At 51.0% G+C, this 60,948-nt stretch overlaps 1 protein-coding gene across 2 annotated transcripts; it reads left to right on the top strand.

Moving 5' to 3' along the window:
• The first annotated feature begins 9,905 nt into the window (after positions 1-9,905).
• On the top strand, positions 9,906-57,989 carry Arhgap8 (Rho GTPase activating protein 8). Of its 2 annotated transcripts, none has more exons than XM_048444961.3 (12): positions 9,906-10,373; positions 24,383-24,527; positions 30,599-30,686; positions 31,734-31,865; positions 35,507-35,593; positions 41,065-41,163; positions 41,713-41,823; positions 51,839-51,912; positions 52,838-52,915; positions 53,658-53,786; positions 55,660-55,763; positions 57,560-57,989. In XM_048444961.3, the coding sequence occupies exons 2-12, from the start codon at positions 24,449-24,451 to the stop codon at positions 57,854-57,856; spliced, it is 1,278 nt and encodes a 425-aa protein (XP_048300918.3). In that variant the 5' UTR covers positions 9,906-10,373; positions 24,383-24,448; the 3' UTR covers positions 57,857-57,989. The 2 variants fall into 2 exon arrangements, with proteins under 2 accessions (XP_048300918.3, XP_087755264.1); XM_087899138.1 differs by having other exon boundaries at positions 24,386-24,527.
• Positions 57,990-60,948: the final 2,959 nt, after the last annotated feature.

The raw sequence follows: 60,948 nt of genomic DNA on the forward strand, positions 1-60,948 counted from the left end.
CACCCTGTCCCAAGTCCAGTCACCTGTGACTCCTGCACTCAGCCCTCAGCACCATGGCACAGATGGCACACACACAGGGATTAGGGCACAGTGCTGCTTTGTCCCCAGTTCTGCAATGTTCCTTCTGTGCCCTTGGGATAAAAGCAGCTCCGGTGACTTGGTGGTAAAGGTCGTTTCATTCAGAGAGGTGCACTGGCATTTCCCCAGCTCCTCACAAACGGGCTCACAAAGCACAGGATTGAACAGTCTGTTCACCTGACTAATGCCTCAAGTCTCGGAACTCCCAGGCTCCCCTGCGCCTGTGCCACAGCACAGGGAGGTGGGAGGGATGGGTCCCTCCCTCTCCTTCCATTACTCTCAAAACCTTTGAAATTTCTTCCAGGATCCTACCTGGGGCAGCTACACCTGCTTCCTGAAGCTCCAGGACTCTTCCCACCCACTCTGCTGGAAGCCTCGCTGTCCTGTCTCCATAAGGACTCTGGGACCTTGGCTGAAGTCTCAGCACCCTTCACACACACGGCCCTCACACACGTCTCCACTCACATGTTCATATACACACATACAAATACATAATCCTATGCCCGCACATGAATGCTTGTATACCTACCCACTCACAGTACATGTTCACACTTGTCTGTACACACAGCCCAGGAAGGGGAGGCCTCCTGGTCCTCCCCTGGAGGGCTAGGTAAGCTGTAGAGAGGGTCTCTGGCTCTTCAGCTCACTCCCATTTTCCCAGAGCACCCCCATCATTTCTGGGCACCACTGTCTTGACCACAGGTTCAGGAAAGCATTTCTCTAGGCTTTGCCTGTGTTTGCCAGGCCCTAGACATCAGGTAGCTCAGAGGCCACAAAAGGAACAAAGACTGGGGTGCCCAATCAACTGGTATTCTTGATTGATTGATTGATTGATTGATTGATTGATTGATTGATTTTGAGACAGTGTTTCTCTGTAGCTTTAGAGCCTGTCCTGGTGCTGCAGACCAGGTTGGCCTTGAACCCACAGAGATCCCTCTGTCTCTGCCTCCCCGAGGGAGTGCTGGGATTAAAGACTCAAAAACTTCTTAGTCACCTACGGGATATGGAATGTGACCCTTGCAAGTCTGGGTGTTAAAGGCCAAGAGAAGGGGTGCCCATTCCAGCGGGAGAACTTGGCCTCTGAGCTCCAAGAGGCCTCACTGGTCAATTGGTGATGTCTTAAAGGTGTAGAAAGGAGTAGGGTCCTGGGTAGAGAAGACTACACAGGAACTCAGACACATCCCTTGACAATGAGCCTCAAAAAGCCACGGAGCATCTCCCAGTGACCTCTGTGTTCGCTTTCTGAGTACATCCACATCTTGTAGACTCCTTGCGTCGAGCAGGGTAATGGGAGCTCTCAGGGCTTAGATTGGGGAGCCTCCTGGAGCAGCATTGAGTCATTGGGTGGAAACCCACGTGGGCTGCCTCTCCCTTGCTTTTGGGACCAGCAGCATTCCAGGTGGGCTGCAGATGTGCAGCCTGCATGAGGTGTTCACGAAGCTAGGGGAAGACGCTAAGCCTGGGGGTTGGGGATGGTAGATGGGATGCCGCCATTTTGGCGGTGTCACTCAGTGTGACCTGGGTGCACATGCCTCCTTCCAGGAGTCCTGAGGCTTATGGAGTCTCCAGATGAAGAGAAGGCTGATGGGGGATACTGCACTCTATTCATGTATCCCTCACGACACTTCTGGAGACAGTCAGTGCCACTAGCATGAGTCCGAGATGGCGGATGTGAGTTATCAGGCAGACCAAACAGCCTCAGTCTCTCCATTTGAAGCAGGGGTCTTTGCAGATAATGACATGGTGTTGTGGTGACTTTGCTAGTCTGTGCCCATGACTCACATGCAGGGTCATAAAGCTGGAGGGTTATAAAACCACACCATTCAGGGGCACTGCACCAAAGGCTGCATTCAGCAGCAGATGGGTCCTTCGTGGGCTGTGACCTGAAGGAGGTAAGGGATCAATACTAAAACACTGACTTTGCCCCAGGACCCTTTTCCTCATTGGTGGATACGGTTGTAGAGAGGGCAAACCAGCCCTAACCAGCTGTAAAAGGTTATTAAAATGTAAAGTATCAACACATTACTGCAGAGAGGATCTCTTCGGGAGGCTCTCTGGGACTCTCCTCAGCTCGTGCTTGGTGGAGATGAAGGCAACATGAGGATGCAGATCAGGGAAGGATTTCATGTGTTAGCCACTTCAGCAGCCCGTTACTGAGGCAACGCTGATTGCCTGATCGTAGGAGCTTCCCAAGTTGTCAGGAGTGAGGAGCCACACGCTGCTTCCAGAAACAGTGTCTAAAACCACCCCACAGTGGAGAGTAGCCCTAAGGGCAAAGCAGTGACTAATTTAGCAGTCCACAGGAGACTCCACCCACAGGAGACTCCACCCACAGGAGGCTCCACCCACAGGAGACTCCACGCCACAGGAGGCTCCACTCACAGGAGGCTTCACTCCACAGGAGGCTCCACCCACAGGAGGCTTCACTCCACAGGAGGCTCCACGCCACAGGAGGCTCCACTCACAGGAGGCTTCACTCCACAGGAGGCTCCACGCCACAGGAGGCTCTACTCACAGGAGGCGCTACTCACAGGAGGCTCCTCTCCACAGGAGGCTTCACCCACAGGAGGTTTCACCCTACAGGAGACTCCACCCTACAGGAGGCTCCACCCACAGGAGGCTCCACCCACAGGAGGCTCCACCCACAGGAGACTCCACTCCACAGGAGGCTCCACTCCACAGGAGGCTTCACCCACAGGAGGCTCCACCCACAGGAGGCTCCACCCACAGGAGACTCCACCCACAGGAGGCTCCACCCACAGGAGGCTCCACCCACAGGAGGCTCTACTCACAGGAGGCTCCTCTCCACAGGAGGCTTCACCCACAGGAGGCTTCACTCTACAGGAGACTCCACCCTACAGGAGGCTCCACCCACAGGAGACTCACTCCACAGGGCACCCTACCTCAAAGGAGGCTCCAGTCGCAGTGATCCAAAATCAATAGACACAGTAGCCATACCTAGAAGGTCCCAGGTCCTCCGCCTGTAGCCACTTTACATACCACCTAACCCCACCCCATTGCAGGGGTCTCTGCAAACACCGCGTCCAGCAGAGAGGCAAGAAGGCAGTGAGTTCAATGTAATTCAGTCACTGGTGTTGGTTCAAACTTTGACTGTCTGACCTTGGATAGTTTATTTCAGGTATATTTAAGCAGAGCAAAATTTTTTGTTTGTTTGTTTTTCAGGACTGGGTTTCTCTGTGTAGTCCTGGCTGTCCTAGAACTCGCACTGTAGACCAAATTGGCCTCAAACTCACATAGATAGATCTGCCTGCTTCTGCCTCCCGAGTGCTGGGATTAAAGGCGGGCCCCATCACCACCCGGTAACACAGCATAATTTGATGAAAGTTTCCTAGTAATAATGAACTCAGTGTGCACAACAAAGTTTAAGACATGACTACGTCAAAAACTCTTTGTAAAGTGGCATCTTCTGTAAAGATAGGTTCTGCAGATTAACTGAGAAAACAGCTCAAGATAAGGGTCTGGGGGAGGAAAGCTCGGCCACACAGGGCAAAGGTCGCCAGGCTATTAACCATGTTTGCTCTCAGCCTTCTGGACAGAAAACAGGTTGTACATCTCTCCCCTTGAAGAGACAACCCTGTGTGTTTAACATTTCTGGTTTCCTTAGTGCTTATCTGTAAGCACAAGGGCCTATGTGCCTGTTACACACACACACACACACACACACACACACACACACACACACACACGCTGGTAACACGGTGTGTTTCTAGTCAGCCTCCTCCCTTAGAGTGTACTTCGTTATGGTGGAGCCTGTCACTGTCCATGCCCTGGTGGCAAAGAGGCCTGGGCTAACTAATTGTTAGATCACTTTCCAATGGGACTGTCTAGTTCGTTTATGTCAACTGGACATAAGCTGGTGTCATCGAAGAGGGAACCTCAGTTGAGAAACGCCCCTTTAGGTCAAACTGTAGGCAAGATCGTTTTCTTAATTGATGATTGGTGTGGGAGGCCCAGGCAACTGTGGGTGGTGCCATCTCTGGACAGGCGATCCTGGGAGCCATAGAAAAGTGAATTGTGCTGGCAGTGGTGGTGCACATTTTTGATTGCAGCATTCCAGAAGTAGGCAGATCTCTGAGTTCGAGGCCAGCCTGGCCGGTCAACAGATTAAGTTCTAGGACAGCCAGGCAGTCAGAGCTACACAGAGAAACCCTGTCTCTCGAACACTCACCACCACCACCACCACCAAATCAATCTATCTATCTATCTATCTATCTATCTATCTATCTATCTATCTATCTATCTATCTATCAAACTGAGCAAGCCACGAGGAGCCAGCCAGTCAGTAAGCGGTTTCCTCCAAGGCTTCTGCTTCAGTTTCTGCCTCAAATCCCTGCCCTGGTTTCCCTGGTGGACTGTGGTCAGAATATATACTCTGAAACAAAGCCTCCCCAAGTTGCTTTTGGTCGTGGTCTTTATCACAGCAACAGAAACTTAACTAAGACAGCGGCCTATGAGGTGAGACTCCTTTGATAACAGCGGCCTTTGAAGAGACGGGGTAGCAGCCTAGGATACCAGTGGCCACACCCCTGTCAAACAGGAATGAACTGAAGATCCCGAGGAGACACAACACCTGTCATGGAGAGGTTGGAATGTTGCAGATTCAGAGCCAAGTTATCTCACGCTATCTTGATAGCCAGCCATTCATTGTCCTCCTCTGTGTCCTTGTGACTGGCCCACGGGTGAGATCTTTGGAGACGTGCTGAGAACAGGACCCTTATCCTCCCCTCCACCAAGTCTGAGGTCTGAGCAGAGACTGCCCAGCTTTGTGGAACTTGCTTACCCGATGCTCCCACCATTGTATTTGCAAAGTGCACTGATTTATGACTTTCTTTGTTCGGTTGCTGCAAGAACTTCATGCAACCCGACCACACTGGCGTCACTTATATTTGGTTCTAGAGTAAACACGCATTCCCTTGGAGGTAGTAGCTGGTTTTTGGAGTTAGGGTATCCAGAGCAGAGGCTGCTAGACTGGGGACGTAAAGGGCTTCCATCCTGGGTCCCAGGGTCCCAGGGTCCCAGAGAACACCATGGAGTGTGCACCAAGGTTGACCCTTGTGCCGTCAGCCCTTGTCTCTGCTGGGAAACAGATCATGGTATCATCGCTGCACTAGGCTATCAACAGAGCTGTGCTTGGCTACCAACAGAAAGCAGGCCCGCAACCGGTGGGTTCCAGTGCCTTGGCCAGCAGAGGGAGTGGCTGGAGGAAGTCCAGATTCCTTTCTGCCTGCCTGTCCCCTTGCGTCAGCAGCACGGAAACGCAGGTTTCCTGGCTCTAAGAAGATTGCAGCTCCCTGCAGCTGGCTGGGCCAGCCACTGGGGAAGAGTACAAACAGGAAGTCTAGGACCCAGGCTGGTGGCCCTGGTTTTTTTGTGTGTGTGTGTGTGTGTGTTTTTTTTCTTCTCCTCCTGTCTCCTGTGCTCCACCCCAGCATGCTCATTAACTTAGAATTTGCTGCTTGGGAAAGAAGGGACTTCCGACTTCATAAACGTGTAAGATCAAATTTAATAAAGCTGACAGTAATACCATTTGGTGGTACCTCTTCATTCCGCATTATCCTTCGTTTTTTATTGCAGAGCCTTTGAAATCAAAGTTATTGTAGAAACAGAAGGGAAAACCCAACGGCCCGATTACCGCAGAAGAAAGAGAGGGAGGGTGCCTGTGTGCAGTTCCTTTCGGGAAATCTGCCCTTGTGCGTCACTGGTGTGCACACACATCTGTGCTCCTGGCCATTCAGTCACTATAGATGGTTGGTTTACTGTGTGGGTTGTGTGTGTGTGTGTGTGTATGCAAACGCACATAGTAGAAGTAGAGAACTAACCTCCAAAGGTTGTCCCTGACCTCTACACATGCCCTGACACACGTGTGCCACCGTTTCACCCCCATATATACTAATAAATATAATAAGAAGTAGAAGGGATTCAGCCTGGGTTCCTTGCTGTCCATCACCTCGTGTCTTCTGCAGGGAGGAAGATGTTAGGTAATCGGATCCAAGCTGTGCTGTGTTGGTTTACGGGTCCATGTGCCAGGATGACTGAAATGTCTTCACAGGAGGAAGCAGCTGCAAGGGCACTGAGGGAATGTGGAGAACACTGCTCCGCCACCCTACTGTGCAGAGGCAGCCCTACTATGTGCCAGAGCAGTGAGCACCCTGCTCACCCTGGCCTCTGCTTAGCTCAGGTCACTGTCGTCCCTTCCTCCTACCACATATTTAGTGATTTCATAGTTGTCTTCAGCAAAAGCAGTGACCAGTCTTCCATGACCTGTGTGTGTGTGTGTGTGTGTGTGTGTGTGGTGTGGTGTGTGTGTTTGTGTGGTATGATATGTGTATGATGTATGTGTGTGATTGTTATTCTTGGTTATCAGCTTGACTACATCTGGAATAAAGAAAAATCCTAAAACCCAAATGGTTGGGCACACCCATGAGGGATTTTTTTTTTCCTTAATTAAATCATTGAAGTGGGAAGACCCACTTTTAATCTGAATCTTTTGAGGTGGGAAGTTCCAACTTCAATCTTGGCCTCACCTTCTGCTTGCAGAAGAAAGCTTTCTCTGTTTGCCTGCTTGCTCTTGCTGGCAAGTCCATTCTTTCGCTGGCTTTAGAGCCTGCTTCTTTGGGATTCCAGTGGGCACTGAAGACCCTCTGAGACACCAGCCTGGTGGACTGAGCAACTACTGGACTCTTGGAACTTCTGTTGGTAACTGCCATTGTTGGACAGGCTGGGCCACAGACTGTAAGCTATTCTAATAATAAATCCCCTTTGCATATATACATTCTATCAGTTCTGTTCCTCTAGAGAACCCTCACCAATATAGTGTTTCTTCGACTCAGCTGATTAGAGGCCCCTCCTGGGGTAATTTTCCCCCTGCTGCTAGCTTTATCCAAGAGACAACTTGGGCACTTGGATAAAAAGCCAGAGCAGTGACAGAATACCTTTCCTGGCAAGTGCGAGATACCAGGTTCAACCCCTTGTATTGCCAGGAGAAAGCAACAAGGCTGATTTCCCATCAGGATGCTTCAACTCCTGTGGAATGAAAAACTCAAACTCAAACACTAATAGTTGGTGTGGGTGTATGGGGCTAAAGTAAGAAGGCCTCGGGGCAGGTCTGACCCAGGAGATGTTCGGTGTTACCACAAACTCAGGTCCTTGCCAAGTCTACCTCATCCTAAGCCTAGATCCCACCCTGGTGACCAGACGGCTAGTGATGTGGGTTCAGAACACATTGCCCCCAAACATGGCACTTGGGAAAGTTGGTTAGAAGGATTGAGTTCAACCTAAGAGATACATCTGGACATGGCTATGAGGGTGATGTCAAAAACTTAGGAGAGCAGACCTGCCTTGGATGTGGATGTCACAATCCCATGGACTGGAGTCCCAAAGTGAAGCAAGGAACAGGCTACTTTTAAGAGAGCTTCCTGTTTTTGCAGAGGACCTGAGTCCCATTCCATTTCACCAAGATTGGGTGGCCTTCATTGGCTTAACTCTAGTTCCCAGGGGTCCATCACCTTCTTCTGGCCCTTGAGTGTACCTCTATACACACACGCACACACATACACATACACACATGCACACACGCACACACACGCACACATATGCACGCACACACGCACACACATGCACACACACATGCACGCATACATGCACACACACATGCACGCACGCACACACACATGCACGCATACATGCACACACATGCATGCACACACGCGCGCACACACATGCACGCATACACACACACACACACATGCACGCACGCATGCACACACACACACTTACTAAATATAAAAGTAAATATAAAATTTTTAAATATAAAATTACTAAATATAAAAGAAAAGAATGAGGGGCTGGAGAGATGGCTCAGTGGTTAAGAGCATTGCCTGCTCTTCCAAAGGTCCTGAGTTCAATTCCCAGCAACCACATGGTGGCTCACAACCATCTGTAAATGAGGTCTGGTGCCCTCTTCCGGCCTGCAGACATACACACAGACAGAATATTGTATACATAATAAATAAATATTAAAAAAAAGAAAAGAATGAGAACAAGCATCAGCATGTCTCTCGCCACTGCCACCCTGCTGTCCCCATAAACTGTGAGCCCAAATGAACCCTTCGAGCCTAAAGCTGATTCTGTCATGGGCATGTTGTCACAGCAACGAGACAAGGGACTAACTGATACAGGGCTTACATCTTCCCTTTTCCTTTCTCCCCTGACCAGGTCACAAGGTCCCATGAGAGGTGCCTCATTACACCCAGAGACATGGGAACACAATGGAGGGGTTAACTTCCCCCAGTTTATTACCATTAGGCCATGATCCCTTTTGCCCGCCAATCTTGTTCCTCCCTGACTAATACCCTTCCTCAAACCCAAGTATGAAAACTCACAATGCACCTATTTCTCTGGGTCTTCCTTTCTTTATGAGGTTTCCCATGTCCCGCAAAACTTCCATGAAAGGGAACTGGAGAGGTGGCTCATTGGTTAAGAACATTGACTGCTCGTGCAGAAAGACCTAGATTCAGTTCCCACCGCCCACAAGACAGCTCGCAACCCTGGTAACTCCAGTTCCAGGGAATCTGATGCCCTCTCCTGGCCTCCATGGGCACCGCATGCATGTGGCATATAGAGATGCGCGAAGGCAAAACACCCACACACATGAAATAAAAATAAATTAAAAAAATTAAACTCGGGCAGGAAAGATGGCTCAGAGGTTAAGAGCACTGACTGTTCTTCAAGAGATTCTGAGTTCAATTCCCAGCAGCTACATGATGGCACACAACCATCTGTAATGAATGAGATCTGGTGCCCTCTTCTGGCGGGCAGGGATACATGCAGGCAGAACACTGTATACATAATTAATAAATAGATCTTTTAAAAAAGTTTTAAAAATTAAACTCTTCCATGAGATAATTAGGTATGCTACCCACTTGTTAAGGTGTCTTCTGTTAAAGAGGCTTCCGTTACGGGCTCAGCAAAGGAGGGCGGAGATGGCTCCTAGTAGGGAGCCAAGCTTCCCTACTAGGGTGCGGTGGTAGATACAACAAATCATATTTTTCTCTTTCCCACCATCCAGCAAATTCCAACAGATCCGCTGGAGGAGTTTGCCCTCCATGAAAGACTGTGCTGCTTGCTTGCCTGAGGTCCAGTAGCTTCTTTAAACAGGAGGTAGTGACTTAAACCACTGATTGTCCCCTGAGGTCACTACACCCTCTAGAGGTGGGTGGGTGGGGTCAATACCGCCCTGTTTTAGCTGCCCTACCAAGGTTCCTCAGGACCAAGTCCCACCCATGCAGGGCCTGTGGAGAAGAGAAACTTCTTCAAGTGAAGCTTGGTGTGGGGATCCCCAGAAAGGGCTCCCCGGGACCCTGTGTGGGGACAGATGGACAGGGTGGAAGGACAGGAGCTGGGAAACGGTGGTACTGTGACATACTTTGAAGGAGCCATCAGGGCTTGAGAGTAGACCACACTGAAGATGTGAGGACTCGACAGTTTGGACTCCACCATTGGAAGAATGGGATGGGAAGGAGTTGGGGAGGTGAGTGCGTCGCTCCAGAGGTTGGGTATCCTGCCGAGAGCTAGGGGCCTGAGCTTGGGATTGAGGTGAGAGCTGGAGGTCATCAGAGTTGTAGGTTGGTGGATAGCAAGGGGATGCCAGAGACAAGGTGTGTGTGGGAAAACGTGCTGGCCCAGCAGGACATCAGGAAGTGGAGGAAGCGGCAGCCTGGAGACAAAAGTACATGCTCTGGTAAAGCCACTTTCGTGCCTCCCTCCTCCACTGGTCTGCTTCCTTTAGGACGTCGAGGTCTTCTTGTGCCTAGAGGCAAGTCACAGGAGTGTGGGAGTGGTTCTGAGTCTCCAGCCCCGGCTTCTCCGGCCTCGGGCAGAGACAGCGGCACACCGAGGGCAGAGGCAACGATTGGAGAGCCTAGAGAGCCTTGTACCTGCAGCCTGCGTCAGGCCCGGGACTGCGGGTCAGACGATCCGGGATGCGGGCTCAGTTTCCTAACTCAGCACAGCTCTCCGGTTTCCCGTCTCATCCAGTGCATCGCGAATGAGGGTAAATCTGCGGGCTGGCAGAGAGTGTGGAGGCGACAGAGGGCCAGTATCCCTCAGCTCTCTCCAGCTACGAGCTAGAGCCACCTGCCCTGGTCCCGCCCACCGTGAGGTCTCCCAGTTGCTCGCTTTCTGACGTTGGGCGGGGCCTGGCGGGAAGGTACCTGGCGGGGCCAGGTGAGCGGCTGGAGTTGCAGACACCAAGTGAAGAGCGCTGTGGTCGTCGGGTGAGTACCCCTGGGAGAACTGCTTGGGTGGGGAGTAGCGGCTCCTGTGCCTCTGACCCCGGCCTCTTCCCACTCCACCTTCCCTTGGCTGTCCCTCCACTTCCCACTCCGTCCCCGCTCTCTGTGTCCCTGCCTTCCTCGCTTCCTTCTGACACGGGTTTGGTCCCCTTTGGATCACCGGGGTCAGCACCCGTCGGCTCCCGCACCAAACCTGAGCGCATCATGGTAGCATCATTCCCGTTTCACACGTGGGAATACTGAGGCCGGGACGGGTGCTGAGGATGCACGGGGGGGGGAGGGGGAGCCCGCGGCTGGGGTCTATCTGGTCATCTTGTCACTTGGTGCAACTCCCAGTTTTATAGGCCGCGAGCTTCGGAAGTCCCCACTTGGGCAGGAAACCTGCGCAGACTTCTTTCGTTTTCCCAAATCTGGCAAACGCCTCCCAAGAGTGTTGCTGGCCGTTGGGGCTCTGCTAGGAAACTGCGGTGGCCACCAGGGGGGAGGGGTGGCATTCCTTCGTCCTGTTTGCTGGGGTGGGGAAAGGGCCTGGCCGGTCCCAAGCTGCAGACAGGTTCTGCTCTGAGCAGATTCTACTTAGTTGGGCGCGCTGTCAGCGAGAGTCAGGGCGGATTTGAGTCCAGGTGAAAACTCAGTTCGACTCAACCGTTCGGAAAGTAGGCAACCTTCATTGGCCTCTGTTGTTTCAGGATATGCTTGTGAGTTCCCTGTAGAATGCCCTGACAAACCCTCCCCCCACACACACACACCCCGTCAGCGCCGGGATGGGGGAGGGGGCAGGGGACTGGAAGTCTGAGCTCAGCTACTCCCAGAGGTCGGGTCAGCCTCCTGCGGGCTCCCAGCTGTCAGGAGCCCAGAATCAGCTCTCCGTGATCAAACAGGGGGTGTGGATAGTTTCCTGGAGTAGCTGCAATTGAATTGGAAAATGAGCAGGAGATAGGTAGGTGGGGTGTGGCCCTTAGGTTGTTGGGAGGTCCAGGAGAGGTCAAGACCAGTGTGCCCAGGCTATGTGCTTGGATCAGCTCACTGTAAAGCTCAACTTCGGAGATCTGTGTAAAGTTGGGGGCTCCCCTGGCTAATCACCCTGTGAGTCCTGGTGTTTATGAGTGCAGGTTTGGGGTACCCTGTCAATAATGGACAGAGAGGTGGCTTCAGTTAAAGAGGACGGCAGGGCTAGGGATGTAGCTAAGTTAATAGAATTCCTGCCTAACATACACTAACCCTGGGTTTGCTTCCCTGTGACACATAAACCAGATGTGTGGGGCCTGAGGTTGTAATTCCAGCATTTATCAAAGTGAGAATAAAAAGGCACCCTTGGCTACATACTGAGTTTGAACCCAGCCTGGGTGGGTGAGGCCCTGTCTCTAATAATAAACTAAAATATAGGATAGGTAAGAGCTGTCACCTGGAGGTGCCTGACCACACCGGAAACCCATCCCAACCCCTAAGCCACCCTCATTTTATTAATGGGGAAACTGAGGCACTGGTCACACGATTCAGATAAAACTTCAAGAGGATTTGGGAGAGCTTGATTCTTTTATTTTGTTTGAAGACAGGTCTCACTGTTTAGCTCAGGCTGGCTTTAAACTTGAGGTAATCCTCCCGCCTCAACCTTCCAAATGCTGACATTACAAAAATGAACTAGGACACCTAGCCTAATTAGTGGATTTTGAGCTGGCCACGATGCTGTGGGGAGCAGCCTCCACATCTGCAAAGCTCCCCCAGCAGAGGTCAAGACATCCTTGCCTGCCGATTGCCTCATTCCTCACTCAAACCAGCCTCCTGAGATGGTGGTGGCACTGCCCACTTCTACAGATGAGGAAACTGAGGCAGGAGCCTAGGGCTGGTAAATGGAAAGCCAGGCTTGGAATCTGTCTCTGTGGGAGCAGGCTGGTGTAATTTGGAGATTTTGGGAGCTCTCTGGCACGCGCCCGCCCTTCCAAATGTCTGCAATGAAAGGCAGATGTGCACCTCCATACTTTGGCCCTCAATGATCTGAGGAAGTTCCCGTTGGCTTCCACGAAAAATAGAAGTTGATGAATAGGCAGTGTGAAACAGTTGAAGTTTAGTTAAAAGCAGAAAGCCAGGTGCTCAGGAAAAGAGAAACACAAAAGAGGAGACCTCACCATGAAGAGTCGTGGTTTATTAAAAGGACTTTCAAGGGCTGAAGAGATGGTCCAGCACCCACGTAGTGGCTCGCAACCACCTGTAACTTCAGTTCCGGTGGTTCTGAAACCTTCTGACTTTTCAAAAAGAAACTTTATCTATGTTAAATTATGTGTGTGAGGAGGGAGTGGATATGTGCACACGAGGGCAGGTTCCTGCAGAGACCATAGAGGGTGTCAGATCCCCTGAAGCTAGCGGTTGTGAGCTACCTGATGTGGGTGCTGGGAACTGAACTTGAGTCCTTTGCAAGAGTAGTACATGCTCTTAACTGCTGAGCCATCTCTCCAGCCCCTAAAAGACTTTGTTGTTGTTTTGAGACAGGGTGTCTCTGTGTATCCCTGACTGTCCTGGAACTTACTATGTAGACCAAGCTGACCTCGAACTCACAGAGATCCTGCTGTCTTTGCCTGAGTGCTGGGATTAATGGTGTGTGCCATGCCACCACGAGTATCCACTAAAAGATATCTTGACATAAATTTTAAGTGCTGGGGTTTAAAGAAAGAATAGCACTCAAGGAAAAGTTAAGATATATCCAAGTGTGGGTATGGGCTTCTCAAGGGAGAGCCAATAAGAGTCTTAGCATCAGCCACATAGACCATGTTCGTGGCTTTCGAGTTATGTCTCAAAAGGTTGCTGAGAGTCTCACCTACCCCCCTTTGCTAAGTAAAATTATGGGGTGGCTCTGGAGGTGGGTTATAGTTTGATAAAGTTAAACTAAGAGCCCCTAAGATTGCACAAGGGTCTTGGGATGTGTTTTACTGTAAATGGGGTTTGGGGTGAAAGTCCTAGAAAACTGCAGGTTTAGAGCTAGGGATGGAGAAAGACCCGAAGAGGTGTTGAATGTGCTAGAATTCTGTTTCTCATCTAGGGAGAAGCTTCAAGCAGACTTATGGGCGAGGGCTCTTTTCCTTTTTCATGCCTCCATTGTTTTCCATGTCTTTCTACCCTGCGTCACAGACGTTAGCACAGGGAGAGAAATAAGAACTTTTCTGTCTCTTTATTTTCCCCCACTATTTGGTTGAATTTGATGCCTGTGGAAGATGTCCCACAGGTATCTGGAATCTTCTTGGGTGGCTCCTGTGGGTGGGGACAGACTTGGATCTGGGGTACTGTGTGGAATTTCTAGTAGTCCATTTGTCTAAGTTTCTGGGTTCCTTGAAGCAGGGTTGGGTGAATGGCTCCTCTGAAGCCACTGCTTTGGTTCCCCATCTTCTCTCTCAGGCATCCTAAGGCGGTTAAAGCTTGGAGGATAATGTGTGTGCTCAGTGGAGGCTGTGCAGTGGTCACAGCTGGGGATGGATCCCCACACCCTGGCCACAGGCTCTGTGACCTTGAGTCAATGATTAGCCTTGTTTTCCTGGGAAATTCCAAACTCCAGAGTTATGGAGGGGTCAAACTGAGTTGATTTACACAGTGTGTCCCAAACAGGCCCCACAGTTTCGTGAGAGATCACATTTGTTAGCATTTGTTCTGTCTGTGGCCTTGCAAAGCAAGCTAGGTATTTGTGTGCCACAGTCCCTTCCCTGATGAAGGCCAGCCAGCTCCAACTTGGGAGCAAGAAATGACCTTTCAGTTGGAGGAGGCAGGAGCCAGGGACTGTTAGAAGGAACTGGTTTGACAGGTCTGGATTCTGGAGACTTCTAGGAGCCACCAGTGCCTTTTCTCCACCTGCCTTAAAATTAAACTCTACCCTGTCAATGCAGCAGGGACAGGATGCCTGGGCTGAGTTTTCCTGGGTTTGTGATCTGCGGGAGATATGAACTCTGCAGTCCCAACTGTGTCCCCCCACCTCTCAAGCTGCACAGGTGTGTGTGTGTGTGTGTCTGTGTGGGTGCACGTACGCGCGCATCTGTTGGTCAGTACCCTCAGAGGCCAGAATAGGGCATCCCATCCCTAGCATTGGAGCCCCAGGCAGTTGTGAGCCATCTGATGTGGGTGCTGGGAATGGAGCTCAGAACCTCCGGAAAAGTAGGAACTCCCAGCTACCGAATCATCTCTCCAGCCACCGATTTATTAATTTCGCCAAAAGTTATTATTTTCATTATGTATATATGTGTGTGCCTGTGTGTCTGTATGGGTGTGTGCATATGAGTGCAGGCTCCCAGGGAGGCCAGAAGGGGTTTGGATCCCCTGGAACTGGAGTCACAGATGGCTGTGAACTGCTCTGGGAACTGGACTTCAGTCCTCTGGAAGAGCAGTAAATGTTCCTAACTACTGAACTATCTCTCCAGCCTCCTTTCATCTGCTAAAGATTTATTTACGTATTTGTATTTTATTTTATTTAAATAACATTTCTTTCATTTATTTTACATACCTATCACATTTTTCCTCCCTTCTCTCCTCCAGTTCTCTAGACCAAGATTTACTTACTTATTTATTTTTATTTTATGTGTATGGGTGTTTTGCCTACATATATGTCTGCGTGTGCAGTGACCCAGAGGTCAGAAGAGGGCGTCAGAGACCCCTGGATCTGGTATTGTGGGGATCTGGTATTGTGGATCGTTCTTAACTCATGTGAGGAAGCACGAAGGTCGAGGTAGGAATGCTGGACCAGACTGGACTGGGACTTGGGCTTCAGCCAGTGACGGCAGTTGACGCTGTATGGATCATTTGTCTTGTGTGGGGCTGTGCATTCTAGGTAGCAAGAACAGTGAGTGCAGAGGCTCTGAGGTGTGTGAAGAGCACCTGAGGACCATGTGGCTAAAGCAAGAGGCCTGGGGTAGAAGTGGTCAGTCTTGTTTCCTGGAGGGCAGCATTTGGGTGGGGGATGGGGGCTTCAGGACGCTTCTTCTGGGAAGAGACTTGAAACAGGAGGCATTGGCCAGGCACTGGGCAGGCCTCGGATGGTCAAGTCAAGTGCTCGGGGAGTGTTCTGTTTGCTTTTTATTCTTACTTAACATACCTAGAATTACCTAGGAAGAGGGAACCTCGACTGAGGAATCACCCAGCGCAGATTGGCCTGTGTGGTCATGTTCGTGAGGTCCTGTCTTGACTGATGATGGATGTGGGAGGGTCTAGCCCACTATGGGCAGCACATCCATAGGTGGGTGGGCCTGGGCTATTTCAGCAAACTAACCAAGCTTGGACCAGTGAGCAAACCCAGCAAACAGCATTCCTCCTTGGGTCCTGCTTCAGTTCCTGCCTTATTTTCCTCAATGCTCAACTGGGACCTGGAAGTGTAGGATGAAGTAAGCCCTTTTCTCCTCAAAGCTGCTTTTGGTCAAAGTTGTTTTTGTTGTTGTTGTTTTATTTTATTTTATTTTATTTTGTTGTTGTTGTTTTAAATCACAGCAACAGAAAAACAAACTAAGACAGGGATGTTTGGGACTGAGACTTCAACATCCTTTGGAGAGCGTAGAAGGCCAGGGCCCCAGGCCAGCACTGAGCATGGGTGGTGGAAACTGTGGTAGAGGTACCAGCTGTGCCCAGATGGTGATAGGAGGGGTTCCAGGCTGTGAGGGTGGGCTAGATGAAAGGGCTTTTGAACTCCAGCCTCTTGCCAGTTAGCCACAAGGACTTCACCACTGTCGGCCTTCCTACCCCCTGGTGTCTCACCTAGATCTTGGGCTCAGATTCTGGTGACTCCCTATCTCTCCCTCTGGACAAGTGAGTAAGGTCTGTGTGTGTGCCTCTTGCCAGCACCAGGGACCTCGTGGCCTTGGTGGTAAGGAGTGGGCAGTGGTGGAGGGCTTGTGGCCATTAGTGTGGCTGAGACAGAAAGATGGATCCTGCTGTGGTGTCTTGAGGCAGATCTGACCAGCGCATGCCTCTTTTTTTCTGAGCTTTAGAGGGTTAGGAACGGGGGCGGGGGGGGGGTATTCCCTCTCCTGAATTCTGAGAGAGCCTGGAGGTGGGCACATCCACCGAGTTCTTTATCTGTGTGCCCCACCCCCCATAGGCTGTGCTGTTTAAGGTAATTCTGGCATTAATTTGCCCAAGGTAAGTAGGTGTTCATTTGTAGCGACAGCATTAAGATAATTACTATGAGGGTCTGTTTGTGTAATATGCAAACACATTTTGACAGCAACAAACCATTTTGCTGTGAATATAAATAGACCCCTTGGGTGGTTTGGAGTCTGTTTTGCATAGCACTCCTGCTACTGGATTTTTCTGTTCTGGTCTTGGGCACCAATGAGGACTGAAGCTCTCCCAGCCTCACAGATGCCAAATGCTCCCCCAAGAACAAGCCCCCACATGGAGGAGACTCCTGGAGTCCACTGGGCTGCAAAGGAGCAAGTGGAGGCAGTGGACACAGGCAGAGCCAGGCAGGTTGGGCCTCGGGGACAGGGCTGAGGCTCAGAAACACTGAGCAGGGGGCTGGAGAGATGGCTCAGAGGTTCAGAGCACTGGCTGCTCTTCCAAAGGTCCTGAGTTCAATTCCCAGCAACCACATGGTGGCTCACAACCATCTATGAGATCTGGTGCTCTCTTCTGGTGGGCAGGCATACATGCAGACAGAACATAATAAGTAAATTATTAATAATAAATAAAATAAAATAAAAAGAAACACTGAGCAGTGCAGAAGATCTGTTTGCAATGTGACTTGTCACACTGCTATTTATGAGGGGCTTTGTCTATGCTGGCCCTACATGGTGCATGTGGGGTGTCTTGAGTCCCTGTGAAACTTTACTCCACTTAGGGAGATCCAGAAAGCCCGAGAGTTATGAGTTTCTGATCATCCCTAGCACGATTGCTGTGATGTGGGGGCTGTTGCCAAGAGGGTTGACACTCCTGCAGGAAGTGTAGAATTCCCATCCAGAGTGAGGATGGTAGATAGACCTTGCCTGTAGCCAGGCTGGGACAGGAGTTTTAAAATGTACATTGGCACGAGTGAGTGAGTAAGAGCGCTTGCAGCGCAAGCATGCAGTTCTGCATTCAGATCAACCAGCACCCTTGTAAGAAGCTGGGTGTGGCCATGCACTTGTAACCCCAGCCCTGCAGAGACGGGCAGAGACAGTACCTCTGGGGCTTACTGACTGCCAACCTAGCTTTGGGTTCAATGAGAGATTGTGTCTCCAGGGAATAAGGCAGAGACTGGTAGGATACCTGACGTCTTCCTCTGACCTCTGTGTGTGCATGTACTTGCGCGCACACACACACACACACACACACACACACACACACCTCACATGCCAGGTATATATGGAGTATGGAGACTGGAAGCAGTGTGACTCAGTGGAAGAGCAATTGCCTGGCATATGCTAGGACCTGGATGTGTGTGTGTAAAAATGAGCATCATTTGCTATATGTGCTGAGCTCTTTCAGCTTCAGATGAGTTTATGTTAATGAGGTGACTCAAAATAGTTCCAGCCTAGCTTCAGAATGGAGCCTAGGCCTGAGGAACAAGCCTGAGCTGGAGCTGGAGGGTTGGACCACTCTTAGGGATTAGATAGCACCTGCCTATGTTAGAGAGGGTCATGTGACTTAGATGCCAACATCACCCACAAATATCTTCACAGCAGAGACTAGTGTTTGAACAAACACCTGGGCACTGGTGGCCCAACCAGTTGACACATGCAAGGGACCCTGTCATGGTCCTGTGTGTACAGCCTCACCTTGGAACTGTCACTCCTTAGGGACTTCTATCAGTTAGCATCACCAGTGACTCCGAGGCTTGGAGAAGGCCAGATAACCATGTAGTACCTGATGGAGCCAGGATCCAGAATAGACATGTGGTACCTGATAGAGACAGGATATCCATGTAGTACCTGGTGGAGACAGGATACAGGATATCCATGTGGTACCTGATGAGGATAGGATACAGGACAGCCATGTGGTACCTGATGGGGACAGGATACAGGACAGCCATGTGGTACCTGATGGGGACAGGATACAGGACAGCCATGTGGTACCTGATGAGGACAGGATACGGGACAGCCATGTGGTACCTGATGGGGACAGGATACGGGACAGCCATGTGGTACCTGATGGGGACAGGATATGGGACAGCCATGTGGTACCTGGTGGAGACAAGATACAGGATATCCATGTGGTACCTGATGAGGATAGGATACAGGACAGCCATGTGGTACCTCATGGGGACAGGATACGGGACAGCCATGTGGTACCTCATGGGGACAGGATACGGGACAACCATGTGGTACCTCAGGGGGACAGGATACGGGACAGCCATGTGGTACCTCATGGGGACAGGATACGGGACAGCCATGTGGTACCTCATGGGGACAGGATACGGGACAACCATGTGGTACCTGATGAAGACAGGATATGGGACAGCCATGTGGTACCTGATTGGGACAGGATACAGAATAGCCATGTGATACCTAATGGAGACAGGATACGGGACAGCCATGTGGTACCTGATGAAGACAGGATATGGGACAGCCATGTGGTACCTGATGGGGACAGGATATGTGACAGCCATGTGGTACCTGATTGTGATAGGATACAGAATAGCCATGTGATACCTAATGGAGACAGGATACGGGATAGCCATGTGGTACCTAATGGGGACAGGATATGGGACAGCCATGTGGTACCTAATGGGGACAGGATATGGGACAGCCATGTGGTACCTGATGGGGACAGGTTACGGGACAGCCATGTGGTACTTGATGGGGACAGGATACGGAATAGCCATGTGATACCTAATGGAGACAGGATACGGGTATCCTCACAACCTTCAAGACCTCTCAGAGGCAGGATGGTCCAGCTTTCTTCTTGGGTCTCTTCAGACTCCTTCTTCTGTCCCTCCACTGTGCACAGCACCAGGAGTCAGGTGAGGTTGAGAGCAGTGCAGGATTCTGGAAGAGCCTTAGTTTAATTCCCATGCGATGGCTGCAGCAGGAAGGGGGCACAAACCCCTTCCTGCCAATGGTGCAGCAGGATTGATCATGCAAACTTTAGAACAAAGCATCCAGGCTGTGCAAGGGGATAAAGTGCTTGCTCTTGTAAAGGCAAAAGGACCCACATACTGGTTGGCTAAAGTCGAGGACACAGGGAAAGGGAGCCATCATTGCTGCAGAGACCTTGGCTGTGGGCTCTGTGCAGCTACTTGACCCGTGGATGGTTTGAGAACTGGACTCTCAGCCATTACTGGTTCCTGGCCAGCTGCCTCAGGCAACATGTGTTCTGGGCTGTGGGCTCTGAGGGCCAAGTTCATTTGCTGGCTTTTGTAGTAGATTTTCCTTGCAAGGTGTGGACTCAGGGTACGAGCCTGGGTATCATCCCATACCAGCGAGGTCCCCAGGGAGCCGCTCTCCAGCATGGATAATTTTGGACTTGAGGAGTGATGGAGAAAAGGTGAGCTGGTGGAGCCTGGCACTGATGTCCTGCGCCCTGCCAGGAAGCAAACCTGATCCCGGGTATGCACCTGAGGCCTGGGCCAGTGACTCCCCAGCTCAGGGCCACAGCATCTAGTGTTAGGTGACACGGTGCAGGCTTGGGGAGACTGTGGGGAGGCCACAGGTCAAGTCTCTTTCTTGTGTGAAGTATAGGAGGGCTGAGGTGTCTCAGCTGTCCACATTAGTGTAGGAAGGAATGTCACAGGGAAGGATTGGGAGGTAGGTGGCCTGAATTACAGGTGTTCTCTAATCAGGATTCGTGTGTCTCTGTCTGTGGCAGGTTTGTAGAAGGTATACATGGGAGACACAAGACCTCTCCCTCTCCCTGCTTGTCTCCTCTGGGCAACATACATGGTCTCTCTCTCTCTCTCTCTCTCTCTCTCTCTCTCTCTCTCTCTCTTTCCTGGGACCTTTGCCCTCTCTGTTCCTCCCCCATTCTGGATGCCTTTCTTTCAGGATCTCCTGCCAGCCTTTCCCTGGCAGTCCTAGGGACTTGGCAATAAGTTAGCCACCACCCTGCCTATCTGACCACCCACCCAGATGGAGCAAAGCTCCAGGCCAAAGCCACACAGCAGCATGACGACAGAGTCCTAACCTGGGGCACAGATGGCTGAGGACTTTAGGGAGGGTGGAGGAGGAACAGCATGGGGAGGGGGAAGGGTGTGGCAACTGGACAAGGAATCTAGAAATGTCACTGTTGACACAAGAGAAGCTACAGCAATTCCTCCCCATGGCCTACTCTCCTGCTAAAGGTGACCCGTTTAACAACACCCCTGCGGCGGGGCTTCAGCAGGGAAAGCTCACTCACATCTCTCATGGTGGAGAACTTGCAGAAGCACAGAGCCAAGAGTCTGGGCTTCCTGTCCTGGGCACTGACCTGTGTGTGACCCTGGGCTGGTGTCTGCACTGAAGCAGCACAGAGCATCTCCCCAGGGCACTGTGGTTGAGAAGGGTGTTTCCCCTCAGTCTCTGCTTCCCGCTCTTAAATATTTCTGTAGCCTGAAGATTGTGTGTGTGTGTGTGGAGGGGGTTGTTTTGAGACAGAGTCTTGTTGTGCAACCCACACTGGCCTCACCCTTACTGGTCAGTATCGTGAGTTCTAACACGTTTCATACCTTAGTCTCGAGAGGTCTAACCTCCCTGCTTATCTGCATGCAGAGCTGCGGTGGTGTCTATAGTGATGTCTCCTAGTTACGGTTTTAGTTTCTCATCTGTATTTGAAGATGTATACTCTGCTGTGTTTTAGTCACAAGCACTGAAGTTTGATTCCCTCCCTCCCTCACCCCCCACCTTGTGTGCTGTGTCTGTGTATCTGTGGAGGTCAGATGTCAATGTCCAGTGTCCTCCTTGGTCACTCTCCACCTTATTTTCTGAGACTTGGATGTTGATTCCACTAGACTGCCTGGCCAATGAGCCCCAGGGCCCCTTCTGTGCCATCTCCCTGGTTGTTGGGCTTGTAGGTATGTTCTACTGTGTTCTGCTAATAAACTTGCCTGCTGGAGGATCTGAGTTCAGGTCCTCATGCATACACATAGAGCCATATTCTCAGCCCTGAAGTTCTTTGGTGAGGATAGGAATATTATCTTATGCCATCCCTAAAGCTTGGTTTTTACTAATTATTCTAAGCGTCAACCAGAGTTTTAAAATGCTTTACAGGACAGAAGTTTTGTGATGCAAGGGTGGCCTGGGGCTTGTTAAAACAGTCAGGCAGTGGCGATGAACACCTTTAACCCCAGCACTCGGGAAGCAGAGGCAAGCAGATATCTGTGAGTTCGAGACCAGCTAGTCTATAGAGTGAGTCCAGGACAACATAGAGAAACCCTGTCTCAAAACAAAATCAAAACAACAACAACAAAACAAAAACAAAGAAATGTAAAATAAAGAAAAAATGACTTATTTTAATTTCATAAACATGAGTGTTTTGCCTACATGTATATATGTGAACCATATGCATCCAGTGCCTTTGTAGGATGGAAGAAGGCACTGACTCCCCTGGAACTGAAATTACATACAGATGTCTGCTGGAACTGAATCTAGGTCCTCTGCAAGAGCAGCCAGTGCCCTTAACCGCCGAGGAACCCTTCCAGACCTTAAGAAAGGCTTAAATTATTGTTTTTAAAAGTTTTAATTACATTTATTTACTTAGATATTTTTGGGTGTGTGGGAACACACACAGGTATGCCACGACCTGCATGTGGAGATCAGAGGACAACTTATAAGTTCTGTCCTTCCACTGTGGGTTCTGGGGATGGAACTGGGGTTGCTAGACTTAATGACTACCTGAATCATCTATGGATCCTACTATTTTCTTTTTAGCTCTTTCTTCATCATTTGGAAGAGCTACTTAAAAACAGAAATTCTAAAAGGCTGGGTCTCTTCAGACAGTCCACATAAACTGAGGTCAGAGAACACTCTGAGTCTCCCTGTTTCTCAGACATGTGTCTTAAGACCCACATACTCTGGCCTCAGCTTATAGGTCCATGGAGATGGCAAGGGTCCATCTGCCCGATGTTAGCCTCTAGTGGATGTGACTACTTCTCCCCTCACAGTCTTCTTGGGGTATAACTAGAGCATCTCCCTTGGCTTTTGACAAGTTCTGTTTGCACTTGTCTGAGGGACGCTCAGTTCCCTTCTCCATGGCGGTCAGCCCTCATGGGTCCCCAGAACTTGGCAGCTGTTGTAAAACTTGGCATCTAACAGCAGCCGGTGGTGACAGCAGACAGCATCCAGCAACAGCAGGTGACACTTACTAGTGTGACAGCTCTTAAGCCTGGGTGCCAGGATCCCAGTCCTCCACAGTGACTGGTGCGACAGCTCTCAGGCGGGGGTGTCTGAAGCTCTGAGCTTTGTGACAGCTCTGTGGTGCTCTCCTAGCAGTCAGAGCCCTCAGCTTCTTCAGACCTGCGCAGCTCGTGTCCCCGCTACCTTGTTCTTCACGGCTTCCTCCTTGGCAGTCTCTGGAAATCTTCATCTGTACTCTTTGTCTGTTTGCTGTTTTATTTTGAGAAAGCATCTTACATATAGCCTTGGCCAGCCTGGAACTTGCTACGCAGACCAAGCTGGCCTTGAATTCATAGGCATCTGTCTGCCTCTTCACCTAAGTACTGAGATAAAGGCAGGAGTCGCTACACACAGATTCCAAGACCCTCTTATTGGTACTCCTGTTTCTATGTCTGCTGTTGTCACCACCTCCCCTTCTTCCTGTTACCTGCTCAGTCCACACTACCTATAACCCAAGTCAGAAAAGACCCCAGTATGGAGAAGAGAGGTAGACATGAAGTCCTATCCCTAGTTAAGGAGCTGTTGGGAATTGGTAGTTACTAGGAGAGGGAGAGTCAGCGTTTTTGTTTTTGTTTTTAAGAATGTAACCCCTGGGACTGGAGAGATGGCTCAGTGGTTAAGAGCTCTGGCTGCTCTTCCAGAGGTCCTGAGTTCAATTCCCAGCAACCACATGTAGATTCACAACCATCTGTAATGAGATCTGTTACCCTCTTTAGGCCTGCCTGCAGTCTTACATGCAGGCAGGACCCTGTATACATAATAGATGAATCTTTAAAAACAAAACAAAAAGAAAACAGAATGTAGCCCCTGGAAGTGAACCATGTTCCAGTGGAAGGCCACAAATCTAAGAATAGATGGGCAGCCCAAATTTGACTTTCATGGCCTTAGAGAAAGAAACAGAAGACACAAGTTGGGTGGAGAGAGAAGCAGAATTGGATCTAGGAGTAGTTGGGGGGAGGGGGATCATGATCAAAGCACACTGTGTGAAAGAACTAATAAAAATGAAGAGGAAAAAGTAGTCAGAAATGAGCAAGAAATGTACCCTGGAGAGAAGCCTTTAATGGGCCCAGAGGGCAACACAGGAAACTGCCTTCCTCTGACTCACAAAGGGCGGCATTCACATAGTCTACTCGTATAGATAGACGGGAACAATGGCTGTGGGAGCCTGGCTGGGGCATCTTTAACAACTGTGGCAGGCTTTCATTCAAATGAGGGACTCTGCCAGTCCCAGCCTTTTGCTGAGTCTCCCTCAAATCTGGGTAGAAATGGCTACAGGGTCACACAGAGTGCACGGAGGCTGATGGCTGGGTGTTGGAGTGGGTGTGGCTAGACAGCTTCAGGAGACCAAACTGTGGCAGAAGTCCAGGGCTGGGTGTTGAAGGGGGTGTGGCTGAACAGAGCGTTAGGAGACGGGACTGTGCTTCCAGGGCAAGCATCTGTAGTTGCCATGGGGCTTCCTCAAGGCCCTGTGCAGCGTTCAGAGAAGCCACGCATGGCTGGCTACTTGGCGAATAATCATTCACTCAAAACAGCAAGGGTACCAGGGAAGGATCTGAAAGCTATTGACTAGGGAGTCAGCTTCCATCTGACTCTCAACATCTCAGTTTATAACAAAAATACCCCTGGAAAGGGATAGCTACATTAAAGGCTGACTATGAATGGTGTATCAATAGCATCTAATAATGATTCGTCAATGCTAATCTAGCTTGCTTCCTGACTCCCTTTAACCTGTATCCCCAGCAGGGCTACAGAGAGACAAGGAAGCAACAGCCACACTGAGAGCCACAGGAGGGCCCAGTGGTGTCCATGGCTGGCCAGGACCCGACGCTGAGCACAAATCACCCATTCTATGACGTGGCCCGACATGGCATCCTGCAGGTGGCAGGTAGGTGAACCATCCGACTGGTGCCCGGATCGGACAGTACACTCTTCTAGGTCTTGCAGGATGGTGGGCCTCTCAGTCCACCATGGCTGTTTCCAGTGACCACTTAGTGTAGGACACATTGGGCAGTCTCCCACTGGGGTCATCCTTGCCACAAAGGAGGTCACCTCTTCCCCTCCCAGGGCCTCATTCAGCATTCAGTATTGACTCCTGTCTTTAACTCTTGCTCCTGAGTTTCCAGTGGGCTGAAGGGCAGTTCTGGGCCAGGGACCGCCTGCCCTCCGGGACTGTTTCTTGGGAGTCAATTATAGTCTCCAGGTGCTGCCAGATATGGCCTCACCAAGGAATGGGACAGCCTTCCCAGGGCCCTACGGCCAAATCTGAAGAATTGTTCAAGGAACTAAAGAAGGGCCTGACACCTGAGTGGGTGCTCTTGGTCAGTCAAGGCGCTGCAGAAGCCATGGGGACTTCAGTACTCCAAGTGGTCAAATGGAATGAATGATGTTTTGGGGTCTGAGGCTGTGGCCTAGGGGGTGGGGCTCAGTAGAGATCATGTGGGGAGGCACAGAATGGGAGAGGGAAGGTTCTGAACCTAAATACCAGAGAAAGGAGGCGGGAGGCAGGCTCTTGGAGCCGTGGAGGGGGAGAGATGAATATGTCAGACCTGAGACGACAGGTGTCACAACCCTTTCATCTAGATCATTCCATTCAGCACACCACAGCCTTCTGTGCTTTCCTGCAGGACAGATGGACCCTTGCAAGTTTTTCCATCTCCCTCCAATTTTGAGGGAACCCTTAACAATGCTAAATACAAAACCCCAAATGGACCAACTCCTACACCCCTTGAAGTAAAGCCCTCAGACTCTCTGCTTTGTTTTACCGGAGATGATGATGAATATGTTGTGCCTGCTCTGGGTGACAGCTCTGGGAAGCCTTCCTTTGGGCACCTGATGAGGCTCCTCTGGCCTGGAGACAGGGAGGCAGCTAGTGAGGCTGTGCTGTAGACAGGGGGAGTCGCCGGCAGGGGGTGAGTCTCAGGCCTGTGGAATGTGCATTCACAGATAGTATTCATCTCCTGCTGCTGATCTCATTTTGAAGCCTGTGTGATGCTCCAGTCTGTGCTGTTGGAAGGGACGTTTCTCATAGTGACGGACGTCGTGAAGGCAGATGCAACACTGACAGCCTCATAAGGCAGTGAAGTGGTAAAGGGAGGCAGGGAGGGAGAAGGAGAGGAGGACAGTGTGTGTGCTCTGCGGTTTCTCCTGCCTTCTGAGGAGTGTGGAAACCCCTGTTGGGAGCAGCATGGGACAGCCCTCTGTGGCTGCTGGGGCCGGGCAGAGACACCCCATCCTCTGCCTGCAGCAATGGACTCTCCTGGCTTCTCCTGCCCTGAGATGCTGTAGCCCTCAGTGAGCACTGGCTAATTGATCTTTGAATTGGGCAAAGGAGGGAGGAGGAAGAGGCCACAAACAAGAAGATGGTGCTGAGGATCCTGGACCTCACAGATGATGGCATGGGGGCTGCAGGAGATGGTGTGGGAAAGCAGAGGATGGTGGGAGCCACAGGCAGCTGCTCTTCTGTAGGACCCAGGCTTTGTGTGTGTGGAGAAACCTGCAGACTGTGGCTGTGGCCTGGCGAATCTGGTCTGACTCACGCTTGGGAAATGCCCCTTGGGTTTTTGACCCTGCTGGGCCAACTGAACTTTTTCTTTCACCATTTAATCGCTGTGTCTTTTCGAGCAGCCGTACTGTGACTCAGAACCTAGGGATCGGTGACCCTCAAACACAGGCTGTAGTTGCCTTTGGAAGCCAGTGGCCCAGGCAAGAGGACCCAGTTTGGAAACCTCGCTGTTTTCTAGTGTTGTGCCCAGAGCCTCTGCTGGACAAGGGAGGGGACTGTGTGGTGGGTTAGAACACAGAGCTCTAAACAAGCAGCGGCCTGGCCAAATTTCTTAAGGACAGGAAGATGAATGGATGCTGTATTTACAAGCAGATTGTTCTAGAATCTTAAACATCCCAGACTCTGGAGCTTCCCAGAGGAAGTATGGTGCTGTACATAACAAACAGAAGTGAGAATTAGGAGCCCACCCAGGCCCATGCAGTCAGCGCACGTGATTCTGGCACATTCCGGTTCATTCCCTTTCTGGGCATGCATCCTTCTGTCTCTGCATCACATTTGGGGGAGCGGGGGAGGGAGCCCTGAGAATGGCGGTAAACACTTCTTTACAGCACAAGTGAGTTCAAGACAAAGAGAGCTTTGTTGTCTTCTGGGTCCTGTTCTTCAGACAAGCAGTCAATGATGATTGGACCTGCAGAAAAGGAGACAGGCAGGAGCCCTCAAGGGTGCTGGAGCGGTGTCCTCAGACTTCTCAGGGATGAACGAGGACTATGGACATCCAGCCTGCTGCCTACCCTCTCTCCTGCCTTGCTACTGGCTGTTTAGCTCCTCATTAGACCATCAGGTGTTTTAGACAGGCAAAGAATTACAGCTTCCCAGAGTTAAACAAATGCAGCACAGACAAAAGCTACACATCTTACATTGTTAAACAAATGTTCCAGAGCATAAGCAAATGTCACACACCCAAAATAATAGATCTACAACAGTCTGTCCCCTTTCTGTGTGCTTGGGGTGGTGTGTTCACAGATGTGGGCACAGTGTGGGGGTCAGGGGGCAACAGATTGATTAAAAGGACAAGTGGGTTTGGATGTTGGGGGAACCAGGAGGGATGACATCCAGGGCTGGGGCAGGAGGATGCCTTCTGTGAAGTGAAAGTCAGGTGTGGTGGCCATGTCTGCAGTTCTTGTGTTTGGAGACTCAGGTGGGCGTGTCGGCGGTTCTGGAGAGATGCAGCCCAGCACTGCCAGATTGCTTCTCTTTGGAACCTCCACTAGAGTAAAGCTGGTCTTTTTTGTTTGTTTTGTTTTGTTTTTTTTTTCAAGACAGTGACTCTATATATAGCTCTGGCTGTCTTGGAACTCACTCTGTAGATCAGGCTGGCTTTAGACTCAGACTTCGCCTCCCAAGTGCTGGGATTAAAGGATTCACCACTACACTCAGCTAAGCTGGGTCCTTGACTGTACGGCAGAAAAGAATTTCGGATGTTAATAAAAAAGAATAAAAAAAAATAAAAATTTCAGAACAATTCAAGCCAGGCTGTGGTGGCACATGCCTTTAATCCTAGCACTCCAGAGGCAGAAGCAAGTGAATCTCTGTGAGTTCAAGGCCAGACTGGTCTACAAAGTGAGTTCCAGGCCAGCCAGGGCTGTTTCATAGAGAAACCTTATGCTGAACACCCTCGCCCGAAAAAAAAGAACAATTCAGAATTAATCAAGTTAGCAAGGCTTTGTTTGTCTTATGTTATGTGTGTGGGTGTTTTGTCTGCATGTATGTCTATGCATCACATACACATTTGTCTGGTGCTGTGGAGGCCAGAAGAGGGTGTCGGATCTTCTGAAACTGGGGTTATAGATGATTGTGAGCCATTATGTGGGTGCTGGGAATCGAGCCTGGGTCCCGTTCAGAAGCTGCCATCTCTCCAGCCCTCAAGGTAGCGAGTCTATTAAGCATGTAGGGAAAGGCTCGCAGGAAAGGGGCAGCACACACCTGAGTCACTGTTGCATCTTTACAATAGTTGTCTGTATGTGCACCACGTGCATGCGGGTGCCTACAGAAGTCAGAGGGCACAAGATCCTGGAACTGGAAATATGGGCTGTTTTGAGCTAACTGATTTATGTGCTGGGAACCAAGTGAGGGTCCTCTACAAGAGCAGTAAGCGCTCCTACCTACTGAACCACCTCTCTAGTTTCTGCGGTTGTGTTTATGATTCTGTGCCTTTAGAAGCTACGTTGTTCAAATAATGTCATGCAGAACGAGGCTGAAAGATTAGGCAAAGTTAAAGAAGCATGGGGATGGGAAAGGTCTTACCACACAAGCTGGAGCATCTGAGGTCATTCCTCCAGAGACCCTGGGTAGAAAGAAATGCTCCTGTAATTCCAGCTCTGGGCAGGTGCAGACAAGGATCCCTGGGGCTTTCTGACCAGCTGCTCCTGTGGAATCAATGGTTTAGTGACACACCCCATCTCAAGAAACAAGGTGGAGACTGAAGAAGATGCTGACATCAACTCAGCCTCTACCTGCACACACAGGAACGTGAACATGCTCTACAACACACACACACACACACACACACACACACACACACACAGGATATGTACACACCCTACAACACACTCACAGGAATATGTATATACTCTACAACACACACAGGACTGTGTACACACTCTACACACTCACAAAGATATGGGAAGGTTAACTATTGAAGTCTTAAAATGTAAATTTTTAGGGCCTGGAAAGAGGACTCACTCAGTGGTTAAGAGCACTGTCTACTCCTGCAGAGGTCGGGAGTTTGATTCTCAGCACACACATGGCAGCTCATAACCCTTTGTAACTCCAATTCCAGGGGATCCCTCTTCTAGCCTGCACAGCAATGCATGCACAGGACTTACAGACACACATGCAGACAAACACCCATACACAAAACATAAACTAATTTAGTTAGTTTTAATAACCTTGTTACCTTATCTCTTGTCATTTCTTTTGTGCCATCGTGAAGTGGATTTATGGGCTGCATGGTTTAAGTCTAGGGATGACTTAAGTTTAGTGCTGACTCAGCTAAACTGAAGGCCACAGCATTTCTTTCCTAAGCAAGCGCAGCCCATTGGTTTCAGGTCTGTGTTTTAAGAAGCCTTTAGAAAACACATCTGTGCACAATCAGCTCTTTTGTCTGTGTTGAGTCAAGAGTCATCAAGAAGGACAAGCTGGATTCCAGGCTGAGGTCGTCCGTCCCTTCCCCTGTCCCCTTTACTTTTTCTTTTTATCCTGACTCAGGAGGATCTCCCATTCCAGGCCAGCCTGGGCTACATATTCAGGCCTCGTTTCAAGGGGAGGGTGGGTACTGTTGAGATGGCTCAGTGGGGCAAGGTGCCTAGCATCAAGGCTGAGTTTGTGGGTCCCACATTCATGGAAGGAAAGAACCAACGGTCGCATGTTGTCCTCAGCACGCGTCCCAATTGTGCTCACCTGTGCCCTGTGTTTACCTGGAACACAGTGTGAAGGCCAGAGCTGGCTCAGCCTTTCATTTTCTTCCTATGTCTCTAAGGCAGAGCTGGGGATAAAGCCCCGAGGATCCAGTGGGCAGGGGCTGTGACTCGAGGTTGCTGTTTCTCAGTATAACATGTTGCTACTCCCAATCCTCCCTTCCACTGTGCACTTGGGCTTCCATATAGAGAGAAGGAAGGTCCAGGCGTGGCTGGAGGAGTTGCAGATGCAGCATTTGGGACCTCAGCAGCTACCTGTCCTCTGGAGAGAGGCTGTGTGACCACTAAGTGCTACCATGTGCCTGGGCTCAGGGACTGGCCTTCAAGTCCACTTGAGAGTCATCTGAAAAGGCTCCTGTCACCAAGGCTGCCATGGCTGCCACCAGCATCGTACACGGGGACCAGCTTTCTTTCTTCCTAGCCAACAGAGCTGTGTGTACTCTCTCTCTGAAGCCAAAGACTGTTCCCTGTCCTGGGTACAAGGAGGCCAGAGCTCTAGATCCAGTGGCCGTTGCCAGTCCTCAGGATGCCTTTGTTTTTGAGGCCCCGTGGCTGTCTTGTATAAGGAGAACTGGTCATAGCACAGGGTGACTTGGCCTCCACAATGCAAAAAATAGCAAGCATGGGCTCCCGTACTGATGTGTGGTCCTGTCCTGTCCAGAGGCAGCTGTCCCCTGTACTCTCTAGCCTTCTCCAAGACTCAGAGTCCCAGGAAAACACTGAGGGGCACAGTGAGGAGGCAGCTAGATTCTGTACTTGGAGTCAAACGAAGCTAAAGTTAAACCCACGAGCTGCCAGCTGATGGGGTCCGGCACTGATGATGTAGCCTGGCATCCCCAGCGCTCCACCTGTTAAATGGAGTGATGGACAGTCAGAAGGTTTTCTCAGAAAATGGGCACATCACATACCTCCCTTGGATGTCAGCTGCCAAGCCCCAGCCTCAAGCATCCTAGCTCACACCTCTTTCTGTCGCTCCAGGGGATGACCGCCAGGGGAGGCGCATCTTCACGTTCAGCTGCTGCCGCTTGCCACCCTCGCACCAGCTCAACCACCAGCGCCTGCTGGAGTAAGTTCTCCCCTACACTCTGCCTCCCAGTGTGGCCATCTTGGTCTCAATCCCCTATGTAGGTTTGGAAACACACTAAGCTCGGGATCTTCTGAATCCACTCCAGAGCTATCTGGGGAGGTTCCCCCCACCACAACTACCATGGCTTCACCAGCAGCGGTAGAACGGTGGACGTTGGTTTGATTCCAACTCTTAGCCAACTGAGCTGTGGGCACTGACCTCTGACGCTGGGGATGGTCCCCTGTCCTGGGTGCATGGAGGTTTGTCTTTCATCCCTGATGGATGCGGGCTGTCTAGAGAGCATGAATGCATGTTTCTGGTAACAGCAGATCAGCAAGACATCTGAGGCGGATAGAACCATAATGCTGGGGCCAGGGCAAGGTTGGAAGTCACATGATCCTGAGTCCGAATCTCAACCCCTCCTTAAACAGTTTGCCATGACTAACTTAACAAATAATCATGAGTTTAGAGGCACCAAGCAGCAGAACGACATTCTATCCAGAACTATGTGTGCCAGGCATGCTGCCTTAGTGCTCCCAGGGGAGCGCAGGCAGTTAGTCTCCTTTAGCTCCAAACACTAGGCAAATCCCTGAACCTCTTGCCAGGGCTGCACCACATCTGCTCTGTCTCCAAGGACCTCCACCACAGACCCACGTAGGCTTAGGCCTGAATTTGCTTCTCGAAGAGGTTTCCTGGAAAGCGATGGGTTCAACATCCACCCATCTCTTAACAGCCCAGATTCATCCACAAGTACCTTTCTTCCAAACATGGGATGGTCACAGTTTCTGAAGCTTTCCTGTGAATTTCTATGGGGCGATGTCATGTCTCCTTGCTGTTTGACTTAGGGTCAGTGAGGTCACGCCTCTGAACCTCAGGTGTCACCTAATGAACAAGGACAGAGTCTCCACGTGGTTCTTGATATGACCTGAGCGTGGCCTGCTCCTGGCACCTGCTGACTGACCGCGGCTTCTGTTTCACGGACATCAGTAACTCACAGTGTAGAGCGGGTGATTGTCCTAAAGGAACCCTGTGTCTTGTGCCCCTCAGGTATCTGAAGTACACGCTGGACCAGCATGTGGAGAATGACTATACCATTGTCTACTTTCACTACGGCCTCAGCAGCCAGAATAAACCATCCCTGGGCTGGCTCCAGAATGCCTACAAGGAGTTTGACCGCAAGTGCGTACAAAGCACCTTTGAGGGGCAAGGGGGCACAGAGGTGGACTGCACACGAGGACTGAATGATGGAGGGGTCGTGGGCTCTGCAGTGGGCAGGGACAGATGCTGGTGTCTCATTTAGTCACGGAGAGAGCCCATCTGGGAGAAGGCTACAGAATCGCGATACTTCTGGCCTGTTGCCGGAGGCAGAAGTGTCTAATGTAGCTGGGAGGTTGGCATCTGAGCCAATGCTGGTGATTTATGTTTGTTTTTCGAAGCAGCTTCTCACTGGATAGCCCCGCCTGGCCTGGAATGCTCTATGTAGACTAAGCCTCTGTGTCCCAAGTGCTGGGATTAAAGGAATGTGCCAGCATGCCTAGCAGGCCAGTGGTTTTGGAATGGTGACATCTGCAGATAGAGGTTGGAGGCCACCAATGTCCAGTGTGAACAGACATTCACACTCACGCTGAAGGGCAAGAGACAGCATAACTGTGCACCAGCAGAGACGTTTCCTGCTCTTTTAACCTGGGTCAGTAGCGCCAGGTAGAGGTGGACGGAAGATAGGGCTGTGGTCTTCCGCCTGGGGGAGCTGAACTCTAGAGTTTTCTTTCCCAGTCTCAGCTGGATATGGCGGGGCATGCTTGTAATCCCAACCCTCTAGAGGTGCCGGCAGGAGGACCAGAGTTCCAGGGCATCCTGGGCTATGTGAGTTTGAGGCCCGCCTGGGCTACACTTGACCGTGTTTCAAGAAGAAGACCCAAACAAAGCAAATCGGTCAAGATTTTCCCACTCTCTAGGAAAAGGTGGTGGGGGCAGGGACAGGATTGTCTATGTTGGCTCCATGGAGACAAAGCAAGTGGCACCAAAACTACACAACGATGTGACGTGTGAAGGGTAGTGAGCCCTCTACCCCGCAACTGGGACCCCAGCTCTGATTCACATCGCCTCTGTTATATCCTAGAGGAATCCCACCTGTTTTCCCTCTTGGGTATCACCCTCAGGCCAGGCCACACCTGCTACCTGTCTTTTCCTTACACAACCTGATTCCAGGACCGCTTGCCCTGTCCAAGGCTTCTAGTAAGAGCAGCTGCCTCCTTAGTGGGTGTGGGGTAGCTCCAGGCTCCCCTACCTTGAGGCCAGAGATTTTGAGACAGGATCCATCAGAGGCTCTTGGCTGATCCGCTGAGCATCAAATCTGCAGATGCCACCCGTGGCCTTTATGCTGCCTTCACTCCCTCTCAGAGGAGCTGGGTGGTGATGGAGCATCGGTCTGCGCTGACATGTAGGATGTGCCCCCTCCTCTCCTCTCGCTTACGTCAACAGGACATGTGACTTGTGTCAATTAGTGGGGTGCGTGTAAGAAAAAAGTCAGTGGGAGGAAAATGACAGAACAGACTCACTTGGACCTTGAGATGACAAGATCAGATTTGCTGGTCTGAGAGGCTGGCGTCCTCAGGTCTGTGGCTTAGTCTAGAGTACAGGAGAGTGTGCTGTACAGGATCTGAGAATCAGTTAGTTTTTGTTTTGTTTTGTTTTGAGACAGGGTTTCTCAAAAATCAGTTTTTGTTGAGAGTTGGGGGTGAGGGCTGACTTTTCAAATCCCAGAAACTGCGTGTTTTGTTTTTTGCTTTTGTTTTCCTGATAAGCTGTTTCTCGAAACTGTGAGGTAGGAGATCAGTTTGGATTGCCTGTTTGTGTGACCTTCTGACCCTCCTGGCTTCAGGGAAAGATGAGTCAAGTGACCTGTTTCTGTGACCTCTGAGCTCCAGGGCACATAGAGGGGGTGAACCACATTCTGGAATTCCACCACAGCAGATTTCTTGAAGCCTGTGTCATGACTGCAGTTTGGAGTGGGGACTTCCTTTTAGGATTTATTGCTCACGCGACACCGATTTGTCTTTACTGTTGCCCCTCAGCCTGGCTAAGGGTCCCATCTCACTCTTCAGTCCTTCCAGGGTTCCTTCCCCCTTTGACCTCAGCCCTGGAACCTGGCATTCCTCCCAGGATCCTGCCTCCTTTCTGAGGCCTGTGTATTTAGAGGCCCTGTTGCCTTTGCTCCTTTGGGCTGTCACATTACTGGTCAGCCTCAAGAGTTGACAGTGTGGGTTCACGGGAGCCCTGCGCCCTCTCCTCTGCACGCTCTCTCCAGCTCCCATCTTACCTCTCCCTGGTCCAGCCTCTCCCATTCCAGCCTGGCTCCCTCACCTCCAGATGTCCTTACCCACTCTGCTCTGGTATCCCATACCAGGCCACCTCAGCCCTCCACTTAGATAATTTCTTTGTCTGAGCTTTGATCCCTGCTCCAAATGACCTAAGTCACCCTCACCCCCAACCTCTCAGCCAGTCCCGGCCTCCTGAAGGGTTGTTGCAGTTTAACAACCCCTCATAATGATCTCTGGAGTAAATCCTGCTCCCTCACCCCACCCCATGACCTTTATGCACACTACCCACAAGGTGTCACTGTTGGCGAGCCCTCTGGGCAGGTTTAATTCTGAACGCTGCAGCCAGCTCATCCTTGGTTAAGACTATGCTCCATGCCCTCCACCCAGCATCTGCGAGAGCCTTCCTAGCTGCAGGCTCTATTCCACACACATCACCTCATACACAGGCAGGGTTAACTATGCAGTGGGTGGGCCAGGGCCGAGGGATCAGTGTTCTGAATTTAAATACCTTCTACAGGGTGTGTGTGTGTGTGTGTGTGTGTGTGTGTGTGTGTATGTGTGCAAGCCAGAGGTTAGCCTCAGCCGTCATTCTTTCTTAGACACCGTCCACCCCGGTTATTGAGATGGGGTCTCTCATTGGCTTAGAAGTTTCCCCGTAGCTGGGCTGGCTGCTAGGATCCTCCTGCCTCTGCCTCCCCAGCACTGAGATTACAAGCACCTGCCACCACACCCAACTTTTCTTATATGGGTTCTGGGGTTCCCAGGCACTTTACCAATTGAGCCATTTCCCCAGTCCCTTCCTCTTCTGGTCTCCGATTTTGTTTTGTTGTTGGAGGAAGAGGTCGCATGTTGGTTCCCAGCCGCCCAGCTAGCTTAGATCTGAAATAATCACACAGAAACTGTATTAATTAAATCACTGCTTGTCCCATTAGCTCTAGCTTCTTATTGGCTAACTATCACATATTAATTTAACCCATTTCTATTAATCTGTATTAATAGAAATACGAGGTCGTGGCCTACCAGTAAAGTTTTAGCACATCTATCTGAGGAAGCAGCTCCATGGTGTCTCTCTGACTCTGCCCTTCTTTTTTCCCAGCATTCCTAGCTTTTCCCGCCTAGTTCTGTTCTGCTCTCACCATAGGCTAAAAGCAATTCTTTATTCATTAACCAATAAAAGCAACACACAGACAGAAGGACCTCCCATACCATTTTGTTTTGTTTTTGAGATAGCCTCACTGTATAGTCCTGGCTGTCCTGGAACTTTCTACATAAAACAGGCTGGCCTCAGACTCACAGAGCTCTACCTGCCTCTGTCTCTCAAGCACTGGGATTAAATGTGTGCAACACACACACACAATTCTTTCTGGGTTTTAATCCACATCCTTTAGCTGAACCTGTTGAGGAATCGAGTTTTCAAGGCTTGGGCCTGCTGTGTAGGCACTCAGTGTGGAACGTGCTGGAGCTGGGGGCACTGACGTTACCTCACCTTTCCCTCCTCAGGTACAAGAAGAACCTGAAGGCGCTCTATGTCGTGCATCCCACCAGCTTCATCAAAGCCCTGTGGAACATCTTCAAGCCCCTCATCAGGTGAGCATGCGCCCGGCAGACTCTCAAGCCACCATCTCTGAGGCACACCTCTGCAGGAGGGCTCCATGCAGGTCTGTCTCTGAGGCATACATGGGTTCTCGCGGGGTCACATGACCACCCAGGCCATGCACTGGGACTCTCTGAGGTTGTGGACAGGAACACTGGCCCATGACATTGATGTCACACTTAATGATGACATTAAATATCCCATAACCCAGATGCCCACATTTTGCATCTATATCTTGGTCCCCAAGATCACTGTCAAGTTCACAAAGCCCAGGAAGGGCTCCAGTGTGCCCAGCCGGGTAACTGTTGTAGATGCGGAGCCTGGGACACAGGCTCATGGGCTCCCCTCTTCTGTCTTTGGGACATGATCTGGGATAGCCTGTCCCCTGCAGTTGAGGGTGGCATGGTGAGGAAGCTTGGTCGTGTTCTGTGCACAGATGTTTTCTTAGGGTTCCATGCCCAGATGTTTTCTTAGGGTTGGTCCTGTAGGTGAGGACACCCCAAAACTGCCCTCCGTGATTCTGTCTCCATTCTCTCTGGGTATGTCTGGCCTCACCGACTTGCTCCTCACTCCCTCTGGGTGTAGACAGACCACCCAGTGAGGTTCTGTCTCAACTGTCTGCAGGTACGAACTCCATGATTTGGCTCAGGGTTATGTTCCAGGCTTCCTCTCTGGAGCAAGCGAAGGCACAGACTTTCCTGGAAGCTCAGGATGAGTGCCCCAAGCCCACGGACTAGCTTTTTACTGCCTGTACCTGGGTAAATAGCTCAGAAATTTGGGAACTTCTGTTAGCTCTTCTGTTAGTCCATGATGTCTGGACTCTTTCTCACTGGACAATGATTTCTCTGGGCAGTTTTAGGAAGCGTTCCAGGGGATCATAAGGCTTGGCTCTGCCAGGGCTCCATGGGCATCTTCTCCATTTAGCCACAAACATCAGGCACAAACTGAACTCAGTCGTATGGTGGATGGGCGAGCTTCATTCATGAGGGCTCAGTATTTGTATGGGGAAGGTGGGGACACTCAGGTGAGGTAGCACATCCAGAATGGGGGTGGCAGTGTCCTTCTTGGTCAGTCAGGAGGATTCAGGAAGGTTTTCAGAAGGAGCATTTTAGTGCAAGGAGGGCACACACATCAGGAATTGTCACCTTTTGCTGGACACGGCCCTCAAAATCCTTTGCTGCCTCCTCCTCCTCCATCATGTCCCCATCACCTCCTTCCACCTATTCTCCCTACAGTGCCTCAGAGGCCTGTTACTAATAACGCACTTCACTCTCTCGAGCCCACAGCCACACCGGAGGTTCACGTTGTGCCTTATGTATAGGAGAGAGAGCAGGACAGAGACAGAGTTGGGCATTGCATCCGTTCTCTATATTCCCGCTTCCCCTCTGACTTCAGGAAGGCAGCCCAACCCACCGACTACACAGAAAGCTCTATTCCTCCTGCATCCCCGTCTCCTATCTGCCTCCTTGAGGCCTAAGCTGTGTATCTCACCTTGCTATGCCCTCGAGTCTCTGCCACCAAACGCAGCCTTCAGGACACGCTTGGCATCAGTCTGTGCAGCCTGCAGACCCTTTTCCACTGGTCAATGCATGACCCTAGAGGTCTCTGCACTTGGTCCCAGCATGTCAACTATGTCACGTTCCACGGTACAGGAGCTATGTAGATGAAATTAAGGCAAGGGATTCAAACAGAAGACAACTTGGGATGTTCCACTGAGCTCCGGGTGGTCTCTGGGGTCCTGGGGTCCTTAATGGGCAGCTCTTCCCCAGCAACGTCATGAAAGAAGTTCAAAAATGCTGCACTGCTGGATTTGAAGAGAGAGGCAGGCGCCCCCAACAAGGGACACAGGCACCTCTAGGAACTGGAAGAATCAAGGGACTGCAGCCTCGTCCCCTGCTGAACTTCCACACTGACTGGACCTGTTGGGGGTACACTGGAGCCATTTTAAGCTGTTTCATTTGCCCTGGGTCCCTGAAAGCTGTCTGTGGACCAGCCACCTATATGTGAGGGCTCCAGGGCCCACTACTACATGATCTTGAACTTCTGCCTGCACTTATGTGTGCACACACATGCTTATGCCATACATTCTCACTCCCATGTGCATGTTCATTTGTGCACACACAAATGTGCACATGTACACACGCATACACATACACATACACACACGCATCATTATCATCATCATCATCAATGGCTCCTGGGTAGAGCTGCAGCACTTCCGACCTCAAGCCTCATCCCTTGCTTCCAGCTGCCCTGCAGTTCAGCCTTCCTTCCCCACAGCCCTCGTAGTCTATGGAATGTGGCATGCACCACCCGGCCTGATTTATTCTAGAACAGTTTAAGCTATCCTTTTGGGGTTGAATCATCTATTCACCTTATGTAACACACCAAAACCATCTTTCATTGTCAGCCATGACTCCTCTTCTTCGAAACAGGGGAGGTTAGTGCCTGAAGAGGTGATACAGCTTCCCCGGGTCACACAGCCAGTAAAGGACTCAGGACTGGGGTCCAACAACAGAGGGAAGCCGTAAGACAGGATGAGGGGTGGATTCACACAGGCTCGAGCTGGATTCTGAGAGTCATCTTGACTCAGTCTCCCCTGGAAGCTGAAGTCTCTCATGGGAACCTGTCCCGTGCCTGTGCTGGGATTCCTGACTGAGCTGCCCAAGGCGCTTCCACCAGTGTAGAAGGCCAGATGGGTCGTGTCTACTTTCCCAATGGGGGACTCCCTTGCAGGAGTCATTGGGCACCTGCACAGAGAAAGGTGGTGTGCGGCCCCCGAGTAGGCAGGAGTGGCATGGGAGGACCCCACAGTGCTGAAGCAGACATCACTGTCTGGACAATTCCACAAGATAGCCAGGCCCCTAGTCGGATCAGTGGCTCCTCTTGTTCACACAGCAAGCATTTATATTTCATGCCCCAGAGGAACCTGTAATGTCCTCAGAGCAGAGGCCAGGCTGTCCCTGAGCTGTCTGCTATCTGGATGCACAGGTGGTGAGGACCTCCCACAAGGCCTGCCCTAAGCCCTTCCCCAGGGTCCAGAGCCTGCTCTCTTCTACTGTATGGGGTCCCTGATAGCACCCTTGCAGTCTGGGAAACTAACTACCTTGCTTGTGACTGAAATCTGGCCTCCAGGTCCAATTCACTCTTGACCACGAGAGGGAGCCAGTGCACAGGCCTTGGCCTCCCTTGGGGTGTGGGAACTGGTTTAAGCTAGAGTTGGCACAGGACCCAGAATTGTACTCTGCTCACAAGGGTGCCCCATCTATCATGATCCCTGAGGTCTTGTTTTGTTTGAGCAGTGGAAAGTTGGAGGACCTTTTTTTAAAAATAATAATAATAATAATAATAATTTATTTTATTTAAAAAAACTACCTCTTTTTCATTTCACATACCAATCCCAGTTCCCACTCCCTCCCCTTCTCCCATTTCCTCCGCTCCCATCCACTCCTCAGAGAGGGTAAGACACATTGCTTTGGGGGAAGGTCCAAGGCCTTCCTTACTGTATCTAGACTGAGTAAGATATTCATCCAAAGAGAATAGGTTCCTAAAAAGCCAATATAAGCAGTATGAATAAATCCTGTCCGGCTGGAGTTGGTGAGCTCCCATTAACTCAGGTAAACTGTTTCAGTGGATGTACCCATCATGGTCTTGACCTCTTTGCTCATATTCTCACTCCTCCCACTCTTCAGCTGGACTTTGGGAGCTCAGCCCAGCGCTCGACTGCGAGTCTCTGCCTCTGTTTCCAAGTTGAATAATTTTAATTCTACATTATCTACATTGTGAAGAACACAGACTGTTCTAACCACAGCAGAACCATCATTGTTGAGTATGCAACATGCCTTTTTTTAATTCATAAAGAAATTTATTTTACAACAGTTCTTTGTGTGTGTGTGTGTGTGTGTATCTCACACACAAGAATTGTATATATACAAATTCATTAAAAACAAAAACAAATTCACACACTAGTAAGATGGATATCCTTGTTTTTATCTGGAGAACCGAGTCTTAGCTGAGTGTCTGATAAGACAACATGTACACCATCTTTAGTATTTCCTCAGAGTTGGCTGGTGCTTTGACTTTATCATGTCAATGCCGAGCGTGCTCACTGAGTAAATGCGCGGTGAAAGTGGTGTATGCACGCTTGCATATATTTCAAGAATTTTTGGAAGTCCTGTCCTACTTGCAAGCAAAGTAGAACATTTATTCATTCAATAAATTTTTAAAATTAAACTCAATTTAACAATTTAAAGTGTCGAACTGAACAGCAATTCACAAAAATCAAACCTTCCAAACACAATAATATCCAAGACACACTACATGGGTAATCACACTTGGAAGCATGTATTGCTCCCATGCAGAGATGTCCAGGGCTGACTGCTTGGGAATGGACAAACTACACGAGTTCCTCCATGGAAGAAACGGATTCTCCCTTTCTCAGAAGCCATTCATTTACCTTCGGTTCTTCATCTAGAACTGGGAACTTGTGGAACGTTCCTATCCACACCGGCTTGTAACTGGTGTCGCCGCTGTGCCCAGCTATGAACCACAGCAGACATTAGGCTGTCAGGATATCCCTAATGGTACAATACTGGCACTTTTATGTAACTTGCAATCTTTGGTCACTGCAATTCTGCAAAATGGCTCAAGCTCAGAATCTGTATCAGTGGAACCTAGGCCTTGCCTTGGCAGGTCAAGAGACGTGTCCCGGATTCCTGGCAGGGGATAAAATCAATGGCAGAGGCTGTGCCGTCTCCCCATGGCCTCCTGAGACACTCCCGGGGCAGGAGTGGGGGTGGGGAGAGGAGAAGACTCAACACAAAACCACTGTTCACCCGGGAGCGTGGTGTCTCCAGGCAGGCAAGCCCAGTCCACAGGTCCTCTGAGCCCCACACACAGTATAAGGTCAGCTTGTCAAGATGTAGAATCGTACAGGAGAATGGCCTCTGGGCACGCCTGTGAGGGATTATCTTATTAACTGATGTGGATGACCTGCCCCCTGGGGATGGGACCATTCCCTGGGCAGGGGATTCTGGGAGATGGGAAATTGGGCAGTACCACACATGCATGTGTGCATTCTCTTCTGGCCCGGACATGCTGTGAGCGGCGGCTCCAGCTCCTGCTGCTTTGACTTCACTGCGGCGGTGGGCTGGACCTTGAACTTCGAGCTAACAGAAACCTCTCCTTTAGCTGCTTCTGTCTGAGTATTTATCACACGACTGGGAAAGAAACTAAGATGTGTCCATCCACTCCACACAGCAAGGGGCTCCTGCGCTGTCTGCTCTATGTAAATTCGCAGCCAGTTCAAACTGAAGACTCATAATCATTTTATACAGGCGAGGCTCCAATACATTTGGCCCCTCCCGGGGCTCAGCACATGGCCTGTCTTCTGTGCGGCACCCCAACCCCTGCAGCGCTTTCTCCCTCATCTCATTATTTTATTCTCTTGTTTCTCTTTCTTTAGTCATAAGTTTGGGAAAAAGGTCACCTACTGCAGCACCCTGCGTGAGCTCCGAGAACACCTTCAGTGCGACCAACTGCTCATCCCCCAAGAAGTAGTACGGTGAGTGCCTCACGGCGGGGCTCTGGGATCTACTAGCCATGCACATGCGCAGGAGACCAAGTCGTAAGGGGTGCATGTGGGAGGGAAGCTCTTCTCACTGCCGGTGCAAAACTGATTAAAAACACGTCGAGGCACAGGTTTGCAGTTCTGCCTCTGAGCCGGATATGAAAGGGATTCCCTGGTGAGCCGATGAGCCGTGTGTAGAATGAAATGATCTAGGAGTGGCAAGCGCAGGGACTCCGGAAGACGGCTAGGGCTGAAAGTCTCACTGAGTGTCTGTGGCAAGCAGGGTTTCAATGATAGAGCAGACCTGGCTTCAGGCCTGTGCCAGGCATGCCAGCTCCAGCTTGGTCTGGCTCTGAGCCCTTCACTTCTCTCCAAGGGTGCGGCACCCTGCCCAGGATGTCTGAACTTAGACAGGAGATATAGGATATGTGGGTTTCCCATTATTATCGATCAAAGCCTGATCCACACACGGCACTTGGAGATGGCTTCCATGGCCAAAAGGCTGTCCCCTTGTGAGGTGACACTCTCCTGTTGTGTCCACAGGTATGACGAGAAGCTGCAAAACCTGCACAAAGGCCAGTTGCCCCCTCCCACCAAGACTCCGCCCCCTCGGCCACCTCTGCCCACCCAGCAGTTTGGAGTCAGCCTACAATAGTAAGTGATGGAGGGTGGAGGCTGCTCCCTTGAACACTAGCACCCCTCTGTGTCCTGGGAGGTTGCCCCAACCTCTGCCTGCAATGGCTAAGCTTAACTCTCCGGGAGGGATTGAGCCCAGTGCCCACTGAGGCTGCCTGCCCACTGCTGTGTGTGTGTGTAGGCGGAAGACAAGAACTTTCCGGTCACCCTTCAGTTCTGGTTCCCTGCCCTCCAGGCCTCTGTCTAGGACCCCTCCTCTCACTTCCCAAGGGAGATGTTCTCCTGGACTTTGGCTGTTAGTGGATCTGCCATCTTACCTTACCTGTTTACCAAGCCAGCTTCATTCCCACTCACCTGGGGCCCCTCCTCCAGAAGCGTCCCCTGGTGCCCAACCATGCAGGCATCCTAACCTAGCTCTAATCCAGGTTCCTATATGCCTCACCTTCTGGGTTGGAAGTTTGTCCCTCTTTGGGTCTCCTGTCCTGTTAGTGGATCTGGCCAATGAAAACCTAAGGCAATTTTTTTAAAAAATGTATTCGTTTATTGTACATTGGGGTTTTGCCTGCATGTGTATCTGTGAAGGTGTCAGATCCCCTGGAACTGGAGTTACAGACAGTTGTGAGCTGCGGTGTGGGTGCTGGGAATCGAACCCAGGTCCTTTGGAAAAGCAGCCAATGCTCTTAACCACTGAGCCATCTCTCCAGCCCCTCCAGGTGATCAGATCACCCACACTGTGCTCTCAGGAAGAACTGGGCCCGCTGCACTGCAGGTGCTTGAGACCTGCTGTGTGTTCCCCTTTGTCAATCGCTTTGTGTCAGAAACTCGCATGAGATTTGGTTTTTTTACTTAAAACTGGCTGTCTTTAAGGTCCATGCAGACTTGGGAACCTGGGAAGAGTTGAAAGGAAGTCTGGTGGGGTTTAAATTTTCTCCTATCCTTCCCGAATCATCAGGATAGAGTTCCTTATGTCCTCCTATGGACTCTGGGGTAAGACCGATCTGCATGTTCTCCTGGCCTATTATGCAGAGCGCATGCGTGGAAGGCAAAGTATGCCCAGTGCATGTCACATCCTAACCCCTAGAACCAGTGGCTGCACGTGGCTTCTGAGAAGGACTTTGCAGATATGATTAAAGATTTGAGATGGGGGCTCTCTGGACCACCTTGGTGGGCCTAGGGCAGCCCTTGGGTTCTATAAGCAAGAGGCTATGGAAAAGCAGAGTGTGTCCCTGGAGACTTCAGGCACCAGCCCCACACCTATTCTAGACTTGAGCTGTAAGGCCATTCAGAGTGTCGTTTTAAGCTAATTAGTCATCACAGCTACTGGGAAGCAATAGGCGGTGGTGGGGCGGCAGTCAATGTGGTTCTGTACCTGTCAGCAAGGATACAGCAGTGTTCCCTGAGCAAGGCAGAGGTACCACTGGTGACCCTAGTGGACCGAGGAGGGCCAGCCTGCAGGGGAGAAGGGGAGCATCTTGCGATATTATCAAGGGGATTGTGACTCCCTATGTGTGTGTCCCTGGATCAGCTTTGTCCGATGGGACTTTCTGCTGAACCCATTCTGGGTTGAATGAGTGAATCGTTACATCCTGTATGAATAGCATCCGTGACTGCTCCTATTGGACCTCATGGTGACTCCCCACCCAGACACACGCTTTCAGAGAGAAAATGGTGAAATAGTTGGCCCTCAAACTGGAGCACAAACTCGCTACTGAAGAGTGCTTTCCTGTTCATGGATTGTGACTGCATGCTGCTGTGACTCCCTGGTGGTCCATACATTATAGACGCCCCTGGCGGACACCCCAATGGCAGAGCAGGGCAGGTACCTGCAACAAGCTTAAATACCTTTAGGGGTCGCTAGTGAGAGCCTGTCCCTGAGAGCCCTAGGCTATCTAGCGACAGTTTTCACCATGCTTCTGGGGCCTCTCTGTACCCATCCTTCCTCCATGGTTCTGCTGCTGATGCCCCCAATGGCTCTGCTACTCAGAGTTCCTTAGTGTAGAGTTCCTTAGTGCAGAGGCTCCAGCAGTGCTGTATAATGGCCCATTATACCCTGCAGGGCCACCTCTGTCTCCTCATCTGTAAAAACAAAAACAAAACATGGGGCCTGGAAGCGCTTGCCCTGTTGCCAGAGCACACTGTACTTCACCATATACCATGGTGGACTGTGCACTTGTGATCCCAACACTGTGGAGGCAGAGACATACCTGGAGTTCACTGGCCAGCTGGCCCAGTCTAATTGGTGTGTACAGTGAAGAATGACACCCCAGGTTGTCCTAGCCACACCTCACACTCACTCATAAGCACACACGTGCACACACAACTGCTTGAAAAAAACAAACGTAATGGACAGGTTTGTACAATGTGCATCTGAGTGACGTGGACAGGAAACTGCTGGTGGCTGTCATCGCCCTCTCAGCTCTACTGTGTGACTGACTTCCTGGGGAAAGACTTGATTTTTGTTTTGTTGTGCGTGTGTGGTTGTTTTGCCCATAGGCATGTGTTTGTACACCATGTATGTGCCTGGTCCCCACGGAGACCAGTAGAGTGTGTCAGTTCCCCTGGAGCCAGGGTTACAGATGGTTGTGAGATGGCAGGCGGGTGATGGGAATCAAACCTGGGTCCTCTAGAAGAGTAGGCAGTGCCCATAGCTGCTGAGCCGTTCCTGCAGCTCTGGAGGAGGCTATTTTTGTTCACCTCAGATGAGAGAGATTGACGGACTAAAAAGGAGGTTCTGTCTAGATCTAGTCTGCAGACCAATGCGTCGATGGGGTCACTCATGGGAGCGTAGGTGACTCAGGCGACTGCATCACTGAGAAGCCCCACTACCAGCAAGGGTGATGGCCCAGGAAAGCCTCATCCCTGGAGCGCCTGTGGGTTTCGTAGAAATCTCCAAGAGTGTCCCCTTCCCAGCTCTGTTCACTGTTTACATAACCTTATACAAGCCACAGAAACTTCTAAGTTTCTGGTGAATGTCACAAGCCTTGGGAACCTTCCTCCTTCCTTCCCCTTTCTCCCCTCTCCAGGAAGGGGGTGTTTCATTCCTAAGCAAACAGCTACACAACCAGGTCACCAGGGACACCTTTGGTCTTGTGACCTGAGCACCTGCAGGGTCTACCGACATAGAGTCAGTGCACAGGACACCGCTGGGACTATCACACTGCTAGTTACTCCTGTTCCAGGGCCAGTTACAGCTGTTGGCAATCGGTCCATCAGACAGCCAGCTGGGGTGCAGCTTGGTGGTGGAGCGCTTGCCTAGTCTGCGTGACCACCACGATCCACTCCAACACCACGCAGAAAAGCCCACTTCGTTATCTCTTTAGGGAACAGCAAGCAGCGTCAGATGCCTTTGAATACATTCCGTGCACGCCACTTTAAGAGATAATCTGTGTGATTGCTCCTTTAAATTAATATTTTATGTTGTCTCATTGCCAATGACTATAATAAAATGGCAATAAACGTATTAAATAAAGCACCAGATATCTAATTTGTTTGGACGGCGAATGAATGGAAGACATTAAAATTCATAACCGAAGCCGATTCGCCAATGTTAATTTGCTGATTTAAGTTCACAACAGAAAGCCATCACTTGGAACAAGCCGCTTAAGCCAACAGAGGAAGGCAGAGTCGGGAAGTCAGAGGTCTCACTCAGGCTGAGCCAGGGCTCGGAGCGGCTTGTCTAGTCTGTGCAAAGCCGTGGGTTCCATCCCCGACACTGCAGAAACATAATGGCTGGCTTGTCATCCTCGAGGAGAGAGATGTGAGTCCCCTCTGGGTAGCTGTGAGTCTGGGAAAGAAGACAAGCCCAGAGATGAACCGTTGCTCTCCTTGTGACCATGGGCCTTGCCACACAGCATGCCGAATATGGTCCCTTCGCTATCCCCTCCTCCAGGAAGCCTTCCCTGATGGCTCCACACAAAATAGGATGTATAGGCTCCTCCCCTCCACACTCGCAGGTACAAACCCCACATCCCCCACCTGCTCCTCAGAGTAGGATGCCGTGACCATTGCGGGACTGACCTACACGTGCTTCCAGGAACTGTCCAGGCCTGGATTACTGGGTAAGCTTTCTCTATTCTAAGTATGCCTTTCTGTGGGGGGAGGGTTGTGACAGCCATGGGTACTGCCACCTTGTCTAATGTCAGAACATTCTGTCCACATCTGTTGCCCTTCGCCCCTCACAAGCCCCTCACAGACACGAGCCCACTTTCCATCTATAAATTCTAGACATGAAATGGAACCGCCCCAAGCGTCGGCACTTTTAGCTGTGTTCTCCGGCCTGGCTTCATATCCGAGGTCCATAGAGCGTGTAGCCAGATGTATTTATTATATAGCCGTCACAACTCTAGCAATTACTGGATGTTTTGGTTGTTTCCACCTTTTCATTATTATGGATAAGGGTGGTCTGAAAACTGATACACAAGATTGTGAGTTTCTGGGGTGTCTGTTCTCTTGGGTCTACAGCTGGAAGCCAAATCACGGGGTTGCACAACATTATGGCTTTAACGAGCAATGTACCCACCCCCACCCCTACCCAGGCTTCTGTGCTGGATATTTGGTCCCTGGCTGGTGGTGCTGTTTGGGGAGTTTGTGGAACCCTCAGGGGTGAAGGCTGACTGGAGGAAGTAGGTGACTAGGGTGAGGGCCTTGGGGATTATAATCCAGCTCCAATACCGGTCCCCATTGTTTCCTGATCCCTGGTAGTGTGAGCAGGCACAGTGGGCTCCCACTGCCACTGTGAGCTGGTCCTGTGGTCATGTCTCTCCACCTGACGGATTGTGTCTCCTCAAAGTGTGAGCCCAAATGCCCCACCCCTCCGTTTAGTGGCTTTTTCTCAGGGATTGTGTCACAGTGAAAAGTAGAGGATCCACAGGGTGACAGCTTTCATGAGGACCCATCAGGCCGTTTCCCAAGGTGGCCCCAACACTTCCCATTCCCACCAGCAGTTTGAGTCCCAGCTCCCACATCAGCAACCAACACTCGTCATTGCCTTTCTCCTTCACTGTGGCCATTCTGATGGGTGTGGAGGGAAGGCCACTGAGTCTCTCATTTTGTTCTTGTGACCAGCAATGCCATGTGTCTCTTTATATAAATGGCTGTTCACTTCACTTCTTTGGAGAAACATCTTTCGGATCCTTCGACTGTTTGTCTTTTTTTTTTTTTGTAAAGGCTGTAAAAATATATATTCTAGGGCTCTGGAGAGATGCCTCAGTAGTTAAGAGTCCTGGCTGCTCTCCCAGAGGACCTGGGTTCAGTACCCAGCACTCACATGGAAACTCACAACTATTTGTAACTCCAGTTCCAAGGGTTTTAGAGCCTTCTTCTGGCCTCTACAGGCATTGCACACACAGGGTGCACAGACACATATGCAGGCAAAATGTTTAGACGATAGATAGATAGATAGATAGATAGATAGATAGATAGATAGATAGATACAAACATACATACATACATTCATACATAGCTAAATAGATAGATATAGATAGATAAAAATACAGTCTAAATACTAGTTTTTTTAAAAAAATAAAGTTGCTTTTTTTAAAATGTGTATGGGTTGTTTTGCTTGCATACACTATGTATTCCATGCACTACACCTGTGGAGGATGCAGAAGGTGTTGGATTACTTGGGACCAGAGTTAGGGATGGTTGTGAGTCACCACGTGGTACCAGGAATCAAAGCCAGATAGATGTTTTGAAAGAGTAGCTAATGCTTTTCATCACTGATCCACCTCTCCAGCCCCTGGATGCTGGATTGTTATAAGATATGCTTTGTAAATATAGTCTCCTGTTTTGTAGATTGTCTTGGTGTGTGAGTGTGTGTGTGTGTGTGTGTGTGCGCGCGCGTGCGTGCACGCGCATGTGGAAGCCAGAGAACAATCCTCAGGTATCACTTACCTTGTTTTCCAAGCCAAGATCTCTCACTGGCCTGGGGCTCAATGATTATGGACTGGACTGGCTAGCCAGTGAGGCCCAGGGATCTGCCTGTTTCTGCATCCCTGGCACAGGGATTATAAACACATCCTACTTGCCTGGCTTTTTGTGTAGGTTCCAGGGCTTACACTCAGGCCTGTGTGCTTATACATCAGGAACTTTGCCTTTGCAGGCCCCCCACCCACCCAGCCCTGTGTCATGCTTTGTTGATGTCCTGAGAGTATCTGACCTGGTTCCTTCTGACTGGCCTAGTGGTGGGGCGTGGGCTGCCCCGGACCCTGGTTCTGTGCTGTGCATGCTGGCTCAAACCTACTGAGCCCCCAGGCTATGGTTTCAGCTTCCCTGGAAGCCAGTGTGTTGGATGGAACTGCTGTTCCCAGTAGAGCAATGAGACCTAGCAAGAGGCACCCAGGCCACAGGCTCCACCCTCATGGGTAGACTTGGGTGTTCTCTCTAGTGTGTTCGCCTGTGGGAAGGTAGGTAGGGAGCCCCTCATGCTTTTTCCTCTCTTATGCTCAGCCCCTTTCTGCCACATTATGATTTGTGAGAAGCCCTGGCCAGGAGCCAGGCAGACGCAGGACCCCCCCCCCTACTTAAACTTCCTGCCTCCAGAACTATAAGAAAGAAATGTGTTTTATTTGTAAATGATACAGCATCAGGCCTCTTGCTATAGCAACAGATGTAGGAATAGACCCTCCACACCAGCAGAGTTTCAAGACAATTGTGAAGTCATTTCTAGTTCCTCATCCAGAGACGACTGGCTCCATTGATACAAGGCCACAGCATTCCAGAGCCCTGCTGTCCTGTCACCTCCCAGCACCCTCATAGCCTCCAGACCCCAACTCAATAAGCAAGCTGTAGTCTGTGCATTTTGTGTGTTGCCAGGTGTGGTGGCGCATGCATTTAATCCCAGCACTCAGGAGGCAGAAGCAGGTGGAGATCTGTGAGTTCAAGGCCAGCCTAGCCTGGTCTACATAGTGAGCTTCAGCACAGCCAGGGATATGCAGAGAAGTCCTATCTTAAAACACACACATGTGTGTATACACGCGCGCACACACACACACACACACATCTGTTTTTGTATATAATATCTGGTACTATTTTCCAGGCTCCAAGGGCTACAAACTCACACACATATATGTATACAGGTGTTGAGAACTGAACTCAGATCCCCTGGGAAGGAGAGTGCTCACATTTAACTGCTGAGCCATCGCTTAGCCCGATTTCAACCCTAGCTATAGCCCACACTAAGCAGTGTGACTTCAAGAAAAACAATTTACCTCTCTGAGCTTCAGCTTGTTCTCCATAAAAATGGGCGTGAAATGGTGACACTAACATCATTTACACTTTTACGTTTACATCACCAACAAAGACGTGTGATGCATAGTCAGCTGCCACCAACCCGTCGGCACTGTCCAGCTACCTTGGCATCCAGGACCTCCCTGGCTCTGACCCTGTAGCCAAGGGGCTCTGTGGTGGTGGGAGCTGCAGCCATTCCTCCCATCTTGGGAACTAAATGACCATCTCAGAGGTCTGGGGTAGGCTCAGAAGACACTGACTGTCTTGGAGGGCTGAAAGCCAGTGTTCTGGGACAGACCCAGGCGCTCACTCTGCCTGCAACCAGCTAACCAGCTTCATTGCAATGACTCTTCCCTCCCCACCCTGTACTCCAGTTTATGCATTCAACACACACAATGCATGTAAAAGCAGGAAAAAGCCCGCTCTGACTGACACCAAGCCCTTCTCCCAGGGGACAAGCAAGGCTTATGAGCAAAGTATCCCCATCCTCCCAGACATTGCTCTGTGTCCACACTGCTTCTGCACATGCCTCTTGGAACTTCAGCTCAGGGGATGGGTTTAATGTGCCCAAGAATCTTTGCAGAGACCTGGTCCTGGCCAGTGCCATTGAGGTGCTCAGGAGGGACATGGTGTGACATTTCCACACTGCCTTGGGCATAGCCGCCTGGGGAGAAAGTGAGTGGGGTCCATCTGCTCTCCTAGGTGGGTAATTGTTATTCTCGCCATTGACTCTCTGAGTCCATGGAGGAAGCCACTCTCTGGGCCAGCAAGTAGGGGCTGGAGGGGCGAGAGATGGCATGGGACTGTGGGGTACTTGCAGAAATTCAGAACTGGGGATGCTCTGTAGGTAGCAGCAACTTCTGGTTGGGTCTCCAGTCGCTGTAAGCCCTGATAGGCAGAGGTAGAATGCCGCTCCTTAGATCCACAGGACAGTGGGCCTGAGACTGGGAAAATCTCTCTCCACGGGAACCTGGGCTTTCTCCACTGCCATAGCAGGTGGGGTTGGATGGTCCCGAAGTTACTTGCGGGTCCCCGAAGGATCTGCTTTAAACAGCAAAGTGCAGCAAAGCACCAGGCAGAGGGGTCTTTAGTGCCTCAGCCTTGTCTCATGCTGAGCAGGACTCTCCAAGAATGATGGCCAGCTTGATCTTTTGCTGTGTGACCCGGATGATCGGCACAGTTTACTGGGTCCAAATGTTCCCTTCTGCCATGGGCTATTTGTGTTCTGCTTGGGGACACTACTCAGTCCTGGCATGAGAATGATTTCTGCCACCAGCACCAGCATTGGCTTTTTGCTTAACAACATCCCTACTGGAGAGGTTCTGCCAGTACCCTTGCTTTCCAGAACCAGGGATCCTGAGGCTTAGGAGGGTAAGGATCTGGTTAGCAGTAGTGCAGTTCTGGGAAGGACTGGCATGTGCCATCTGGCTCCCTAGAGAGCAGTGTTGCAGCAGGCGCTGTCCTGTCCCTCCTCCCCACCCCCAGGACATCACCTCCTCCCCGACAGCTGACAAAGGGGAAGCTGACATGGGGGACAGGCTGGGAAGGGTCCATTCATTCCTGGATGATTCTGGAGGCCCGGCCAGTCTCATGGCTACTCAATGACTCTCCAGGGTCCTACATGTGTGATTTTAGAGAAGAGAGATTTCCGTAAAACCAAACCATACACGGAGTCAGGGTGTGTGGCCGCCATCACTGCTGTGACATGAGCATCATGTTTTTTTTTTGTTTGTTTGTTTTGCTTTGTTTAAAGCTTATTATTTCCTTTTTAAAGATTTATTTATTTATTTTTATTATGTATACAACATTCTGCCTCCATGTATGCCCGTGCGCCAGAAGAGCACCCCAGATCTTACTACAGATAGTTGTGAGCCACCATGTGGTTGCTGGGAATTGAACTCAGTACCTCTGGAAGAGCAGCCAGTGCTCTTAACCACTGAGCCATCTCTCCAGCTCCTGTCATCATGGTTGAACTAAGTCAAGCATTTAAGGTTCACTCCTAATATCCAAGGACCCCCCCACATAGGTTCACCCCTAATATCCAAGGAACGCCCACATGGGAACAGAGCAGGTTTGCTGATGTTTCATGTGTCCCCTGCTAATCTCACAGCCAGCCCAGGCGACAGGCCTCGTCCCACACTCACTCAACAGAAGGGGAAAGAGCGGCTCGGTGAGGTCAGTGCTGGGTTTGACTGGCAGCATCAGGGCTCCTGTGTACTCTCCACCGCTCTGTTCTCTGTTTTTATTATGTACTTTTGTTTTGTTTTGAGACAGAGTCTCTCTGTAGTCTTGGCTGTCCTGGACTCACTATGTATGTAGACCAGGATCCATTCACCTGCCTCTGCCTCCCACATGCTGGGATTAAACGTGTGTGACACCATTCCCAGCAAGTGCATTTTAAAATTGCATGAACACCTAGTCTGGTCTCCTAGGTCCATGCTCACAGTCACAGTCAGACTTTCTTGTGTCTCTCTGTGTGTCTTCTTGTCTGTAATGATTTTTTTTCTTTCACTCATTTGTCCTCTGGCAAGCTCCTACTCATCCCTCAAAATCTCCACCTTGAAGTAGCCCCCCGGGAAGCCTCCAGTCCCCGGGGTTCTCCACAGTATATTCTGGATTGAGTTACAGCATTGTGTTGTCTTTCCAAATGTTTGGACTCTCATGTCTGTTTCGTGGGGCTGAGCTTGTGTCTCTCCCTGGACAATCTTTGATGCTGTATTTTCTTGAAAAGGGGAATCTGAGAGCCTTCTGCTGGCCGTGCCTGCCATCAGGGTCTGGAATAAGCCAGTCCTCTCTTCTTCCTCAGCCTCAAAGACAAAAATCAAGGTGAACTCATCCCCCCTGTGCTGCGGTGGACAGTGACGTACCTGAGGGAGAAAGGTAAGGAGCTAGCTCTGGCCTGGTCACTCAACAGCACCTTTCCAGAAGGGCTTTGTTTCAGATCCTGAACACCCTACAAGCTGCTGGAGCCGAGACCTGAGCAAGCATGAGATGCGTGGGCTCAGTGGCCTTAAATGATCTGACTTTAAATACCTGTGTGTATGTGTGTGTGTGTGTGTGTGTGTCTGTCTGTCTGTCTGTCTGTCTTTTGTGTGCTTGCTGTGTGACCTTGAGCCAGCTGCTTACTTTATTTGGGCCACCATCCCCCGGTCTGTCCAGCGGGGTTAATACCAATGCCTGACTCACAGAGTTGTTGGGTGTGTGCATCCCTGTGAGCAGTAGTTTCATTGACTGACTGGGCTGAGCCTGAGTCTGCAGGCTCCATGGCCCGTGGATTGGGTATACCCTTTGACTCAGAAGGCTTGGGCCTCACAGCTTTCTGAGATCACGGCTTGAAGACAGAAAGAAGCGTTGCATGTACAGAGTGGCCACCTTGGGTATGTGCGCATCCCCGTGTGTCTGATGGAAAGTTAGGAAGGAGATGCAGGAGAAACCAGAAGGACTTTAGCCTCTAGGCTGCTGTCTAGTGTCCCCATGTGTTCTAGGCTGCTGTTCCCCAGGTAGAGCAGGCTCAGACCTGACTTTCTCTCCTGGTTGTGAAGCCAGCAGGGGCCTGGTGATGTTGAAACTGGTGGTGAAGAATCAGGGTCACAAGCTGCTGGGTGGCAAGGGCGACTGGAGCTCGGGCTTGTGTGTTTCTGCACTCCTTTCTCTTAGGGAGAGAGGACCTTTAGGTGGGACATCGGGTGACTGGAAAAGCCTGACCCGTGGCCATGGGAGGTTGATGCCGCAGACGGGGGATTCGCAGAATCTCAGGCAGGCCAGAGTTCTGGGAACTGAGATGTCCAATCTCTTCTTCCTGCAGGGCTGCGCACGGAGGGTCTGTTCCGGAGATCGGCCAGCGCCCAGACTGTCCGCCAGGTGCAGCGACTGTACGATCAAGGTGATGCCCCAGACCCCTCCCTCCTGCTTGATTCTCGACTGCCACTCCCCAGTTCCCGGTAATTTCATACCCCACCTAACCCTAGAGACAGGTCTGGGCAAGGCTGCTGCCTGGGAGCTCCAACCACCATCCCATTGTAGAGCAAGGGGATCCTGTGTCCAGACACCAGCCTGCTAGGCAAGGCGCTGCCCCAGCCCTTATTGCCTGTGTACCTTCTCCACTGACACCACATGGTCACATGGTTTGAACTAACTCTTCAAGGTAGGGGAATCACGTTATAGCTTTCCATAGGCAGCCCTGACCCTGCAAGCAGGGAACTGGCATCTGAGCTGGGGGTGCCCCCAAAATATCACTAAGCAAGTAGCTATATCTTGCTCCCAGAAACACTTGCCCCCTATCCCCGCTTTGAGCCCTCTATGTTCCCGTGATTGCACATTCATCCATCAAACGCTGGGCATTAGACATCAGCCTGGTCCTGTGTGTAGCCCCAGAGCCAAGGCCCTGACCTTGGAGCTTCAATCTCCATGCAGAGTCAAACCTTACCTGGAGGGAACCAATGGCTGGCCCCATGGGCACCCTAGAAGAGGGAGGCAGGAGCAGGAAGGGGGAAGCTGGTGGGGAGCAGCAACCCCATATCCAGGTGGGGACGGAGGCCTCCCTGGGACATACGGCTGCGACCTCCCCCTCCAGCTCGCAAGCCGCGGGCTGAGTGAGCTGTTCAGCTGTGCCCTCCTGTGTTCAGGGAAGCCGGTAAACTTTGATGACTACGGAGACATGCATGTCCCAGCCGTGATCCTGAAGACCTTCCTGCGAGAGCTGCCCCAGCCACTGCTGACCTTCCAAGCTTATGAGCAGATTCTCGGGATCACCAGTATGTACCTGAGCCAACTCCGGCCTCTGTCTTGGCTGAGGCAGCGTTTGCCCAACCTTGGCCTCATTTCTGCCCCGCCCTGTGGATCAGCAGAGGGGAACTTGGGGCCACCCCTCTATTCAGTGAGGCTGTAGGCTGTTGCTGACATCGAGTAGGTCATATTGTCCTTGGGGTTGGGGAGAGTGACCCTAGCTTGCCTGGTGGCCCTACTCAGGTGGCAACAATTCTCCTTCAAGTAAAGTATGCGGGCCCTTCCTGGGAGCCCTATGGAAGCTTCCTGACGGCCGTAGTCTCCAGAACAAGGAGAACACTGGTGGCCCAGGAGTCAGGGGAGTCGTCGCCCCTGTCCAGAGCTGACTGTCTGTCACCATTGTGTGACCTGGGGGAGTCATGCAGCCCCGCTGCTCTCACTCCCCTCATCTGCATTCACTGGGGCTCTTCTGAGGATTGAAAGCACAGCAAGGGTTAGGGATACAGCTCAGGGAGCAGAGCTCTCACCCTGCATGCAGGAAGCGCCAGATCCCACCCCAGTGCCAAATAAAGTAGGCACCATGCTGTGTAGATGTAACTCCTCCCCTGGAAGGCAGAGGCAGGAGGATCGGGACCTCAAGGTCACCCTTGGCTCAGAACAAGTAAGAATACGCTCAGCTGACTGCTGTCACAGAGTCATTATTGTGACATTCTACCGCTCTGCCTGCTTCCCCGGGAAGGGTAAGGGGGACCACCATAATAGCCAAGGTGGCTTGTGTTCCTCCCATATCCTCTCTGCGGCCATCGTTCTTTGAAGAGGGGCTTGAGACCATGTCATCCACAGCCTGGAGCTGGCGGCCACTCATTTCCCTGGAAATGGGAATGGCAAGGACACTCCTCGTCCACCGTCCACCGAGATGACTACACAACCACAGCTCGGTTCCCTTTTTTATTAGAAAGCCCTCAGGCTTTTCATAGGTGGGAATCCTGAGTCCTGTACAGTTCCAGGGTCTCCTAGTCACTGCACAAGCTTAGCAGAGGGAGAGTGGTGTGTCAGAGGCTGGGGGCTCAGGAACAGGGTTGTGCACACGTCTGTGGGTTGAGGTTCTGATGATGTAGATTGGTTGGTAGAGCACTTGGCTTTCATCGCTAACACTAGATAAACTAGGAATACGCCTGTAATCCTAGCTCTTGGGAAATGGAGGTAGGAGGACAGGGAGTTCAAGGGTATCCTCTGCTATATGACAAGTTTGAAGCCAGCCTGGCTTTGTCTCAAAACAAAACTCAAATGGAGGGCAATGGTGGGAACTGAGGGTCTATGTGTGAAAACAATTAGATCCAGCCCCCTGTCTCTACCCCCGAATGTGGGGCTTTCCCCAAGAACAGCACAGAGTGGTGATGATCTGTTTACTAAGACTCATAGGAAGGTGCATTTATTCTAGAGGAGGCCAGAGAGTAAATGTTTCAGCCTTCCCAGCCACACAGCCTCCATGGCAGCTGCTGGCCGCTTCGCTGAAAGCTACAAGCAGCCCCAGGCAATGTGACAACACACAGCCACGTTGTGTTCAAGTAAAACATTGCTGATCGCTGGCATGGTGGTACACGCCTCTCATGCCAACACTTGGGAGGTAGAGAGAATAAATAAAGCCTTTATTGACAAAGAAACATGCTGGGCCAGATGTGGGCTGCAGTCTCTGTGTAAATTGCTGGCCCTGGTCTAACCTTTTCCTGTTTGCAGAGTGACACAGTGCCCTGCTTCCCAGCGATCAGCGATCAGTCATTTCTGTAGCTATTATACAGAGGAGGAAGGAGCCTGGCAGAAGTAGTCGGGTGTTAGCGAGTTACACAGCCAGGCTGGTCTTAGGACTATACCTCCCGGGCCAGCAGCCTCATGCCATTGCAGGTGTGGAGAGCAGCCTGCGTGTGACCCACTGCCGCCTGATCCTGCAGAGCCTCCCGGAGCACAACTACACTGTCCTCCGCTACCTCATGGGCTTCCTGCATGAGGTAAGTGGAGTTAGCTGCCTCCCAGGATGAGGAAGCCCAGTCTCTCAGGATGAGAGAGCCCAGGGCCTCACGTCAGCATAGACCCGCTCTGTTTTTCCCAGGTTCAAAGTAATGCCGACTCCACTCTAACCACCAAAGGATGTCACTCAAGGTCCAGCCAAGCTCCTCTGAGAAGCTTGACAGTCTGATGTGATGTCCAGGGATGGGAGTCAAGAGGGACAGAGGAGGCAGTGTGTCATATGATGTCACATTCTTGGCTTTGTGTGTATGGTATATATTCATGTTCATGCCTGTGTGCGTGCATGAATATGTGTGAATGTACGTGCGGAGGACAAAGGTCAATGTTAGAGGTCTTCCTCCGTCACCTTGTGTTTTGAGATGGACTCTTACCTAAAGCTCATTTATTCAGCCAGTTATTAGCTGGCCAGTGCGATCCAGGGATAGATAGTCCTGTCTTATATTCCCACACCCCAGGGCATGAATTGGAGGCAAAGGCTGCCACACTTTTTGTGTGTGGGTGTGGGTGCTGGGAGTTGAACTCAGGTTCCGTGGCAAGATCTTCAGCTACTGAGCCACCTCCCTACCTGCCCACCACCCTATCACACATCCACGACAAGCAATTCTGTCTCTCTGGCTGTTGCCTGGTAACTTTTCACCCAAGCGAGGATGTGCTCAGACCCTCTATGGAGAGCAGATTTCTTAGGCTTCCTCAGGCACTGGTGTGGGCTGGTCTTTGTTCTGTTGCTCCTACATCAGGGCTCAGAGGCAGGTCTTCTGTGCCCTCTGGGCTTGGCTTCCTCATCTACAAAATGGGGAGTACTGAATCCTGCTTATCCAGGTGGCCAATGGGAATCCCCCCCCCGCCCCCAGGTAGAAAGCACTTGGTTTTCACCACCGCACCCACAAGCCTGAGTTCAATTCATTAAACCATATCACGGAAGTCAGAGTGTACCTGGCTAAGACCTATAGTGCTGGGTCCCACCCTCCCTGAGACTGCAAAGTGGAAGGAGAGTTGATGGGGCATTCATGAGATCCTGGAAGTCAGAATGTGGTGGGAGGGGGGTTCAGAGGGTCATCACAGCACCAAGGCCAGACCCTTTCAGATGGAAAAACTGAGAAACCGAGGCCTCAAGGGGGAAAGTGGCCACATAGGATTTTGACATTACCTGGGGCCTCCATTCCAGAACTCTTTTGTTTATTATTTATTTGTGTGTGTGTGTGTGTGTGTGTGTGTGTGCACGTGCGCGTGTGCGCGCGCACACACATGTGTACATAGGCTACAGCTTGCACATATCACATGGGGGTTGGGAGACAGTTAGAAGGGAGCAGCAGGTTCTCTCAGACATCTATGTCAGTCCCAGGGATTAAACTCAGATTGCCAGGCTCTACAAAAGTTGTTACCAACTGAGCCATTGGTAACACTGGCTCCATTGGTGTTTTTCGAGACAGGGTCTCTCCCTGGCCTGGACTTCACCAAGTAGGCTGGGCTGGCTGGCCAGTGAGCCCCAGGGATCCACCTGTCCCTGCCTCCCCAGGACTGGGATTACCGGAGTGCACTAGCTTATTCGGGGGTCCAAATTGTCTGGGGTGGCAAGCACTTGGCGAGACAAATTGAGCCGTCTCCCCAGCCCACTCCCTCCGCCTCCAGAGCTCTTTCCACCACACTAGCTCCTCGGGGTGAGGACGGAACCATTGAGAACTTTCCCTACCACACCTACTTCTTTGGGGCGAGGACAGAATCTAGGCTGCTGATGCCTGGGGATTCACTTCTTGGTTTCCTCTGCGGCCTCTTTCAGGTATCTCAGGAGAGCATTTCAAACAAGATGACCAGCTCAAACCTGGCGTGTGTGTTCGGGCTGAATTTGATCTGGCCGTCTCAGGGGGTGGCTTCCCTGAGCGCCCTGGTGCCTCTGAACCTGTTCACGGAGCTGCTGATTGAGTACTATGACAAAGTCTTCAGCACCCAGGAGGCCCCCGGGGAGCACACACAGAACACTGTGGAAGTAGAGCAGGCTGCTCCTGTCACCAAAAGATTCACGCCAACAGGCACGCCCCGGGCCTCACCATACTTGCCACGCCTCCGCGTCCCCTGACTGGCGGGAGACACCTCAAGTTGGAGATGCCGCCTTGCAACCTGTGTTGCATCTGTGTCCCTGTTTGTCCTATGAACTTATTGTCTATAAGAAGACACAGGAATTAAATGAACCCAGAACTTTTTAGTGAGAATTTTGTGGTTCTGATTGTTGGGTCCATCACGGTTCTGGCCTATGGCTGAAATGAAATACATGTGTGAGGGTGGGTGGCTGTTTTGAACTATTGTGCAATGTGACCTAAAGGGAATATGAATGTGTAGGCGAGGGGCCCAGAGGAGTCTCTATGTGACAGGCCATCTGACCTAGTGACTCACACTGTAGGTTGGCCACAATCCATGGGTTACCTGACAGTTCAAGAGTCCTTGGGGGACTCCCACATGCCCCTGCTGGGTTGGCTTTCATCTGGGGAGACTTAGCTGTCTGATCAATTCCTCCTATCCTCCAGCAGGTGGAACGGGGCAGGCACATGGTGCCTTGGGCAGAGGCACTGTAGGAAGATGGTCTTCGAGGTCATGGGCAGCAATGCTCGGGGCCCCGTGGAGAAGCATGTCCACTGCCAAGTTAGTTGGCCACAGTGGGAAGAGGAGCATGGTAGGCACTCCACACAAGAGGAGCTGCCATTGGGCAGCCAGTCTGCCAGAGGGTTCCAGATCTGGGGCCTCAGATAGACTGTCCTCCTCGGGGTTGTGGAAGGGACCCTGAGCATTATCAAATGCAGCGCAGCAAAGTCACCAGCAAAAAGTTGGATATGTTATCTGTATTGCACAAGCTCAGGTCACGTGCTCACCCTAGACCAATCACTGTGGCCAGAGGACATACCGAATGGCCAGGCCTGGGTCACGGGCTTCCGGCTGGAATCCAGACCATCCACAGTTAACAATGATCACAGAGAGAGCTGTATGCCAGTTGCCTTCACGCTCCTGCTGCAGGCAGAAGGGGATGGATGCTGGGGACAAAAACCCACCTCAGATACCTGCTGTCTGCCCCTCCAGGCCTGCATGGGGCTGTCCCAAACTGTGTGGTGACCCCAGTGCCTGTCCAACATGGTATAAAAGAAAGGGTTACATTGTGGGACCTTCTTCTCATGGGAGACTAGGAAGTAGAATCGAGATAGGAAGTTAGGTCAGGCTGTGAGCCTCACAGTCCACCCTTGAGTGGCCCACTTCCTCTCCTAAAGTTTACAGAAACTTCCAGAACATTGTCACAACCATTTGTTTTAAACAAATCGTTTAAAGGCTGAGTTTTTAAACACAGGAGTCTGTGGAGAACATTCCACATCCCTGAAGGTACAGGCTTCATTCAGTGGCTAACACTACAGGACTCACAGAGAACGGAGACCTGTCTGAGAACTGGGACCCTGCTAACACATCATTCTGATCCCGACGGTGTTGCCTCCTGGTGAGTGGGCCTACAGACACCCGAATCCTGGGGACCCGCTTGACTGATCCTGCAGGGCAGCCCCTTCTCTTAGAAGCAGCCATCAAAATGTTCCCTCTTCTGCCCTAAAGATGCAGAGGACACAGAGGGATTGAGTCCAGCTTAAAAGATTTCTTACCATGGACAAAGAAGGAGACTGTGTCCTCAAGTCATATTCTTAGTCCACAAATGAGGTCCTGGAGACCCAGGCACAGAGCCACGCTGTTGAAAACACGGTGCCCTAAACTTCAGCTCACAGGTTACAGGCGCCCAGGAAGGGAGGGCAGGGCAGGAACCCAAGGCAGGAACATAGACTCAGCAACTGAGGCAGAGGCCATGGAAGACTGCTTACTGGTTTGTTCCTCATAGACTACTCAGCCTGCTTTTTGGGCTGGGAGCACCAGCCCACGGATGCCACTGTCCCTAGAGAGCTGGGCGATCGTACATCAATCATGACTGCCCCACAGACTTGCCTACAAGCAATCTGACAGAGGAATTTTCTCAATCCAGATTTCTCTTTCCAGATGACCGTAGCTTGTGTCAGAAATTAACCAGTATAGCTGTGTCCAAAGCTATGAGGGCTTCTGCTCTATGGTTTTCATGGAGAAATGAGGCTGAGGGAGGCTCTGGGCTTTCTCTTCCCTACTGGACAGTGGGGGCTTATACCACATGCACCCGTCTGTCTCTGGAAAGTCTAGCTCTGTGGTGACTTGGGCTAGAATTGTGGTCCCAGCCCCGGTCCTGTCAGCCTCAGCATGTTTATTCTCCTCTGCCTGATTCCTGTCTGGGCACAGAGCACCGAGGAAGCTGAATGCCCTCCCGAATGCGGATGTCTGTTTATTTGTATCTGCCACTGGACAATCACACCAACATTTATTCCTTGGTTGTATCAAAATTGCTCAGCATGTCTAACCCGAGGCTCAGACACGATCTGCCCTAGCTATGGACATGGCATGGATAAGTTGCTAAAACCCTGAGAGTTGCTGGGGATTGAGATGAGGGGCGGGTAACTCAACCACGCAGTTCTTGAGGGTGAGCGGTAGGTAGATGATACCTTGGCACACGGCAGAAAGGTTGGAGCCTGAGATAGCTGAGATTTAAACAGCTGTGTCTTCCTGGTGTCCATCTCTGCTGGTCAGCACCGTCACACACGTGCCGGCAGCCTGAAGTGGCCCTCAGCTGACATATCCTTCACCAAATGCCCTGCCTGCTGCCGAGGGCTCCGGCCTGGCCTGCACTGCCTCTGAAGCCCGGCCTGACCCCGGTGTTGAGTGGAGCCCTGGGTGGCTTTCGTGCGTGCGTGCCTCCTGGATTGTCTTCTCCACAGCCCCTCCTGTCGCCCCCAGCCAAGCTTCAGTCATGTGCTGGCTACCCGGTGACCCGCCCACCAGGCTCTGTCATATGTCTTCTGCTTTCTCTGCTGCTCTGTCATTCCCAGTCCCAGAGGCACATGGATTCTCCTCCGCTTCATGAAACTCATTGTGGTTTCTTCTTCCCCTTCTCCTTTTTCCTTTCTGTTATCCTAACAACCTTTCTTTCCTCCCTTTGTTTCTTTCACTTTGGTTTCTTCATTTTCCCCGTTTTCCTTCCTCTTTCTTTCCTCCCTCTTTATTTTTTCTTTCTCTCTTCTCTATCATTCATTCTTCCTTTCTCTCTGCCTATCTTTCTTTCTCTCT

This window comes from Myodes glareolus, chromosome 19 (genome assembly GCF_982192425.1).
Source record: "Myodes glareolus chromosome 19, mMyoGla1.1, whole genome shotgun sequence".
In the NCBI taxonomy this organism is placed as follows: domain Eukaryota; kingdom Metazoa; phylum Chordata; class Mammalia; order Rodentia; family Cricetidae; genus Myodes; species Myodes glareolus.

Coding starts and splice junctions, on each gene's coding strand:
- Arhgap8 (XM_048444961.3), top strand. CDS start 24,449: ATGGCTGGCCAGGACCCGACGCTGAGCACAAATCACCCATTCTATGAC. Junction 41,164..41,712: donor ATCCCCCAAGAAGTAGTACG/GTGAGTGCCTCA, acceptor TTGTGTCCACAG/GTATGACGAGAAGCTGCAAA. Junction 55,764..57,559: donor TCATGGGCTTCCTGCATGAG/GTAAGTGGAGTT, acceptor GGCCTCTTTCAG/GTATCTCAGGAGAGCATTTC.